Here is a 72,089-nt window from a genome sequence, read left to right as displayed (position 1 = left end):
AACTTCTTCGTTAATTGTCTCATTAGAGCTGATAAAAAGTTAGTTCCCTGGTCCGTTAATATGGCACGAGGGGCTCCGTATATGCAAATAAATTCCTTGGTAAAAGCGTCAGCTATTGTTAAAGATGTGGCTTCTTGTAGAGGTGATGCCACGGAATATTTCGTTAGTAAATCTTGCATGGTTAATATGTATTGATGATTGTTATCCGTGATGGGCAGAGGTCCCATAATATCTAATGAAACCTTGTCGAAAGCCATTCCAGGCGTATCAGTAATAACCATTGGTTGCTTTGTTTTAACTCTAGTTAATTTCTTTAGCTGACATTCACGGCAAGTCCTTATAAAATCTTGAATATCTTTCTTCATTGTCTTCCAACAATATCGAGAACGGAGGCGGTTATATGTTTTTGTCACTCCTTTATGTCCGCCATGCGCAGAGGCATGGTTTTCTAAAATGAGAGAGAGTCGTTGTTCCATTTCGGGGGTTTGTATAAGATTTAGGCATATAGTAATTTTGATAGGTAGTTCTTGGAGATGTTTTTTAAACTGGTTAATTATATAGGACCATGGCAAATCGTCGAAACGGTCGGTTTTGCTAAGACTGAAAGATGATAGATCGAGTTCAGTAATGACGTCTACTAAAGATTTCAAACAGTTTTTAAGATTTTGAGCTTCTATTAAAATACGATTATTTAATTTTATAGGAAGAGCGATAAGCGTGTTGGATTCTACTGTACGAATTCTGGCTCTTTCGAATGTTAATTCTTCGTAATTAGGAAGCAAGTTGGCTTCTTGATATTGTTTGGCTCCATTATCGTAAGGAGTACCATCTTGGTAAAGAAATATTACATGATTATCTTTTTGCTTTAATAGGCTTTCTCGTACTTCTCGGACTTGAGCTTGGCTCCATGGCGGTGGCTCTGGAGGTTTCCGTTGGTGAGGTATAATATTCGAATCTATTATTTCAGTATAATCGGACTCAGTACTTTCGTCGGAATCTGTTACTTCTTCGATGATAACTTGACTGTCGTCGTGATCTTCAGAGTTGATGTTGGAGTTTTCCACTTCTTGCTGCTGTATGGGGGTAGAGGTTCTTGTAGCTTGAATGATTCTTTTATTCGTTTGATTTAATTTCTGTTTTCTAGAGATGCCTGGAGGTTGAGGCGAGAAAATAGATTCATCGGAAGAATATTCGTCAACAATGAATAAAGGTACGGCTATGTTGACAGCAGGATTTCTAGATAAAGCGTCGGCGTTATTATTTAAAGTTCCTTTTTTATATTTTATTTCGTATTGGTATTCGGATAATTTCATCCGCCATTTCCATAATCGCGAAGAAGGGTCCTTAATGGAATGTAGCCACACTAAAGGCTTGTGATCCGTGATAATTGTAAAAGTTCTGCCATATAAATATGGTCGAAAGTGGTTTACACAGTAAATAATTGCAAGGCATTCTTTTTCAATCGTAGAATAATTTTGTTCTGTTGTATTCAAAACGCGTGAAGTATAAGCTATGGGCAAATCTTTTCCAATTTCTCCTTGACTAAGTACGCCCCCGACGGCATATCCAGAAGCGTCGGTGGTTAATATAAAAGGTTGATTAAAATCCGGATATTGCAATATAGGTTTGGAACATAATGAATGCTGTAATTTATTAAATGCTTCTGCTTGATTTTCTTTCCATTCAAATTTCTTATTCTTTTTCAAAAGATCTGTTAATGGCTTGGCGGTTTTGGAGAAATTCGGTATGAATCTTCGATAATATCCAGCTAATCCTAAGAACTGCTTAATGTTTTTGGGATTTCTTGGCGTAGGAAATTTCATAATGGCGTTTACTTTTGCAGGATCGGGTCTGACTCCGTCAGCTCCGATTATATGTCCTAAATACATGACTTCTTGTCGTAGGAATTCGCATTTATCAGGTTGCAGCTTTAAGTTTGCTGTTCTCAATCTTTCCATTAATCTTTCGAATTTGACTTCGTGTTCCTTTAGAGATCTTGCATATATAACGATGTCATCCATGTAAACGAATAATTCGTTTCCTTGTAAGCCAGAGAGCACGTTATCCATCAGTCTTTGAAATGTTGCGGGTGCGTTTTTTAATCCAAACGGCATTCTTTTAAACTGGTAGTGTCCATAAGGTGTGGAAAAAGCAGTCTTATGAGCATCTTTTGATGACATAGGAATCTGATGAAATCCTGACGCTAAGTCTAATACAGAGAAATATTTAGCGGACCCGAGTTGATCGAGTATATCTGTTATGTTCGGCAAAGGATAAGCGTCTCCTATGGTTTTTTCATTAAGATTACGGTAGTCGATGACCATTCGCCATCGCTTGTTTCCTAGGGAGTCTGGTTTTTTAGGAACAATCCAGAGTGGAGAGTTATAAGGTGAGGTTGATGCTTCGATTAAGTCTGAGGATAATAATTCCGTTACTTGTTTATCGATCTCTTCTTTATGTACAGGGGGAAACCTGTATTGTTTTGTGTGGACTGGTACTTCATTAATAGTAGGAACATAGTGTTGCGCGGCATTGGTAGCTTGAAGATGTTCACCAGTAATATGAAATCTATTGGCGTGCTTGTATACTAGAGACTGTATATTTGCTGACTCCTCGGAGTTCAGATGTTCTAGTCGAAGAAGGTTTATAACGTCAGTAGCTCTTTCAGTAGATTGGGGCAATGCTTGATTAAAATAAATAGGATTGTCGATGGCATTAGAGAATTTCCCTCGGGTTTCTTCTAATCCAACGGAGTTAGTAGCTGATACGTCTGGCTCACAGACGTCAAAATCTTGTAGTTGAATAACGGGGATATTGAAAATGAATTCTTCCTCGGAAGTGTTAAAGATAGGCATGTATGCCTTCCCGTTATTATTAGTAACGATTGCTTGCCCATAATAGATGCCTTCGGCTAGAGTATGACGTGGCACATAACCGACTGGTTGATGACTTGAGATTGGAAAAGAGCAAGGGGTAACGCTCCTTCCTTTAAGAAGTATAGAATTTGAGTTTAGAAAAGGAATTCTTTCATCCTCGTGTTGAATAAAATTATTTTTGTAATCTATAGTAACGGCTCGTTCCCTCAGGAACTTGTTGCCTAAGATCCCATCCTGTGGGAATGCGATTGAGTCAGAGATTACATAGAATTCGGACGTTCTGCCGAGTATCGTCATAAAAATGACGCCTAAAGTAACGACGGTTTCAGAGGCAATCCCTTGCAAGCAGAGGGGATTGGTTGTATCAAGATTAACGTATGGTTTCAGGCATCCTTCCTTAATAAGGTTTAAACCGGATCCTGAATCAATCATAAATCTGCATTCCTTTGCCAAATCTGGAGAGGCTAATGTAATCGTAGGTAAATCCGTAGGATGCTGATTGCTGTTCAATTGGCAGATCCGGAGGCTTGCACTGTTGCTTCCGGGGGGACTGTGGCGCTTGGTTTTCCTTGTACGATATAAGTCGGGCGCCCTTGTTGCTGATCGTTCCGACGGACGCCGGGATTTATCGGAACGCCTTGAGCGTTTCCCGAATTTACTGGTTGCTGTATTCTTTCTTGAGCTCGTCTCCAGGCTAGTTTTCGGCATTCTTGTATCAGGTGGCCTGGAGTTTTACAATAACGGCAAATCTTTGTTTGATAATTCTGCGGAGATTGTCCAGTGGGTATTGCTTGTCTTGAGAATGTCGGAAGAGCTGGTGGTAATATAGTTGTATTCCCATTACCCGGTTTAGATTGATTATTAGTGTTGTTAGCTACAGGAAATTGGCGAGAAGTGTTATTGTAATTATTAGGTCGATCTGCACGTGGTTGGAAATTCGGACGGAACACGGTTCGTTTCCGTATGTTCTCTGCTTCTATAGTTTTTGATAATTGGATGGCAGTGCTTATTCCATCTTTGAGAGTATGCGGATGTTCCAACTTGACTCTTACTAGCAGATCAGATGGAAGTCCGTTAATGAAACTGTGTAATGTAGTCATCTCGATTGCATCTTTTAATCTTTCATCTATATGTCCAGTATAGTCTGTTTCTCCATCGACGATTGCAGCACGTAATTCTTGTACTCTTCCAATATAATCGAAAATATCTTCGTTGTGCTTCATGTATACATTTGCCAATTCTCCTCTATATTGGTCTACCGATTTATTCGGTCCAAATATAAGCTTCAATCTTTGTGTTAATTCAAAAACAGTATGGTATTCAGATCCTTCTACTGCGGAGTAAGCGTGTCCTTGTAATTTATTCATTATTAATTGGACTAAGAAATATTCATGATACTGCGGTATTAATTCAAGAGCGCGTTCGCATATTTTACTGAAATGGAAAACGGACATTTTATGTCCATCGAATTTAGGAATCGTGTCGATAGCATCTTTAAGTCGTATGGGGGATGGTTGATCCATCACATCAAATTTATGTGGAGAGAGTTGCGGAGTCGTTTGTGTTTCAGGCCTATCATGCCTTGTGTCTTGAGTGGAATTTTCCAAGTTCGTAATCCTTGAATTAATTCTTTCAATTTGATCAGCTATCTTATGCATCGATGATATTAATTGTTCCATGCCTGTGGAGTCTTCGGTAAATTCTCTTTGTTCTAATTCTTCTTGAGCTCTTCTAAGACGCTCTTGTTTAACTTGTAGATCCTCTGACTGTTCTTTTAATAATTGTTCCTTCTCGTGCATCTTCTTCATTATGATTTCAATTTCTTCTGGGCTATATTGTTTTTTCGTAGCTCCTGTGGTTACGGAGCTTGCAGAGCTTGAGCGAGTTTGCATGATTAAGTTGAAAATTGTTTATTCTTATCCACTGAATCTCTCAAAAGCACAGATCCTTCGGCAGATCCCACCGCTGCCACCAAAAATAATGTTTTCTGTTACGTCCCCAGTTCCTCAGGACTGGTCTGGAAGTCTTACTTTCCCAGTTGGACGCAATTAATCTCTCAATTTGTTTTAGGGCAACCTGCTAGGCCGGCTATACCCTGGGACGCCGAGAGATTGAAGGTCTATTGTGCTTAGAGAGGATTCTAGGTGGAGAGTGAATAAACATTCATACTAAATTTTATAAGTTTATTTTGTTTTGTTCAAAGTATATATATATTTTTATTTTACAAATTTGAATATCCTTTTATTCCTCCCTCGGGTAACCGTACAATTCTGGTAGAAAGTAAGAATATTCGATGTTTATCGTTGAGATGGGTCTTTCTGGGGAAGCTAAGGAAATCTCTAAGGGCTCAAAGGGGTCTGGGTCTTCATATGCCACGGGGGAATAGCTAGGAGGACTATATAGGCTGTTTTCCTCGGGATAGTAGTTGTATAGGGGTACGGTGTCAAGATGTTGGAATGTCCCCGAGATGGAAGCAGTCTCTGGACTCTGACTCCAATCCACTGAAGGTCCAGGGATGGATGCCTGGTCGGAGTTTAACGAGATGGTTGAACAGTTGCTTCTATCTTCGGTAATTCTTTCTACTAGATTGGAGGGAGAATATTGATTATGTGGGACTGGGATAATTTCGTGGCTTTCTTCCTCAATAGTGATTATGGGGATAGGTGACTGAGGTTCTAAGTCGATGATCTCGGGAACTGGTGCAATGATTTCATTCTCAAGAGTGATGATAGGGAAGAAGGTACGTCGCGTTTGCCTATTTCGTCTCACGGCGTAGAATATTTCGACGGGTATTGAAGTTACCTTGTCTCACTCGGACCATCTGTCGTTTAATTAACCAATTATAAACCTGTCTATTTAATATTTAAGACTTTGGTGATTTTGAAGTCACTTACTTTTGCGTAAAGTTGAATTTAAGAATACCCGATACCTGTTAATAAAAAAAAGAAAAAAGGAATTCCATATGAACGTTCAATTTATAATTGTTATCCCGAGTATAGTCAGATAGATGTCCCCAAAATTGATAGAAGTATAGACCGGCAGAAATAGAAAGATTATTATAAAAAATTTTATTGTTGGTAACGTTGACTCCCGAAAATTACCGACCGTCGGTAATGTAGATTTCTGTTTTACCGACCGATGGTAAGTTAGGTTTCTGTTTTACCGACCGATGGTTAGCGGCACTTTCTGTTTTACCGACCGATGGTAAGTTAGATTTCTGTTTTACCGACCGATGGTTAGCGTCACTTTCTGTTTTACCGACCGATGGTAAGTTATTGACTGATGGTAAGTTATCGACCGATGGTAAGTTATCGACTGATGGTAAGTTATCGACCGATGGTAAGTTTTGATTGACGACTATTGGAAAAATTACCAACTGATGGTAAATTAGGATTATCGAGAATTTATTTGTTTGAAATGTTAATGTGTTATCTTGGTTTCAAAAAGATTCTTATTTTATTTTGATTCTCTGAAAATCGAAAGAGGATTCGAGGAAAAATCAGGAGTTTGGATACGCTGACAAGGTATCCACCTATCATACGGCTGGCTTAGTATTAACCTCGTAAGGTTAGGTTATAATTGCAAGTAGTGATAATGATTCAAAACTAAGCCAGTGTATTGTCTCTAAATCCTGGGATGTATCTCGTATTTTGAAGTTAAGGCTAAATTCAATCCAAGATCAAAAGGTCAACTTCTATCATTGGGATAAATCCCTCAAGATAATTGCCTATTAATCGAAAACTGCATTTTCGCTTACTCGGACGTCGATTGACAGGAGGCCGCTTATTTTTTCTATTGCCTCACCAGCTCTAGGTTGAGAAACAACCTCTATCATGGGAATAAATTCCTCAAGATAATTATTTTTCCACCGAGCCAGACTTGGGTTCGACCTGCCGCTGCAGTTTCGCACTCGCTCACTGTCTATCGCGTCGTCTTATCAAAGAGATAAGTCCCAGATAAATTTTCCAATTGGAAATGATATTTACTAAGTTGAATAACTGGATTAAGGAATACGGGTAATCAAAGGTAAGGTTCCCGAATTGTCGCGCACTGTTTCACTGAATTTAGTTGTTAGTAGAAATTAAAGGTTAGATTAATGACAAGTGGCCGGATATTTACCAGTGTCTGAAACGTCCTAGTGTGTGAAGGCTGCTTCCCTTCACTAGGCTGATGAGTGGATGCTGCTTCCTTCCGCTGGATACCGTCTACCTCAGTGACAGTTCGGGATGGAGGTTGCAGTCCAGGAGTTCGATTGAGAAACTCAATGTTCAATAATCACTGAATTTATTAACTGAATACACGTACAAAATCTCGGAGATATAAGTATTAACTTGAAGATCGTTGGGCAAAATGCCGGAGGTAGTTGAATGTTGAAAACGTTGGGCAAAATGCCAAGTTATCACTGTAAATATCGTTGGGCCAAATGCCAGTTATTAACTGTTGAAAACGTTGGGCAAAATGCGAGGAGGACCGCTCTGCACGGGTTTATATAGTCGTCAGTCCCAGTTTTGCACACGGTCCCAATAGTAGGAGATGCGCTTCTCCGTGGAGGGAGTCGAGCAGTGATTGGTTCCCTCCTCTGCTTCTGGCTGCGCGCGCCTCGAAAGATGCGTCCGCCTCGAGGGATGTGCCGCGTTGTCAACGGGTGATTGGTTTTCTCTGACGTGATTGTTGCGCAATGATTTGGGATTGGCTCCCGCTGACGTGACGGATGCGCGCGCCTCGGAAGATGCGCGCGCCTCGGCGTGGGCGGCGCGGTCGCTCATTGGTTCCCTTCTCCGGGCTGGTTGCGCGCGCCGCTGGCACGAGCGTGGGGAAGATGCGCGCGCTGCTGGGCGTTGCCGCAGGAATTGGGCGTAGTGTGGGCGTAGTTTAATTTGTAGATGGTGGGACTCTTCAGAATTGAAGTGGGGGTGACGGAGCGGTTAGTATAGAAACGGCTATACTGGTTGCATTGTATTTTGACACATAAGTTTTATAATAATTATTAGACCATCAGAATTTCTTTGCAGTTTATATGCATATATTTTCTAATGTAGTTTTTTAAGCTCTAGCTGTAGAAATGTCAACGAAGTTTCTAGCATGCTCCGTTCGAAAGTTCATTTTTGTCTCTATGTATTATTATGGAAAATTCCTTTAAATATTGTTAATAAATTCTGACATCATAATTATTATAATTACAATTATTTTAACATAAGTATTTATGCGGTGGAATATAAGTATATAAAGACTATATATTATTTCAGTAAATGGTGCAACAATTTTTATTCTTTGCTTTTATTTTTTAATATTTATATCTATTAGGTTCTTGAATAAAAATTATATTTATATCTATTAGGTTCTTGAATAAAAATTATTGCATGTACTTAATATTAATGTTTAACAATAAGTTAATTATTTCGTTATGTTGCGCAATGTTCTCTTGAACGGATTTTTTGTGGATTAATATATAAATGGAGGTTATTGCATACGCTTAATAACAATAAATTCATTTGTTACTTAATGATAATTAATTATTTCATCATGTTGCGTAATGTTGTGCAATAATATTCGAGCGGAATATTCCATAGTCTTAGTTTGGAATGTGATGATGACTCATAATATCGCATACGGAAAATTATATTTTAAAACTTCGTTTATAAAATTAGTAGTATTGGAGTTTTCATAATTATGTATACATGTGTCTGTCTGACTTTTTATGCTCCTTAAGGGAAATTGTCATAAGATTTTTATTTATAGTATTTTTCGAGTTAATCTGGAATCAATGATTTTTGATATAATTTAGGCCCCGAAATAATTAGATATACGTGTAGTCGGTGCCGAGACGTGTTCAAAAATATATATATATATGTATATAAAGTCTTTTGGTTTTTGATTTGTAAAATTTCTTGTGTATCAGGATTACATATTAATGAAAGAGGTATTCTCTTATATGTCGGTAAAGTTAGTATCATCGCTACACCAGAGATGGCGCTGCCCTCTGTCGGTAATGTGGGTACGGACAGTATTCACTGTCGGTAAGGTAGGAAATGACTTTATCCTCAGTCGGTAACGTCGGTAACTGTGTTATCATGGGTCGGTAATTTTTCTGTCGGTAACTTTTGCTCGGTCGGTAAGGTAGAAAACTTCCTTATCAACCGTCGGTAATTTTTCTGTCGGTAACTTTTGCTCTGTCGGTAAGGTAGAGAACTTCCTTATCGACCGTCGGTAATTTTTCTGTCGGTAACTCTTACTCTGTCGGTAATTTTTCTGTCGGTAACTTTTACTCTGTCGGTAAAGTAGGAATTTATTTTACCTTCCGTCGGTAATTTTTATGTCGGTAACTTTTACTCTGTCGGTAAAGTAGGAATTTATTTTACCTTCCGTCGGTAATTTTTATGTCGGTAACTTTTACTCTGTCGGTAAAGTAGGAATTTATTTTATCGACTGTCGGTAACTTTTGTGTGGGTGATTTTGCCTATTGTCGGTAAAGTAGGTAATTTTTATGCGGATGATACTATATGTGGGCAAATACTTAAAATTATTTCTATCATTCCTAAGTGAGGACTTAAAATTATTTCTATCATTCCTAAGTGAGGACTTAAAATTATTTCTATCATTCCTAAGTGAGGACTTAAAATTATTTCTATCATTCCTAAGTGAGGTTATGTTATGTATAGCTAGCTTCTTAACAGAGAAAGATTATTTTCGGAGATATTGACAATATTAGATCGCGCGGCGGAATGATATTGATGTACTATAAGTATTGGTGATATTATATTGCGCGGTGAGATTTTATAATAAGAAATATTGGTGACAATAGATGGCGTGATGGAATTTTAATTAACAATATTAATTTATATTAACAATAATATGTTACTCGGTGGGATTAAGATTTATATGTTCGTCGGTGGAATTACAGTTTAAATATTATAGAGGCAATTTTTGCGTGTTTAAATAAAAATAAAAATTTTGTTGCGGGACGTAACAATATATATTCTTTTATAATTTATAATTTCGTAATAACTTATTACTCTTGCAATAAGAAAGCGCTCCTTATAATATTCATACATTATATATTCGCGAGTCCCTTTCGCATTAAGACTCGGCACGGACGTCGAAAACATTAGGGGAGATAACAAAGTAATAGGGGAGATAACGCGGTACGCTGGACTTAGCCTTGTGCTCTTATAAGGAGACTTATTATTCGTCTCAATAATAAAATCATGCATAATGAATTTTATAAGACCATACATTCATTATTATTATTAATATGTATATTTATTACCTTGTATTATTATTATTTAAACTTTATATTTCATGTGTGTTATATATGTGTAAATTTTTGTTATAACAAAATTTATTTAGTAGTTATATAGATTTATAATTCTGCACATAGTGAAGAGTTATGAGCTTTATTTTGCATTATTGGTTTTATTAAATCAGAATCTTTATTATTTATAGTTATTAATAATTTAAATAATTTAATATATTTGTCTTATATAGTTATTATATTTTTCAGATATTTTGTAAAACGACATTCTATACAGAAGATATTCGAGGGTGCATATCATTTATAGCTTGGCTGTATTTTAATCGACAATATAGAACGTTTATTAGACTATTGTCGGAGCGGATTAAAATACTCACATATGATCATCTGGCCATGACTTATTAACTCTATGCACCTCTAATTGCGGATAAGTTTTGGATATTTTGAAATATTTTAATATTATTTTGAATGTGCTTGACTTGATAACTTTCGGTCATTTATTAAATATATTTATATTAAATAATGTTGAGCTTTCACATAATGAAAATGGTTTATTATTTGGTTATCATTGCTTACTTATTATATTTTAATTGTATATAAAATTTTGCAATTAAATAATCAAAATATATGTATTATTTGGCAATAATGGGTGGATAGGAAATTAGATTTTATATAATTTATTATTATGTAGTGAAGTTTTATTTGAATAACTATATAGAATATACGTATATGAAAAGAGATTTTTATAATGTATTAATTATTATGTTCTTATGCTTAGAGTTTAAACGTGTTATTATTTGAATTTTTCTTATTTGTCTAGGTTGCATATATAATATATATATATGTTGGAAGGGATATGGACCAATGGATTATTCACGGACAACAGACAGGCTTAAACCATATAAGAATATGCAGCATTGAAAGGATTTTGAGGAATCTGTGCGAATTATTTCGGAAGTTTATTTGGTAAGTTTATTATTTTGATAAGTTAATTAATGAATTAAAGGTTTTATTTAATTATATCATATATTTATAAAATATATATTATATATATATATATATATAATATATGTATTCATGTATAATATTATGTACCTTTAGTATTTTAATGCATTATCTTTTAAATTTTTATTAATAACTATATATGTATTTATACTAATAATGAGGGTGACAAGTCTGTCCGAGTTTGTTTCGCGGTTTAATTCTTATTAATTTTTACATATGGTATTACGTATAGCGCTGTCTCTCTCACTCGCGCGAGTCACCCGATAGTGCGGTCTCTCTCACTTTCACGTACTACTACCTATTGAGGTCTCGTGTATAAATTTCGATAGATGTAGTCGGTTAATTATATATTTGAGGAGGCATATTTGTGATTTGTTATTGAAATATATTTCTAAGGAATTTTATTAATAAATGTATTTTTATTTTTCCGTATAGCGTTTTCGTTAGGTGATGAAAATATTGGGACACCCGGTGGACAACCAAGTGGAGGCTATGTTTATAGGGTGACTTATTATTCTGTATGCAGCAAAGAGTTACGTATAAAATTTTATTCATAATAATTTCTTGACATTTCTTTATTATTTAGTTATTGTTTAGTAATTATTATTTAATTTAATATATTTATTGTTGAAATTTAATATATTAATATTTGATTTATTATACTTCTTTTACTATTTGATTTCTTTTACTCCTATATAATTATACACATTTATAAAATATTAAACCTTTTTAATATAGTAATTTTGATCAATCAAACTTTTATAATGATAATAGATTTTTGTATAGATTGATTTTTTAGTACATTTTTGTTAAGTTAATTTTTTCATACGGCCAAATATTATTTGATTATTATTTTCAGTTGCTGGGTCTTGGAATTCTTGCTACTTATTTATAACAAGCTGTCTTACGTTATTAGGAAGAGGATAAATATTATATATATAGGATCATAAAAAGTGTGTAAGTATGTATTATATTTTGGATGGTTTATTTAATAATTTCTATAGTAGATTTTCTTATACATTTATTATATTTTTCAGGTATCAAGACTCTGAGGAAAATTACTTCCTGATAGTGAACATATATATATATTTACGGGAACTCAACGAGGACCAAAAATTGAAATAATCTAGGATTTTTAAAGGAAATTCGTGCTTGATTAATTATATTTTATTAATTAATTATATTATATATATATTTTATTAATTATATTTTATTAAGAAATGTTTAAATCATTAATTTCTGAAAGAGGCTCGTTACTTTATAAAAGATTATTATTTGGTGATTATTGGCCATTTACATTTTGTAATTAAATAGTCAAGGTTAAATGTTATTCAGTAATAATTAGAATTTTATACAGACATATTTGGCCAATGGTATTAATGTACAGTAAAGATTTATTATAACGTTTAGAAAAATATTTATTCAAGGAAAATTTATTAATTTTGTTTCTCATGAATATAAAAAATATATATATATTGTTAATTATTTTATTACTAATTATTATTACTTATTTTTAGAGCGTATTGTTTTAGTAACAATTATTATTCATGGGCATTAATTTTTTGTTTGACTTGGTACATTTATTTATTGTTTCATATTCTTATATGTACGTAGAATGTTAACTTTATAACTTTCCTTTTGTTATTGATGATTCTTTATAAATTTTCGTATTAATATTTTATGTGGCTCACTTTCGGAGCATTTGTTAGCATTTTTACTGTAGGTTATTTATCCCAAAATATTAATTAATTATATGATTTTCAGGTTTCAAAATTGGTAATCGCTGCATTTCTTTTATGACAACTGACCATACTATTTGTCGAAAAGATACGCATAGGCTCACGAAATCATTTATTAATAGAATTTAGGTGAGTATCGTTTGATAAAATATTTTGATTTATGCCTTTTCCTTTGTAGTAAGCGCGTACACACGCATAGGGATATCTTTTTTTGGTTATATGTGATAACTGAATAATATGAATATTGAGTGAATATCTATATATATTGGTTACATATAATATAAAGTGGATTTATAGTGATTATATATAATTACAAGTAAAGATTATATAAGATACGAAATTCTTTATACTATTCTTCGAAACAAATTATATTTTATTCGTTAAGAATTATTTAAATCATTTTCTTTTTAAAAGAAGCTTGTTATTTTACAAAGGATTATTATTTAGTCATTACTGGTCATCTGTTTTTACATTTTAATTTTATAATTAAATAATCAAAGTAAATATAATTATTATTTGATAATAATTAAACTTTTATATATATATATATATATATATATATATATATATGTGTTTTTCATTGTTTATTGATTTATGTCTTTATTTATCTAAATACTAATTAGTTATATTATTTTCAGGTTTCGGGATTTATGGCTATGGAAGTTTTCCCATGCCAATTTTACCAGAAGAATGTAAAGGAACGCACAAGAGGCTATAAGACCAGTTACCGACGGATTTGTTCGTATACCAATTTATACGAAGTCTTGTTGCAAATGATTTGCTAAGAGATTTTCTTGATAATAAAATTTCGAATAAATTTCTTTTCTTAGTAAGGTTAGTTATTAAGATTAATATCATTATATACGACCAGTTCCAGTACTGCTAATTCATTGTAATATCTTTCTGGCTATATACCACATCAATCAATGTATTGTATTAATATGAGATTATGGCGAGTATATATATAAATATATGTATATATATATATATATTCAGTATTTTGCTATTGATTTATGAAATTTCATAAGCGATTTTAAGGTGATTGTGTGGGGCTTTTGCAGCTTTATTAAAATTGCATAAATAATAATTATATATATATTGAAATTCTTTTACGATTATTATAAATGACTGTTTCAATGAGCCTATTACTTTTTCTTGATTGATAGATGTGTATAAGTCCAGCTTTCGGTTAGTACTGGTGGTTACTAGTATTTTGACTACATGAGAACTGATTATTATTAAATTGATGTATATATATATTGATTATATATAATATTATGGCGCAAATATATAGTGATTATATATAGTATCGCGCAAAGATTATATAGGATGAGAGAATAGGTAGGGATTATATTTTTATAAATAAGATTTTAAATTTTTTCGTTGCGGGACGTAACAAATTATTAAATCGATTTATAAATCGTTATAAATTCACTCACCAAAAGATAAGCGACCCTCCGAGCTTCATCCGGTGCAGCTGCACATGAGCTCACTCAGCGATAAGATAAGGCCTGGCGCGACTGCCTGGCGCGACTGCCTGGCACGGCGAACACCTGCATCCGGTGATAAAACAGCTCGCCACATCCTTTGTTCCAAGAGCTGAATAATGAAAGAATAATTAATACACTTTTATATTATAATGTAACACAATTATTATTAACAACTATCTAGACCATGCACCTATATGCACATACATATATATATATCATATAATTATTATATAGCAAATTGTAATTATAATGGTTTATAACACCAGAATTTGTTTATAACATTGTTAACTAGAACTATATAATTAATATAAAGAAAGTTAAAAATCAATCCTAAACGGAACATGCTAGAACGATCATTCGCACTTCTATTGAAAGAGGTTGAGATTCTATATTAAAAAATATATGCATGCAAATTATTAAAATTCTGGTGACTAAAAACCTATTGTAAAAGCCTTACCTTTTGTAAAATGAATTAACGAGCTCGATGCATGGACAATACTGACAGCTCCGTCGTCCCCACTATCCCCACGCAAGAGCGCGGCCACCACGTCATAGCGCGCTCGAAGAAGAAGGACAGCTATAGCGGCAAGCGGCGGTCGAGCCGCCTACGCCCGGGAGCTCCACATTCTCCTACCACTGCGGATAGCCGGCACGGAGTAGGGACCAGAGGGTACCTCAGGGAGCGCAGCTCAGTCTTCCGCGCATTTGACCAGGAGCTCTCTGAAGAACAAGAACAGTAGCAGTCACGAACCATTTAAAATCGAAATAAAGACTTAGTCTCAAAACATTATTCGACTTAAAAACTTAGTCGCGAGAGCTGTAAGACAGTAGTATACTTGAACAATAAAAGTGTTTTATTTGAACATCATCACGGTCTTCTGCCATTTATTTACTACCGGCTCCTTCGACTCTCCTGCCAAGGCATCACTGAGGTCGACAGTCCACAGCGGAGGTTCGACACTTCCAACCGCAGTACTTTTGGGTAAGTACTCGTTTTAATTATTCAATATTTTCCTTTCCATCTCTCGTGATCTGCAACCATCAACCGAATATTATTATTATTTTTGCATGACATATTGAAGAATTTTATTATACATAATAGTCAACAACTTACCTTCATACAATTCCAATGTCTTCTCCTTCCGATAACACGAGTACGTTGATTGCCTTTGAACGTTAAACGCTCAGTCTGTCTTTGGTTTTATCCGCAAGAGTGAATCGTCGCCTTCGACTTGTCAATCGATGTGCATTGGGTAGTCTACTCTACCCCTCTGCCGTTTCCGCGAAGAATTTTCTCCAGGGAAATTTCTTTACGGACTCTGTGCCGCTGTGACGTGACGTCTTGCACATCGAAACTCGTCGTAGAGCATGGGACGCGCTCTTTAAGGACCGACTGACACATAGTATGATAACTCTGGTTTAGTATAATATATTAGAGGAATTATTTTATAATAATAAAACTAAACCAGCAGGCACGGTATCCATCTTATATTTAAATATCCCTACACACCCTTCCTTACCACGTCACTGCATGTGAGGTAACTATCTAATAATTTTCTCTTATAATAAATGAGGAGTCGCGATTTCAGAATCTGTCCTGTCTCTTTCTTTAAACCGGTCACGAAACTTTAGATTTACGCGGTACATCCTTTGTTGACAGGTGACCCCTCGAAATTTCCATCGTAAGTATTAGATGCCGCGAAATAATTTCAAATTATCCTTTCAATAGAACAAATTTAAAATTTAAATTATTTCAATAATAGATGGTTAGCGCCCGACGACCAGATCCAATAACTCGCCGCGAATTTCCCTTACAAAATCCAGGTGTAACCCGGCGGGAAATATTTAGACAGCGGTTATTACGAGATCGCCCCTCCGTCGCTCGTCAATTATTTATAGATAGGGACGAGATTCCTACCGGAATAGCAAGGGCCGCAACCGACCGCGAAGACACACTCTTCGACCTCTCCTTCGCACCCTTGCCCCCGGAGCTTAACCCAGAAACCACCGACGGCAATCTCCCTGCGATACCAGCTAGCGCAGAGTCCGAGGAAGAGGAAATTGAATCTGCGGAATCGGACACATCAAGCGACGCGTCCACAATAATTATTGATTTGGAAGACCGAACGGACGGAATTCCCTTGGGACTGCTCCGCGCTTGGGAGCGAAACGGGGAAATAAGGAGGAGCCCAGCGACGTTGGATCGACGGGTCCAAACTTCACCGCCGCCTAGCCTCCCACGAACCCCAGACTCTTTTCCGGGGTATTCGCCGCCAAATTATTCGCCTGTCTTGCTTGGAGAAATAGATTTAGATTCCCCAAATATCACTCCAAGTGAAGAGGACTCTATAGATTATGAAATTAACCAACTTCTTGATTATTTAGATAGTGAGGAGTTCCTCGATTCTATTGTCGAACCATAAAATTAATTTCACTAAAATTACCTTACAAACTAATGTAGAAGAACGAGGAAGGATAAAATAAATAAAAGGAAAAAATAGAATTTATAATATAATAAATCTGCATATTTATTTGTCAACCTTAAAATACCTCCGAAAAGAAGCGTCCTATAGATCCTAATCTCTCGGCGTCCCAGGGTATAGCCGGCTTAGCAGGTTGCCCTGAAAAAGAAATAGAGAGATATAACATTGTTCGTCCCTGCACGGTGCGCCCTGCAGAATCGTTGAATAAACGATCGAATAGGACGTAACAAACATTAAATTTTGGTGGCAGCGGTGGGATTTGCCAAAAAGGATCTAAGCTTCTGAGAGGAAATTAAGTATTTGACGAATAAATTTTTATAAAGTATCTAAATCCATTATGCAGACTCGATCAAGCTCGACGAGCTCTGTAGCCACAGGGGCTACAAGGAAACAATATACAGCAGAGGAAACCGAAATCCTCATGCAAAAGGTAAACGAAAAGGAGAAACAGTTAAAAGAACAGGCTGAAGCCTTGCAAGTCAAAAACGAACATCTGATAAAAATGCAAGAAGAAATGAATCGAAAGGAAATGGCCGCAAACCAAGAACAACCAGCTGTAGAGCAATTAATGGCTTCTATGCAAACGATTACCAATTATATTGAGAGGATTAATTCAAGGCTCATGAATCTAGAGACCTCGCAAAGAGAAGAAAGATATGTTCCACATGAAGAACGAACATTTTCTCAACCGACATCCCAACATTTTGATATCGCGGACCAACCATCTCCGATACGCCTTAAAGATGCTATCGACACAATACCTAAATTTGATGGCCATAAAATGTCCGTTTTCCACTTCAGTAAAATTTGCGAACGCGCTCTCGATTTAATACCCGCATATCATGAATATCATTTAGTGCAGCTTATTATTAATAAGCTGCAGGGACATGCATATTCTGCCATAGAAGGGGTAGAATGTCACACCGTTTTCGAGCTAACGAAACGACTAAAATTAATTTTTGGACCAAATAAATCCGTCGACCAATACCGAGGAGAACTAGCTAACATATACATGAAACAAAATGAAAATATTTTTGATTATATAAGCAGAGTGCAAGAACTACGTACCGCAATAATAGATGGAGAATCTGATTTATCCGGAAACATAGGAGAACGAAGAAAGGACGCCATCGAAGCAACCACTATGAACAGCTTTATCAACGGACTTCCATCTGACCTATTAGTACGCGTAAAACTCGAACATCCGAGGACCTTCGAGGAAAGCATTAGCACAGCCATACAATTATCCAAAACTATTGAAGCTGAAAACATTCGGAAGCGCACTCTCTTCCGCCCAAATTTTCAACCCCGTGCTGACCTCCCCAATAACGTCAGCAATGCAGCTCGCCAAAATCCTATGAGCAACAACACTAACAACCGTTACCATCCCAACAATGGACATACACCTTTCCCCGCATCACCAGTTAAGTTAATTGCTGGACAGCCTCAACAAAGTTATCAGACCAAAATCTGTCGCTATTGTAAAACTCCTGGACATCTTATAGAAGAATGTCGGAAGTTAGCATACAGAAGAGCTCAAGAAGGGAACCAACAACCCGGTACTTCGGGAAACGCGCAAGGCGTTCCGATGAGAACCGACGTCCGCCGGAACGACCCGCAACCAGGACGTCCGACTTACCACATTCAAAAGAAAGTCAACATAATAACACCACAGGAAACTCCCGCACAAATTTCCGAATCTGCCAAATAAACGACAGACAACAATCTACAGAATTGCCCACAGTAACGTTATCCTCTCCAGATCTAATAGCAGATTGCAAATTTATGATTGATTCTGGATCTGGACTAAACCTTATTAAACAAAAATGTTTAAATCCAAACGTTACTCTCGACAAAACTAATCCTTTATGTCTGCAAGGAATAGCTTCTGAAACTATCGTTACACTAGGAGCTGTTTCCCTATCCGTACTTGGAAAACTATCTGAATTTTATGTCATATCCGATTCGATAGGATTCTTACAAGATGGAATATTAGGCAACAAGTTCCTGAAAGAACGAGCTGTTATAGTCAACTATAGAGACAACTTTATACAGTATGAAGATATGAGAATTCCATTCTCAAACTCAAGTACAATATGTCTTAAGGAAAGAACTGTCACTCCCTGTTCTTTTCATATTACCAATCCAGAAAAACAAATCGGATATGTACCTCGTCATACCCTTGCCGAGGGCATATACTTCGGGGAAGCTATCGTCACCAATAATAATGGAAAAGTCCATATGCCTATATTCAATACTTCCGAGGAAGAATTGACCCTTAATATTCCATTCATAGAATTGCAAGATTATGATACTCATGAAATAACAGAGAATCCCACGGGAACCCAAGGGCTTCCCAGAGGATTAATCAGAACTTTTAACTCCAACAATCTCGCTGGACTAGACGAACCCCGAGTGGAATTCGTCAAAGCCATAGATAATCCCATTTACTTTAACCAGGCATTATCAACACCAACAGATAGAACTGTTGATGTCATAAACCTTCTACGCCTCGAACATCTGAATTCCGAGGAATCAGAAAATGTTCGACTACTAGTTTTCAAACACTCCGACAGATTTCACCTTCCCGGTGAACATCTCCAAGCGACAAACGCCGCTCAGCATTCTATTCCTACTATTAATGAAATGCCTGTCCACACGAAACAATATAGATTTCCTCCTGTACATAAGGAAGAAATTAATAAACAAGTAAATGAATTATTATCTTCTGATTTAATAAGACCTTCTACTTCCCCTTATAACTCTCCTTTATGGATAGTTCCGAAAAAGCCAGACTCCCTAGGGAATAAAAGATGGCGAATGGTTATCGATTATCGAAATCTCAATGAAAATACAATAGGCGACGCCTATCCTCTTCCAAATATAACGGATATATTAGATCAACTTGGATCTGCAAAATATTTTTCAGTACTGGATTTAGCTTCCGGTTTCCACCAAATACCTATGGCATCAAAAGATGCCCATAAAACTGCTTTCTCTACACCTTACGGACATTACCAATTCAAACGAATGCCATTTGGATTAAAAAATGCTCCTGCAACGTTTCAAAGATTGATGGATAACGTTCTATCCGGACTTCAGGGAAATGAATTATTTGTCTACTTGGATGATATTGTCGTATATGCACGATCATTGCAAGAACACGAAAGCAAGTACGAAAAATTAATGCAGAGATTAAGAGCTGCAAATTTAAAATTACAACCGGATAAATGCGAATTCTTACGACGTGAAGTTATGTATCTAGGACATATAATTGGGTCTGACGGAGTCAAGCCTGACCCCGCTAAGATAAAGGCTATAATGAATTTTCCTATTCCGAAGAATCCGAAAAACATCAAACAATTTCTAGGACTAGCCGGATATTATAGAAGATTTATTCCAAATTTTTCCAAAGTCGCAAAACCATTAACTGATCTTTTAAAAAAGGATAAGAAATTCGATTGGCAGGACAAACAAGCAGAAGCATTTGATATTCTAAGGAATTCACTTTGCTCTGAGCCTATTTTACAATATCCCGACTTTACTAATCCATTCATTCTAACCACAGATGCATCTGGATATGCGGTCGGAGGAGTGCTCAGTCAAGGAATAATAGGGAAAGATCTACCCGTTGCCTACACGTCTCGAATTCTAAATTCCGCCGAACAAAATTATTCTACAATAGAGAAAGAATGTTTAGCTATCATTTATTGTGTAAATCATTTTAGACCTTACTTATACGGAAAAATATTCACTATAGTAACTGACCATAAACCATTAGTGTGGCTACACTCCATTAAGGACCCGTCCTCCAGATTGTGGAAATGGAGAATGAAACTCTCTGAATATCAGTATGAAATACAATATAAAAAAGGAACTCTAAATTATAACGCTGATGCCTTATCCAGAAATCCACCCGTCGACGTGGCTATTCCGTTATTCCTCATTGATGAAGAAGAATATTCATCCGACGAATCCATATTTTCATATAGGCCTCAAAGGCCAAAGGGAAAATCTAGTACACCTGAAGGTCAAAATGCAAGACCTAATCAGGAAGACATGGGAAATTATCAAAAACCCGCCGAGACTTCAGCCCCCGTAGAGCGTCAACCAGCAGAAGATTATCAAAATTATTTTGTCGAACATGAAAATAACAATTATGGAGTCACAATCGAAGAAGTTACTGACTCTGAAGAAAGCGACGACACGGATTATACTGAAATAATAGAATCCGACATTGTGCCGTATCAATCAAACCCACAACAATTGAACCCACCAGCTCTTCCACCATGGAGTCGAGCCTTAGTGCGAGAAGTTAGAGAGGATTTACTCCAACAGAAAGATAATCACACAATATTTATTTACCAGAACGGGACAGCTTATGACAATGGCGCAAAATCATATCAAGAAGCCAATTTACTCCCCAAATATGAAGGGCTGGCATTCGAAAGGGCAAGGGTATGTACTGTAAAAGGAAACACGTTAATTGCCCTCCCCATCAAATACGACTATCATACCCTTATAGAAGCCCAGAATCTTAAGAACTGTGTTACGTCCTATTCGATCGTTTATTCAACGATTCTGCAGGGCTCACCGTGCAGAGACGAACAATGTTATATCTCTATATTTCTTTTTCAGGGCAACCTGCTAAGCCGGCTATACCCTGGGACGCCGAGAGATTCAGGATCTGTAGGACGCTTCTTTTCAGAGGTGTTTTAGGGTTGACAAATAAATATGCAGATTTATTATGTTATAAATTTCTGTTTTTCCCTTTATTTATTTCATCCTCCCTCGTTCCCTTACATTAAAGGTATATATGTATATTGGATATATATGTATATATGTATATTTAAAGGTTATTTAGGATTTAACGGTTCGACAATAGAATCGAGGAACTCTTCGCTATCTAAATAATCAAGAAGTTGGTTAATTTCGTAGTCTATAAAGTCCTCGTCACTCGGAGTGATATTTGGGGAATCTAAACCTATTTCTCCAGGCAAGACAGGAGAATAATTTGGCGGCGAGTACCCCGGAAAAGAGTCTGGGGTTCGTGGGAGGCTAGGCGGCGGTGAAGTTTGGACCCGTCGATCCAACGTCACTGGGCTCCTCCTTATTTCCCCGTTTCGCTCCCAAGCGCGGAGCAGTCCCGAGGGAATCCCGTCCGTTCGGTCGTCCAAATCAATGATTATCGTGGACGCGTCGCTTAATGTGTCCGAACCCGCAGATTCAATTTCCTCTTCCTCGGACTCTGCGCCAGCTGGTATCGCAGGGAGATTGCCGTTGTTGGTCTCTGGATTTAGCTCCGGGGGCAAGGGTGCGAAAGAGAGGTCGAAGAGTGTGTCTTCGCGGTCGGTTGCGGCCCTTGCTATTCCGGTAGGAATCTCGTCCCTATCTATAAATAATTGACGCGCGACGGAGGGACGGTCTCGCAGCAATCTCTGTCTAAATATTTCCCGCCGGGTTACACCTGGGTTTTGCAAGGGAAATTCGCGGCGAGTTATTGGGTCTGGTCGTCGGGCGCTAACCATTTATTATTAAAATAATTTAAGTTTTAAAATTTGTTTTATCGAAAGGATAATTTGAAATTATTTCGCGGCATCTAATACTTACGATGGAAATTTCGAGGGGTCACCTGTCAAAAAAAAAGGAATGTACCGCGTAAATCTAAAGTTTCGTAACCAGTTTAGAGAAAGAGACAGGACAGATTCTGAAATCGCGACTCTTCATTTATTATAAGAGAAAATTATTAGTTAGTTACCTCTCATGCAGTGACGTGGTAAGGAGGGGATGTAGGAATGTTTGAATATAAGATGGATACCGTGCCTGCTGGTTTAGTTTTATTATTATAAAATAATTCTTCTAATATATTATACTAAACCAGAGTTATCATACTATGTGTCAGTCGGTCCTTAAAGAGCGCGTCCCGTGCTCTACGACAAGTTTCGATGTGCAAGACGTCACGTCACAGCGGCACAGAGTCCGTAAAGAAATTTCCCTGGAGAAAATTCTTCGCGGAAACGGCAGAGGGGTAGAGTAGACTACCCAATGCACATCGATTGACAAGTCGAAGGCGACGATTCACTCTTGTGGATAAAACCAAAGACAGACTGAGCGTTTAACGTTCAAAGGCAATCAACGTACTCGTGTTATCGGAAGGAGAAGACGTTGGAATTGTATGAAGGTAAGTTGTTGACTATTATGTGTAATAAAATTCTTCAATATGTCATGCAAAAATAATAATAATATTCGGTTGATGGTTGCAGATCACGAGAGATGAAAAAGGAAAATATTGAATAATTAAAACGAGTACTTACCCAAAAGTACTGCGGTTGGAAGTGCTCGTCGAACCTCCGCTGTGGACTGTCGACCTCAGTGATGCCTTGGCAGGAGAGTCGAAGGAGCCGGTAGTAAATAAATGGCAGAAGACCTCGATGATGTTCAAATAAAACACTTTTATTGACCAAGTATACTACTATCTTACAGCTCTCGCGACTAAGTTTTTAAGTCGAATAATGTTTTGAGACTAAGTCTTTATTTCGATTTTAAATGGTTCGTGACTGCTACTGTTCTTGTTCTTCAGAGAGCTCCTGGTCAAATGCGCGGAAGAATGAGCTGCGCTCCCTGAGGTACCCTCTGGTCCCTACTCCGTGCCGGCTATTCGCAGTGGTAGGAGAATGCGGCGCTCCCGGGCGTAGGCGGCTCGACCGCCGCTCGCCGCTATAGCTGTCCTTCTTCTTCGAGCGCGCTATGACGTGGTGGCCACGCTCTTGCGTGGGGATAGTGGGGAGGACGGAGCTGTCAGTATTGTCCATGCATCGAGCTCGTTAATTCATTTTACAAAAGGTAAGGCTTTTACAGTAGGTTTTTAGTCGCCAGAATTTTAATAATTTGCATGCATATATTTTTTAATGTAGAATCTCAACCTCTTTCAATAGAAGTGTGAATGATCGTTCTAGCATGTTCCGTTTAGAATTGGTTTTTAACTTTCTTTATATTATTCATTTTACAAAAGGTAAGGCTTTTGCAATAGGTTTTTAGTCGCCAGAATTTTAATAATTTGCATGCATATATTTTTTAATGTAGAATCTCAACCTCTTTCAATAGAAATGTGAATGATCGTTCTAGCATGTTCCGTTTAGAATTGATTTTTAACTTTCTTTATTAACGTTAATTATATGGTTTTAGTTAACAATGTTATAAACAAATTCTGGTGTTATAAACCATTATAATTACAATTTGCTATATAATAATTATACGATATATGTATATATGTATGTGCATATGGGTGCATGATCTAGATAGTTGTTAATAATAATTGTGTTACATTATAATATAAAAGTGTATTAATTATTCTTTTTATTATTCAGCTCTTGGAACAAAGGATGTGGCGAGCTGTTTTATCACCGGATGCAGGTGTTCGCCGTGCCAGGCAGTCGCGCCAGGCAGTCGCGCCAGGCCTTATCTTATCGCTGAGTGAGCTCATGTGCAGCTGCACCGGATGAAGCTCGGAGGGTCGCTTATCTTTTGGTGAGTGAATTTATAACGCTTTATAAATCGATTTAATAATTTCATTCGTTATAATTTATTCATATATTCCTTACTTGTTAATTGTATAGAATATATATATATATATATATATACTTATATATATTGTTTGTAAAAGTTAATAAATGTAGTTGTTAAAAATTTTATCTTCATTAATGAATTTATTTTGTGATTATTTATTAATTAAATATGTATTATACATATTGTTATTTCTCTTTTGAAGACTTGAAAGTTTGCAAAAAAAAAGTTGCATTACTGTTGGATCTTCTTAATGATATGGATTAATTTAACATATAATATATATATATTCTTTTATAATTTGTAATTTCGTAATAACTTATTACTCTTGCAATAAGAAGGCGCTCCTTATAATATTCATACATTATATATTCGCGAGTCCCTTTCGCATTAAGACTCGGCACGGACGTCGAAAACATTAGGGGAGATAACAAAGTAATAGGGGAGATAACGCGGTACGCTGGACTTAGCCTTGTGCTCTTATAAGGAGACTTATTATTCGTCTCAATAATAAAATCATGCATAATGAATTTTATAAGACCATACATTCATTATTATTATTAATATGTATATTTATTACCTTGTATTATTATTATTTAAACTTTATATTTCATGTGTGTTATATATGTGTAAATTTTTGTTATAACGAAATTTATTTAGTAGTTATATAGATTTATAATTCTGCACATAGTAAAGAGTTATGAGCTTTATTTTGCATTATTGGTTTTATTAAATCAGAATCTTTATTATTTATAATTATTAATAATTTAAATAATTTAATATATTTGTCTTATATAGTTATTATATTTTTCAGATATTTTGTAAAACGACATTCTATACAGAAGATATTCGAGGGTGCATATCATTTATAGCTTGGCTGTATTTTAATCGACAATATAGAATGTTTATTAGACTATTGTCGGAGCGGATTAAAATACTCACATATGATCGTCTGGCCATGACTTATTAACTCTATGCACCTCTAATTGCGGATAAGTTTTGGATATTTTGAAATATTTTAATATTATTTTGAATGTGCTTGACTTGACAACTTTCGGTCATTTATTAAATATATACATACATTAATTAATGTTGAGCTTTTCACATAATGAAAATGGTTTATTATTTAGTTATCATTGCTTACTCATTATATTTTAATTGTATATAAAATTTTGCAATTAATAATCAAAATGAAAAATATATGTATTATTTGGCAATAATGGGTGGATTAGATTTTATATAATTTATTATTATGTAGTGAAGTTTTATTTGAATAACTATATAGAATATACGTATATGAAAAGAGATTTTTATAACGTGTTAATTATTATGTTCTTATGCTTAGAGTTTAAACGTGTTATTATTTGAATTTTTCTTATTTGTCTAGGTTGCATTTACATATATAATATATATATATGTTGGAAGGGATATGGACCAATGGATTATTCACGGACAACAGACAGGCTTAAACCATATAAGAATATGCAGTATTGAAAGGATTTTGAGGAATCTGTGTGAATTATTTCGGAAGTTTATTTGGTGAGTTTATTAATTAAAAAATTTTATTTAATTGAATCATATATATATATATATATATATATATATATATATATATGTATGTATATGTATATGTAATATACATATTTATGTATTTTTATTATTTCAATGTATTGTCTTTTAAGTTTTTATTAATAACTATGTATGTATTTATACTAATAACAAGAGTGACAAATCTATTCGAGCTTGTTTCGCGATTTAATTCTTATTAATTTTTATATATGGTATTACGTATAGCGCTGTCTCTCTTACTCGCGCGAGTCACCCGATAGTGCGGTCTCTCTCACTTTCACGTACTACTACCTATTGAGGTCTCGTGTATAAATTTCGATAGATGTAGTCTGTTGATTATATATTTGAGGAGGCATATTTGTGGTTTGTTATTGAAATATATTTCTAAGGAATTTTATTAATAAATATATTTTTATTTTTCCGTATAGCGTTTTCGTTAGGTGATGAAAATATTGGGACACCCGGTGGACAACCAAGTGGAGGCTATGTTTATAGGGTGACTTATTATTCTGCATGCAGCAAAGAGTTACGTATAAAATTTTATTCATAATAATTTCTTGACATTTCTTTATTATTTAGTTATTGTTTAGTAATTATTATTTAATTTAATATATTTATTGTTGAAATTTAATATATTAATATTTGATTTATTATACTTCTTTTACTATTTGATTTCTTTTACTCCTATATAATTATATACATTTATAAAATATTAAACCTTTTTAATATAGTAATTTTGATCAATCAAACTTTTATAATGATAATAGATTTTTGTATAGATTGATTTTTTAGTATATTTTTGTTAAGTTAATTTTTCATACGGCCAAATATTATTTGATTATTATTTTCAGTTGCTGGGACTTGGAATTCTTGCTACTTATTTATAACAAGCTGTCTTACGTTATTAGGAAGAGGCTAAATATTATATATATAGGATCATAAAAAGTGTGCAAGTATGTATTATATTTTGAATGGTTTATTTAATAATTTTTATAGTAGATTTTCTTATACATTTATTATATTTTTCAGGTATCAAGACTCTGAGGAAAATTGCTTCCTGATAGTGAACATATATATATATTTACGGGAACTCAACGAGGACCAAAAATTAAAATAATCTAGGATTTTTAAAGGAAATTCTTGCTTGATTAATTATATTTTGTTTATTAATTATATTTTATTCATTAATTATATTATATATATATTTTATTAATTATATTTTATTAAGAAATGTTTAAATCATTAATTTCTGAAAGAGGCTCGTTACTTTATAAAAGATTATTATTTAGTTATTATTGGCCATTTACATTTTGTAATTAAATAGTCAAAGTTAAATGTTATTCAGTAATAATTAGAATTTTATACAGACATATTTGGCCAATGGTATTAAAGATTTATTATCACGCTTGGAAAAATAGTTAGTCAAGGAAAATTAATTTTGTTTCTTTTGAATATATATAAAATATATATTGTTAATTATTTTATTACTGATTATTATTACTGATTTTTAGAGCGTATTGTTTTAGTAACAATTATTATTCATGGGTATTAGTTTTTGATTGACTTGGTACATTTATTCATTGTTTCATATTCTTATATGTACATAGAATATTAACTTTATAACTTTCCTTTGTTATTGATGATTCTTTGTAAATTTTCGTATTAATATTTTGTGTGGCTCACTTTCGGAGCATTTGTTAGCATTTTTACTGTAGGTTATTTATCCCAAAATATTAATTAATTATATGATTTTCAGGTTTCAAAATTGGTAATCGCTGCATTTCTTTTATGACAACTGACCATACTATTTATCGAAAAGATACGCATGGGCTCACAAAATCATTTATTAATAGAATTTAGGTGAGTATCGTTTGATAAAATATTTTGATTTATGCCTTTTCCTTTGTAGTAAGCGCGTATACACGCATAGGGATATCCATTTTTGGTTATATGTGATAACTGAATAATATGAATATCGAGTGAATATTTATATATATTGGTTACATATAATATAAAGTGGATTTATAGTGATTATATATAATTACAAGTAAAGATTATATAAGATACGAAATTCTTTATACTATTCTTCGAAACAAATTATATTTTATTCGTTAAGAATTATTTAAATCATTTTCTTTTTAAAAGAAGCTTGTTATTTTACAAAGGATTATTATTTAGTCATTACTGGTCATCTGTTTTTACATTTTAATTTTATAATTAAATAATCAAAGTAAATATATTTATTATTTGATAATAATTAAACTTTTATATATATATATATATATATATGTGTGTTTTTCATTGTTTATTGATTTATGTCTTTATTTATCTAAATACTAATTAGTTATATTATTTTCAGGTTTCGGGATTTATGGCTATGGAAATTTTTCCATGCCAAATTTGCCAGAAGAATGTAAAGGAACGCACAAGAGGCTATAAGACCAGTTACCGACGGATTTGTTCGTATACCAATTTATACGAAGTCTTGTTGCAAATGTTTTGGACGGTTACATTATTTAGAGTGATTTGCTGAGAGTTTTTCTTGATAATAAAATTTCGAATAAATTTCTTTTCTTAGTAAAGTTAATTATTAAGATAAATATCATTATATACGACCAGTACTGCTAATTCATTGTAATATTTTTCTGGCTATATACCATATCAATCAATGTATTGTTTTAATATGAAATTATGGCGATATGAATATATATATATATATATATATATATATATATATATATACATATATAGATTCAGTATTTTTGCTATTGATTTATGAAGTTTCATAAGCGATTTTAATGTAGTTGTGTGGCTTTTGCAGCCTTATTAAAATTGTATAAATAATAATTATATATATATTGTGTTACGTCCCACAACAAAATTTTTATTTTTATTTAAAGACGCAAAATTTGCCTCTACAATCTTTAAACTATAGTTCCACCGACGAACATATAAATCTTGATCCCACCGCGTAACATATTATTGTTAATATAATTAATGTTGTTAATTAAAATTCCATCACGCCATCTATCATCACCAATATTTCTTATTATAAAATCTCACCGCGCAATGTAATATCACCAATACTTATAGTACATCAATATCATTCCGCCGCGCGATATACTATTGTCAATATCTCCGAAAATAATCTTTCTTTAAGAAGCTAGCTATACATAACATAACCTCACTTAGGAATGATAGAAATAATTTTAAGTATTTGCCCACATATAGTATCATCCGCATAAAAATTACCTACTTTACCGACAATAGGCAAAATCACCCACACAAAAGTTACCGACAGTCGATAAAATAAATTCCTACTTTACCGACAGAGTAAAAGTTACCGACAGAAAAGTTACCGACGGAAGGTAAAGTAAATTCCTACTTTACCGACAGAGTAAAAGTTACCGACAGAAAAATTACCGATGGTCGATAAGGAAGTTTTCTACCTTACCGACAGAGTAAAAGTTACCGACAGAAAAATTACCGATGGTCGATAAGGAAGTTTTCTACCTTACCGACAGAGTAAAAGTTACCGACAGAAAAATTACCGACGGTCGATAAGGAAGTTTTCTACCTTACCGACCGAGTAAAAGTTACCGACAGAAAATTTACCGACGGTCGATAAGGAAGTTTTCTACCTTACCGACCGAGCAAAAGTTACCGACAGAAAAATTACCGACCCACGATAACACAGTTACCGACGTTACCAACTGAGGATAAAGTCATTTCCTACCTTACCGACAGTGAAGACTGTCCGTACCCACATTACCGACAGAGGGCAGCGCCATCTCTGGGGTAGCGATGATACTAACTTTACCGACATATAAGAGAATACTTCCTTTATTAATATGTAATCCTGATACACAAGAAATTTTACAAATCAAAAACCAAAAGACTTTATATACATATATATATATATTTTTGAACACGTCTCGGCACCGACTACACGTATATCTAATTATTTCGGGGCCTAAATTATATCAAAAATCATTGATTCCAGATTAACTCGAAAAATACTATAAATAAAAATCTTATGACAATTTTCCCTTAAGGAGCATAAAAAGTCAGACCGACACATGTATACATAATTATAAAAACTCCAATACTACTAATTTTATAAACGAAGTTTTAAATATAATTTTCCGTATGCGATATTATGAGTCATCATCACATTCCAAACTAAGACTATGGAATATTCCGCTCGAATACTATTGCACAACATTACGCAACATGACGAAATAATTAATTATCATTAAGTAACAAATGAATTTATTATTATTAAGCGTATGCAATAACTTCCATTTATATATTAATCCACAAAAAAATCCGTTCAAGTGAACATTGCGCAACATAACGAAATAATTAACTTATTGTTAAACATTAATATTAAGTACATGCAATAATTTTTATTCAAGAACCTAATAGATATAAATATTAAAAATAAAAGCAAAGAATAAAAATTGTTGCACCATTTACTGTAATAATTTATAGTCTTTATATACTTATATCCTACTGCATAATCATAAATACTTATGTGTTAAAATAATTGTAATTATAATAATTATGATGTCAGAATTTATTAACAATATTTAAAAGCATTTTTCCATAATAATACATAGAAACAAAAATGAACTTTCGAACGGAGCATGCTAGAAACTCCGTTGACATTTCTACAGCTATAGCTTAAAAACTACATTAGAAAATATATGCATATAAACAGCAAAGAAATTCTGATGGTCTAATAATTATTATAAAACTTATGTGTCAAAATACAATGCAACCAGTATAGCCGATTCTATACTGACCGCTCCGTCACCCCCACTCCAATTCTGAAGAGTCCCACCATCTACAAATTAAACTACGCCCAAACTACGCCCAATTCCTGCGGCAACGCCCAGCAGCGCGCGCATCTTCCCCACGCTCGTGCCAGCGGCGCGCGCAACCAGCCCGGAGAAGGGAACCAATGAGCGACAGCGCCGCCCACGCCGAGGCGCGCGCATCCGTCACGTCAGCGGGAGCCAATCCCAAATCATTGCGCAACAATCACGTCAGAGAAAACCAATCACCCGTTGACAACGCGGCACATCCCTCGAGGCGCACGCATCTTTCGAGGCGCGCGCAGCCAGAAGCAGAGGAGGGAACCAATCACTGCTCGACTCCCTCCACGGAGAAGCGCATCTCCTACTATTGGGACCGTGTGCAAAACTGGGACTGACGACTATATAAACCCGTGCAGAGCGGTCCTCCTCGCATTTGGCCCAACGTTTTCAACAGTTAATAACTGGCATTTTGCCCAACGATATTCACAGTGTTAATACTTATATCTCCGAGATTTTGCACGTGCATTCAGTTAATAAATTCAGTGACTATTGAACATTGAGTTTCTCAATCGAACTCCTGGACTGCAACCTCCATCCCGAATTGTCACTGAGGTAGACTGTTATGTCCCGCAACGAAAAATTTAAAATCTTACTTATAAAAGTATAATCCCTACTTATTCTCTCATCCTATATAATCTTTGCGCGATACTATATATAATCACTATATATTTGCGTCATAATACTATATATAATCAATATATATATACATCAATTCAATAATAATCAGTTCTCATGTAGTCAAAATACTAGTAACCACCAGTACTAACCGAAAGCTGGACTTATACACATCGATCAATCAAGAAAAAGTAATAGGCTCTTTGAAACAGTCATTTATAATAATCGTAAAAGAATTTCAATATATATATAATTATTATTTATGCAATTTTAATAAAGCTGCAAAAGCCCCACACAATCACCTTAAAATCGCTTATGAAATTTCATAAATCAATAGCAAAATACTATATATATATGTATATATATTTATATATATATTCGCCATAATCTCATATTAATACAATACATTGATTGATGTGGTATATAGCCAGAAAGATATTACAATGAATTAGCAGTACTGGAACTGGTCGTATATAATGATATTAATCTTAATAACTAACCTTACTAAGAAAAGAAATTTATTCGAAATTTTATTATCAAGAAAAACTCTTAGCAAATCATTTGCAACAAGACTTCGTATAAATTGGTATACGAACAAATCCGTCGGTAACTGGTCTTATAGCCTCTTGTGCGTTCCTTTACATTCTTCTGGTAAAATTGGCATGGGAAAACTTCCATAGCCATAAATCCCGAAACCTGAAAATAATATAATTAATTAGTATTTAGACAAATAAAGACATAAATCAATAAACAATGAAAAACACATATATATATATATATAAAAGTTTAATTATTATCAAATAATAAATATATTTACTTTGATTATTTAATTATAAAATTAAAATGTAAAAACCGATGACCAGTAACGAATAAATAATAATCCTTTGTAAAATAACAAGCTTCTTTTAAAAAGGAAATGATTTAAATAATTCTTAACGAATAAAATATAATTTGTTTCGAAGAATAGTATAAAGAATTTCGTATCTTATATAATCTTTACTTGTAATTATATATAATCACTATAAATCCACTTTATATTATATGTAACCAATATATATAGATATTCACTCAATATTCATATTATTCAGTTATCACATATAACCAAAAAAGGATATCCCTATGCGTGTATACGCGCTTACTACAAAGGAAAAGGCATAAATCAAAATATTTTATCAAACGATACTCACCTAAATTCTATTAATAAATGATTTCGTGAGCCCATGCGTATCTTTTCGATAAATAGTATGGTCAGTTGTCATAAAAGAGATGCAGCGATTACCAATTTTGGAACCTGAAAATCATATAATTAATTAATATTTTGGGATAAATAACCTACAGTCAAAATGCTAACAAATGCTCCGAAAGTGAGCCACATAAAATATTAATATGAAAATTTATAAAGAATCATCAATAACAAAAGGAAAGTTATAAAGTTAACATTCTACGTACATATAAGAATATGAAACAATAAATAAATGTACCAAGTCAAACAAAAAATTAATGCCCATGAATAATAATTGTTACTAAAACAATACGCTCTAAAAATCAGTAATAATAATTAGTAATAAAATAATTAACAATATATATATATTTTTTATATTCATGAGAAACAAAATTAATAAATTTTCCTTGAATAAATATTTTTCTAAACGTTATAATAAATCTTTACTGTACATTAATACCATTGGCCAAATATGTCTGTATAAAATTCTAATTATTACTGAATAACATTTAACTTTGACTATTTAATTACAAAATGTAAATGGCCAATAACTAAATAATAATCTTTTATAAAGTAACGAGCTTCTTTTAGAAATTAATGATCTAAACATTTCTTAATAAAATATAATTAATAAAATATATATATAAAATATAATTAATGAATAAAATATAATTAATCAAGCAAGAATTTCCTTTAAAAATCCTAGATTATTTTAATTTTTGGTCCTCGTTGAGTTCCCGTAAATATATATATATGTTCACTATCAGGAAGTGATTTTCCTCAGAGTCTTGATACCTGAAAAATATAATAAATGTATAAGAAAATCTACTATAGAAATTATTAAATAAACCATTCAAAATATAATACACTTACACACTTTTTATGATCCTATATATATATTATTTAGCCTCTTCCTAATAACGTAAGACAGCTTGTTATAAATAAGTAGCAAGAATTCCAAGTCCCAGCAACTGAAAATAATAATCAAATAATATTTGGCCGTATGAAAAATTAACTTAACAAAAATATACTAAAAAAAAATCAATCTATACAAAAATCTATTATCATTATAAAAGTTTGATTGATCAAAATTACTATATTAAAAAGGTTTAATATTTTATAAATGTATATAATTATATAGGAGTAAAAGAAATCAAATAGTAAAAGAAGTATAATAAATCAAATATTAATATATTAAATTTCAACAATAAATATATTAAATTAAATAATAATTACTAAACAATAACTAAATAATAAAGAAATGTCAAGAAATTATTATGAATAAAATTTTATACGTAACTCTTTGCTGCATGCAGAATAATAAGTCACCCTATAAACATAGCCTCCACTTGGTTGTCCACCGGGTGTCCCAATATTTTCATCACCTAACGAAAACGCTATACGGAAAAATAAAAATACATTTATTAATAAAATTCCTTAGAAATATATTTCAATAACAAATCACAAATATGCCTCCTCAAATATATAATTAACCGACTACATCTATCGAAATTTATACACGAGACCTCAATAGGTAGTAGTACGTGAAAGTGAGAGAGACCGCACTATCGGGTGACTCGCGCGAGTGAGAGAGACAGCGCTATACGTAATACCATATGTAAAAATTAATAAGAATTAAACCGCGAAACAAACTCGGACAGACTTGTCACCCTCATTATTGGTATAAATACATATGTAGTTATTAATAAAAATTTAAAAGATAATGCATTAAAATACTAAAGGTACATAATATTATACATGAATACATATATTATATATATATATATATATATATATATATATATATATATATATAATATATATTTTATAAATATATGATATAATTAAAATAAAACCTTTAATTCATTAATTAACTTATCAAAATAATAAACTTACCAAATAAACTTCCGAAATAATTCGCACAGATTCCTCAAAATCCTTTCAATGCTGCATATTCTTATATGGTTTAAGCCTGTCTGTTGTCCGTGAATAATCCATTGGTCCATATCCCTTCCAACATATATATATATATTATATATGCAACCTAGACAAATAAGAAAAATTCAAATAATAACACGTTTAAACTCTAAGCATAAGAACATAATAATTAATACATTATAAAAATCTCTTTTCATATATGTATATTCTATATAGTTATTCAAATAAAACTTCACTACATAATAATAAATTATATAAAATCTAATTTCTTATCCACCCATTATTGCCAAATAATACATATATTTTTCATTTTGATTATTAATTGCAAAATTTTATATACAATTAAAATATAATGAGTAAGCAATGATAACTAAATAATAAACCATTTTCATTATGTGAAAAGCTCAACATTAATTAATGTATGTATATATTTAATAAATGACCGAAAGTTGTCAAGTCAAGCACATTCAAAATAATATTAAAATATTTCAAAATATTCAAAACTTATCCGCAATTAGAGGTGCATAGAGTTAATAAGTCATGGCCAGATGATCATATGTGAGTATTTTAATCCGCTCCGACAATAGTCTAATAAACGTTCTATATTGTCGATTAAAATACAGCCAAGCTATAAATGATATGCACCCTCGAATATCTTCTGTATAGAATGTCGTTTTACAAAATATCTGAAAAATATAATAACTATATAAGACAAATATATTAAATTATTTAAATTATTAATAATTATAAATAATAAAGATTCTGATTTAATAAAACCAATAATGCAAAATAAAGCTCATAACTCTTCACTGTGTGCAGAATTATAAATCTATATAACTACTAAATAAATTTTGTTATAACAAAACTTTACACATATATAACACACATGAAATATAAAGTTTAAATAATAATAATACAAGGTAATAAATATACATATTAATAATAATAATGAATGTATGGTCTTATAAAATTCATTATGCATGATTTTATTATTGAGAGGAATAATAAGTCTCCTTATAAGAGCACAAGGCTAAGTCCAGCGTACCGCGTTATCTCCCCTATTACTTTGTTATCTCCCCTAATGTTTTCGACGTCCGTGCCGAGTCTTAATGCGAAAGGGACTCGCGAATATATAATGTATGAATATTATAAGGAGCGCTTTCTTATTGCAAGAGTAATAAGTTATTACGAAATTATAAATTATAAAAGAATATATATATATATTATATGTTAAATTAATCCATATCATTAACTAACAAAGATCCAACAGTAATGCAATTTTTTAGCAAACTTTCAAGCCTTCAAAAGAGAAATAACAATATGTATAATACATATTTAATTAATAAAATAATGAAGATAAAATTTTTAACAATTACATTTATTAACTTTTACAAACAATATATATAAGTATATATATATATATTCTATACAATTAACAAGTAAAGAATATATGAATAAATTATAACGAACGAAATTATTAAATCGATTTATAAAGCGTTATAAATTCACTCACCAAAAGATAAGCGACCCTCCGAGCTTCATCCGGTGCAGCTGCACATGAGCTCACTCAGCGATAAGATAAGGCCTGGCGCGACTGCCTGGCGCGACTGCCTGGCGCGACTGCCTGGCACGGCGAACACCTGCATCCGGTGATAAAACAGCCCGCCACATCCTTTGTTCCAAGAGCTGAATAATAAAAAGAATAATTAATACACTTTTATATTATAATGTAACACAATTATTATTAACAACTATCTAGACCATGCACCTATATGCACATACATACATACATATATCGTATAATTATTATATAGCAAATTGTAATTATAATGGTTTATAACACCAGAATTTGTTTATAACATTGTTAACTAAAACTATATAATTAATATAAAGAAAGTTAAAAATCAATTCTAAACGGAACATGCTAGAACGATCATTCACACTTCTATTGAAAGAGGTTGAGATTCTATATTAAAAAATATATGCATGCAAATTATTAAAATTCTGGTGACTAAAAACCTATTATAAAAGCCTTACCTTTTGTAAAATGAATTAACGAGCTCGATGCATGGACAATACTGACAGCTCCGTCGTCCCCACTATCCCCACGCAAGAACGCGGCCACTACGTCATAGCGCGCTCGAAGAAGAAGGACAGCTATAGCGGCAAGCGGCGGTCGAGCCGCCTACGCCCGGGAGCGCCGCATTCTCCTACCACTGCGGATAGCCGGCACGGAGTAGGGACCAGAGGGTACCTCAGGGAGCGCAGCTCAGTCTTCCGCGCATTTGACCTGGAGCTCTCGAGAAGAAAACAGCTAAAGCGATCACGAGCGTATCACAAACATTTTCGAGTCGAAAAAGAACTTAGTCGCAGGATATTTTTCCGGACTAAGAACTTAGTCTAGAGAGCAGTCGAATATTATAGTATACTTTAAGAAAATAAAGTGTCTTTAAACCATCACTTGGGTCTTCTGCCAATCATTTGTCACCGGTTCCTCCGACTCTCCTACAGGGACATCGCCGAGGCAGACCGTCCTCCACGGAGATTCATCGCATATCCTGACAGCAGTACTTTTGGGTAAGTACTCGTTTTAATTATTCAATAATTTCCTCTTCATCTCTCGTGATCTGCAACCATCAACCGAATATTATTATTATTATTGCATGACAATTTGAAGAATTTTATTACACATAATAGTCAACAACTTATCTTCATACATATCCAACGTCTCTTCCTCCTGATAACACGAGTACGTTGATTGCCTTCGAACGTTAAACGCTCAGTCTGTCTTTGGTTTTATCCACAAGAGTGAATCGTCGCCTTCGACTTGTCAATCGATGTGCATTGGGTAGCCTATCCTACCCCTCTGCCGTTTCCGCGAAGAATTTTCTTTAGAGGAATTTTCTTTACGGACTCTGTGCCGCTGTGACGTGACGTCTTGCACATCGAAACTTGTCGTAGAGCACGGGACGCGCTCTTTAAGGACCGACTGACACATAGTATGATAACTCTGGTTTAGTATAATATATTAGAGGAATTATTTTATAATAATAAAACTAAACCAGCAGGCACGGTATCCATCTTATATTCAAATATCCCTACACACCCTTCCTTACCACGTCACTGCATGTGAGGTAATTAACTAATAATTTTCTCTCATAATAAATGAGGAGTCGCGATTTCAGAATCTGTCCTGTCTCTTTCTCTAAACCGGTTACGAAACTTTAGATTTACGCGGTACATTCTTTTTTGACAGGTGACCCCTCGAAATTTCCATCGTAAGTATTAGATGCCGCGAAATAATTTCAAATTATCCTTTCAATAAAACAAATTTTAAAACTTAAATTATTTCAATAATAGATGGTTAGCGCCCGACGACCAGACCCAATAACTCGCCGCGAATTCCCTCTGCAAAATGCAGGCGTAACTCGTAGAGAACTATTCAGACAGCGGTTATTACGGGATCGCCCCTCTATTGCGCGGCAATTATTTGTAGATAGGGATAACATCCCTCCTCGTATTTTACGCGCCGCCAACGATCGCGAAGATACTTTCTTTGATTTGTCCTTCGCTCCTTTGCCTCCTGAATTAAACCCCGAAACCAACAACGGCAACCCCCCAGCAATACCAGCAGGCGAAGAATCGAGCGAAGAAGAGGACCTTCCGCTGACAGACGAGGACTCTGATCACCTTAGCGATTGCCCAACAATCGTGTACGATTTGGATAACCCAACGGTCAGAATTCCCCCAGCACTTCTCCTAGCTTTCGAGAGAAACGGAGAAATAAGAAGAACTCGAGACCAACAAGTCCAGACTGTGCCATCGCCAAGCCCTCCACAAACCCCTGATTCATTTTCAGGTTATTCTACCCCGAATTACTCTCCGGTCGCTCTTGGGGAGATAGACCCAGAACCGATAGACATCTCTCCAGTCGAAGAGAGCTTCGCGGATTTTGAAACTAACCAAATTTTAGATTACTTAGATAGTGAGGAGTTCTTGGGAACGGTAGACGACATATATCATTCATAGTTTAATTTCGCCAAAATTACCTTATAAACTAATGTAAAAGAACGAGGAAGGATAAAATAAAGAAAAGGAAAAAAAATAGAAATTTATAATATAATAAATCTGCATATTTATTTGTCAATCCTAAAATACCTCCGAAAAGAAGCGTCCTATAGATCCTAATCTCTCGGCGTCCCAGGGTATAGCCGGCGTGGCAGGTTGCCCTGAAAAACAAAATAGAGAGATATAATATTGTTCGTCCCTGCACGGTGCGCCCTGCAGAATCGTTGAATAAACGATCGAATAGGACGTAACAAACATTAAATTTTTGGTGGCAGCGGTGGGATTTGCCAAAAAGGATCTAAGCTTCTGAGAGGAAATTAAGTGTTTGACGAATAAATTTTTATAAAGTACCTAAACCCATTATGCAGACTCGATCAAGCTCGACGAGCTCTGTAGCCACAGGGGCTACAAGGAAACAATATACAGCAGAGGAAACCGAAATCCTCATGCAAAAGGTAAACGAAAAGGAGAAACAGTTAAAAGAACAGGCTGAGGCCTTGCAAGTCAAAAACGAACATCTGATAAAAATGCAAGAAGAAATGAATCGAAAGGAAATGGCCGCAAGCCAAGAACAACCAGCTGTAGAGCAATTAATGGCTTCTATGCAAACGATTACCAATTATATTGAGAGGATTAATTCAAGGCTCATGAATCTAGAGACCTCGCAAAGAGAAGAAAGATATGTTCCACATGAAGAACGAACATTTTCTCAACCGACATCCCAACATTTTGATATCGCGGAACAACCATCTCCGATACGCCTTAAAGATGCTATCGACACAATACCTAAATTTGATGGCCATAAAATGTCCGTTTTCCACTTCAGTAAAATTTGCGAACGCGCTCTCGATTTAATACCCGCATATCATGAATATCATTTAGTGCAGCTTATTATTAATAAGCTGCAGGGACATGCATATTCTGCCATAGAAGGGGTAGAATGTCACACCGTTTTCGAGCTAACGAAACGACTAAAATTAATTTTTGGACCAAATAAATCCGTCGACCAATACCGAGGAGAACTAGCTAATATATACATGAAACAAAATGAAAATATTTTTGATTATATAAGCAGAGTGCAAGAACTACGTACTGCAATAATAGATGGAGAATCTGATTTATCCGGAAACATAGGAGAACGAAGAAAGGACGCCATCGAAGCAACCACTATGAACAGCTTTATCAACGGACTTCCATCTGACCTATTAGTACGCGTAAAACTCGAACATCCGAGGACCTTCGAGGAAAGCATTAGCACAGCCATACAACTATCCAAAACTATTGAAGCTGAAAACATTCGGAAGCGCACTCTCTTCCGCCCAAATTTTCAACCCCGTGCTGACCTCCCCAATAACGTCAGCAATGCAGCTCGCCAAAATCCTATGAGCAACAACACTAACAACCGTTACCATCCCAACAATGGACATACAACCTCGCAACCACCTTTCCCCGCATCACCAGTTAAATTAATTGCTGGACAGCCTCAACAAAGTTATCAGACCAAAATCTGTCGCTATTGTAAAACTCCTGGACATCTTATAGAAGAATGTCGGAAGTTAGCTTACAGAAGAGCTCAAGAAGGGAACCAACAACCCGGTACTTCGGGAAACGCGCAAGGCGTTCCGATGAGAATCGACGTCCGCCGGAACGACCCGCAACCAGGACGTCCGACTTACAACATTCAAAAGAAAGTCAACATAATAACACCACAGGAAACTCCCGCACAAATTTCCGAATCTGCCAAATAAACGACAGACAACAATCTACAGAATTGCCCACAGTAACGTTATCCTCTCCAGATCTAATAGCAGATTGCAAATTTATGATTGATTCTGGATCTGGACTAAACCTTATTAAACAAAAATGTTTAAATCCAAACGTTACTCTCGACAAAACTAATCCTTTATGTCTGCAAGGAATAGCTTCTGAAACTATCGTTACACTAGGAGCTGTTTCCCTATCCGTACTTGGAAAACTATCTGAATTTTATGTCATATCTGATTCAATAGGATTCTTACAAGATGGAATATTAGGCAACAAGTTCCTGAAGGAACGAGCTGTTATAGTCAACTATAGAGACAACTTTATACAGTATGAAGATATGAGAATTCCATTCTCAAACTCAAGTACAATATGTCTTAAAGAAAGAACTGTCACTCCCTGTTCTTTTCATATTACCAATCCAGAAAAACAAATCGGATATGTACCTCGTCATACCCTTGCCGAGGGCATATACTTCGGGGAAGCTATCGTCACCAATAATAATGGAAAAGTCCATATGCCTATATTCAATACTTCCGAGGAAGAATTGACCCTTAATATTCCATTCATAGAATTGCAAGATTATGATACTCATGAAATAACAGAGAATTCCACTGGAACCCAAGGGCTTCCCAGAGGATTAATCAGAACTTTTAACTCCAACAATCTCGCTGGACTAGACGAACCCCGAGTGGAATTCGTCAAAACCATAGATAATCCCATTTACTTTAACCAGGCATTATCAACACCAACAGATAGAACTGTTGATGTCATAAACCTTCTACGTCTCGAACATCTGAATTCCGAGGAATCAGAAAATGTTCGACTACTAGTTTTCAAACACTCCGACAGATTTCACCTTCCCGGTGAACATCTCCAAGCGACAAACGCCGCTCAGCATTCTATTCCTACTATTAATGAAATGCCTATCCACACGAAACAATATAGATTTCCTCCTGTACATAAGGAAGAAATTAATAAACAAGTAAATGAATTATTATCTTCTGATTTAATAAGACCTTCTACTTCCCCTTATAACTCTCCTTTATGGATAGTTCCGAAAAAGCCAGACTCCCTAGGGAATAAAAGATGGCGAATGGTTATCGATTATCGAAACCTCAATGAAAAAACAATAGGCGATGCCTATCCTCTTCCAAATATAACGGATATATTAGATCAACTTGGATCTGCAAAATATTTTTCAGTACTGGACTTAGCCTCCGGTTTCCACCAAATACCCATGGCATCAAAAGATGCTCATAAAACTGCTTTCTCTACACCTTACGGACATTACCAATTCAAACGAATGCCATTTGGATTAAAAAATGCTCCTGCAACGTTTCAAAGATTGATGGATAACGTTCTATCCGGACTTCAGGGAAATGAATTATTTGTCTACATGGATGATATTGTCGTATATGCACGATCATTGCAAGAACACGAAAGCAAGTTCGAAAAATTAATGCAGAGATTAAGAGCTGCAAATTTAAAATTACAACCAGATAAATGCGAATTTTTACGACGTGAAGTTATGTATCTAGGACATATAATTGGGTCTGACGGAGTCAAACCTGACCCCGCTAAGATAAAGGCTATAATGAATTTTCCTACTCCAAAGAATCCGAAAAACATCAAACAATTCCTAGGACTAGCCGGATATTATAGAAGATTTATTCCAAATTTTTCCAAAGTCGCAAAACCATTAACTGATCTCTTAAAAAAGGATAAGAAATTCGATTGGCAGGACAAGCAAACGGAAGCATTCGATATTCTAAGGAATTCACTATGCTCTGAGCCTATTTTACAATATCCCGACTTTACTAATCCATTCATTCTAACCACTGATGCATCTGGATATGCGGTCGGAGGAGTGCTCAGTCAAGGAATAATAGGGAAAGATCTACCCGTTGCCTACACATCTCGAATTCTAAATTCCGCCGAACAAAATTATTCTACAATAGAGAAAGAATGTTTAGCTATCATTTATTGTGTAAATCATTTTAGACCTTATTTATACGGAAGAATATTCACGATAGTGTTACGTCCTGCAACAAAAAAATTTAAAATCTTACTTATAAAAGTATAATCCCTACTTATTCTCTCATCCTATATAATCTTTGCGCGATACTATATATAATTACTATATATTTGCGTCATAATATTATATATAATCAATATATATATACATCAATTTAATAATAATCAGTTCTCATGTAGTCAAAATACTAGTAACCACCAGTACTAATCGAAAGCTGGACTTATACACATCTATCAATCAAGAAAAAGTAATAGGCTCTTTGAAACAGTCATTTATAATAATCGTAAAAGAATTTCAATATATATATAATTATTATTTATGCAATTTTAATAAAGCTGCAAAAGCCCCACACAATCACCTTAAAATCGCTTATGAAATTTCATAAATCAATAGCAAAATACTATATACATATATATATATATTTATATATATATTCGCCATAATCTCATATTAATACAATACATTGATTGATGTGGTATATAGCCAGAAATATATTACAATGAATTAGCAGTACTGGTACTGGTCGTATATAATGATATTAATCTTAATAACTAACCTTACTAAGAAAAGAAATTTATTCGAAATTTTATTATCAAGGAAAACTCTTAGCAAATCATTTGCAACAAGACTTCGTATAAATTGGTATACGAACAAATCCGTCGGTAACTGGTCTTATAGCCTCTTGTGCGTTCCTTTACATTCTTCTGGTAAAATTGGCATGGGAAAATTTCTATAGCCATAAATCCCGAAACCTGAAAATAATATAACTAATTAGTATTTAGATAAATAAAGACATAAATCAATAAACAATGAAAAACACATATATATATAAAAGTTTAATTATTATCAAATAATAAATATATTTACTTTGATTATTTAATTATAAAATTAAAATGTAAAAACCGATGACCAGTAACGACTAAATAATAATCCTTTGTAAAATAACAAGCTTCTTTTAAAAAGAAAATGATTTAAATAATTCTTAACGAATAAAATATAATTTGTTTCGAAGAATAGTATAAAGAATTTCGTATCTTATATAATCTTTACTTGTAATTATATATAATCACTATAAATCCACTTTATATTATATGTAACCAATATATATAGATATTCACTCAATATTCATATTATTCCGTTATCACATATAACCAAAAAAGGATATCCCTATGCGTGTATATGCGCTTACTACAAAGGAAAAGGCATAAATCAAAATATTTTATCAAACGATACGCACCTAAATAAATGATTTTGTGAGCCCATGCGTATCTTTTCGATAAATAGTATGGTCAATTGTCATAAAAGAAATGCAGCGATTACCAATTTTGAAACCTGAAAAATCATATAATTAATTAATATTTTGGGATAAATAACCTACAGTAAAAATGCTAACAAATGCTCCGAAAGTGAGCCACATAAAATATTAATACGAAAATTTATAAAGAATCATCAATAACAAAAGGAAAGTTATAAAGTTAACATTCTACGTACATATAAGAATATGAAACAATAAATAAATGTACCAAGTCAAACAAAAAAATTAATGCCCATGAATAATAATTGTTACTAAAACAATACGCTCTAAAAATCAGTAATAATAATTAGTAATAAAATAATTAACAATATATATATATTTTTATATTCATGAGAAACAAAATTAATAAATTTTCCTTGAATAAATATTTTTCTAAATGTTATAATAAATCTTTACTGTACATTAATACCATTGGCCAAATATGTCTGTATAAAATTCTAATTATTACTGAATAACATTTAACTTTGACTATTTAATTACAAAATGTAAATGGCCAATAACTAAATAATAATCTTTTATAAAGTAACGAGCTTCTTTTAGAAATTAATGATCTAAACATTTCTTAATAAAATATAATTAATAAAATATATATAAAATATAATTAATGAATAAAATATAATTAATCAAGCAAGAATTTCCTTTAAAAATCCTAGATTATTTTAATTTTTGGTACTCGTTGAGTTCCCGTAAGTATATATATATGTTCACTATCAGGAAGTAATTTTCCTCAGAGTCTTGATACCTGAAAAATATAATAAATGTATAAGAAAATCTACTATAGAAATTATTAAATAAACCATCCAAAATATAATACATACTTACACACTTTTTATGATCCTATATATATAATATTTATCCTCTTCCTAATAATGTAAGACAACTTCTTATAAATAAGTAGCAAGAATTCCAAGTCCCAGCAACTGAAAATAATAATCAAATAATATTTGGCCGTATGAAAAATTAACTTAACAAAAATATACTAAAAAAAAATCAATCTATACAAAAATCTATTATCATTATAAAAGTTTGATTGATCAAAATTACTATATTAAAAAGGTTTAATATTTTATAAATGTATATAATTATATAGGAATAAAAGAAATCAAATAGTAAAAGAAGTATAATAAATCAAATATTAATATATTAAATTTCAACAATAAATATATTAAATTAAATAATAATTACTAAACAATAACTAAATAATAAAGAAATGTCAAGAAATTATTATGAATAAAATTTTATACGTAACTCTTTGCTGCATGCAGAATAATAAGTCACCCTATAAACATAGCCTCCACTTGGTTGTCCACCGGGTGTCCCAATATTTTCATCACCTAACGAAAACGCTATACGGAAAAATAAAAATATATTTATTAATAAAATTCCTTAGAAATATATTTCAATAACAAACCACAAATATGCCTCCTCAAATATATAATTAACCGACTGCATCTACCGAAATTTATACACGAGACCTCAATAGGTAGTAGTACGTGAAAGTGAGAGAGACCGCACTATCGGGTGACTCGCGCGAGTGAGAGAGACAGCGCTATACGTAATACCATATGTAAAAATTAATAAGAATTAAACCGCGAAACAAGCTCGGACAGACTTGTCACCCTCATTATTAGTATAAATACATATGTAGTTATTAATAAAAATTTAAAAGATAATGCATTAAAATACTAAAGGTACATAATATTATACATGAATACATATATTATATATATATATATATATATATATATATATAATATATATTTTATAAATATATGATATAAATAAATAAAACCTTTAATTCATTAATTAACTTATCAAAATAATAAACTTACCAAATAAACTTCCGAAATAATTCGCACAGATTCCTCAAAATCCTTTCAATGCTGCATATTCTTATATGGTTTAAGCCTGTCTGTTGTCCGTGAATAATCCATTGGTCCATATCCCTTCCAACATATATATATATATATTATATATGCAACCTAGACAAATAAGAAAAATTCAAATAATAACACGTTTAAACTCTAAGCATAAGAACATAATAATTAATACATTATAAAAATCTCTTTTCATATATGTATATTCTATATAGTTATTCAAATAAAACTTCACTACATAATAATAAATTATATAAAATCTAATTTCTTATCCACCCATTATTGCCAAATAATACATATATTTTTCATTTTGATTATTAATTGCAAAATTTTATATACAATTAAAATATAATGAGTAAGCAATGATAACTAAATAATAAACCATTTTCATTATGTGAAAAGCTCAACATTAATTAATGTATGTATATATTTAATAAATGACCGAAAGTTGTCAAGTCAAGCACATTCAAAATAATATTAAAATATTTCAAAATATTCAAAACTTATCCGCAATTAGAGGTGCATAGAGTTAATAAGTCATGGCCAGATGATCATATGTGAGTATTTTAATCCGCTCCGACAATAGTCTAATAAACGTTCTATATTGTCGATTAAAATACAGCCAAGCTATAAATGATATGCACCCTCGAATATCTTCTGTATAGAATGTCGTTTTACAAAATATCTGAAAAATATAATAACTATATAAGACAAATATATTAAATTATTTAAATTATTAATAATTATAAATAATAAAGATTCTGATTTAATAAAACCAATAATGCAAAATAAAGCTCATAACTCTTCACTGTGTGCAGAATTATAAATCTATATAACTACTAAATAAATTTTGTTATAACAAAACTTTACACATATATAACACACATGAAATATAAAGTTTAAATAATAATAATACAAGGTAATAAATATACATATTAATAATAATAATGAATGTATGGTCTTATAAAATTCATTATGCATGATTTTATTATTGAGACGAATAATAAGTCTCCTTATAAGAGCACAAGGCTAAGTCCAGCGTACCGCGTTATCTCCCCTATTACTTTGTTATCTCCCCTAATGTTTTCGACGTCCGTGCCGAGTCTTAATGCGAAAGGGACTCGCGAATATATAATGTATGAATATTATAAGGAGCGCTTTCTTATTGCAAGAGTAATAAGTTATTACGAAATTATAAATTATAAAAGAATATATATATATATTATATGTTAAATTAATCCATATCATTAACTAACAAAGATCCAACAGTAATGCAATTTTTTAGCAAACTTTCAAGCCTTCAAAAGAGAAATAACAATATGTATAATACATATTTAATTAATAAAATAATGAAGATAAAATTTTTAACAATTACATTTATTAACTTTTACAAACAATATATATAAGTATATATATATATATTCTATACAATTAACAAGTAAGGAATATATGAATAAATTATAACGAATGAAATTATTAAATCGATTTATAAAGCGTTATAAATTCACTCAACAAAAGATAAGCGACCCTCCGAGCTTCATCCGGTGCAGCTGCACATGAGCTCACTCAGCGATAAGATAAGGCCTGGCGCGACTGCCTGGCGCGACTGCCTGGCACGGCGAACACCTGCATCCGGTGATAAAAAAGCTCGCCACATCCTTTGTTCCAAGAGCTGAATAATAAAAAGAATAATTAATACACTTTTATATTATAATGTAACACAATTATTATTAACAATTATCTAGACCATGCACCTATATGCACATACATATATATATATATCATATAATTATTATATAGCAAATTGTAATTATAATGGTTTATAACACCAGAATTTGTTTATAACATTGTTAACTAGAACTATATAATTAATATAAAGAAAGTTAAAAATCAATCCTAAACGGAACATGCTAGAACGATCATTCACACTTCTATTGAAAGAGGTTGAGATTCTATATTAAAAAATATATGCATGCAAATTATTAAAATTCTGGTGACTAAAAACCTATTATAAAAGCCTTACCTTTTGTAAAATGAATTAACGAGCTCGATGCATGGACAATACTGACAGCTCCGTCGTCCCCACTATCCCCCACGCAAGAGCGCGGCCACTACGTCATAGCGCGCTCGAAGAAGAAGGACAGCTATAGCGGCAAGCGGCGGTCGAGCCGCCTACGCCCGGGAGCGCCGCATTCTCCTACCACTGCGGATAGCCGGCACGGAGTAGGGACCAGAGGGTACCTCAGGGAGCGCAGCTCAGTCTTCCGCGCATTTGACCTGGAGCTCTCGAGAAGAAAACAGCTAAAGCGATCACGAGCGTATCACAAACATTTTCGAGTCGAAAAAGAACTTAGTCGCAGGATATTTTTCCGGACTAAGAACTTAGTCTAGAGAGCAGTCGAATATTATAGTATACTTTAAGAAAATAAAGTGTCTTTAAACCATCACTTGGGTCTTCTGCCAATCATTTGTCACCGGTTCCTCCGACTCTCCTACAGGGACATCGCCGAGGCAGACCGTCCTCCACGGAGATTCATCGCATATCCTGACAGCAGTACTTTTGGGTAAGTACTCGTTTTAATTATTCAATAATTTCCTCTTCATCTCTCGTGATCTGCAACCATCAACCGAATATTATTATTATTATTGCATGACAATTTGAAGAATTTTATTACACATAATAGTCAACAACTTATCTTCATACATATCCAACGTCTCTTCCTCCTGATAACACGAGTACGTTGATTGCCTTCGAACGTTAAACGCTCAGTCTGTCTTTGGTTTTATCCACAAGAGTGAATCGTCGCCTTCGACTTGTCAATCGATGTGCATTGGGTAGCCTATCCTACCCCTCTGCCGTTTCCGCGAAGAATTTTCTTTAGAGGAATTTTCTTTACGGACTCTGTGCCGCTGTGACGTGACGTCTTGCACATCGAAACTTGTCGTAGAGCACGGGACGCGCTCTTTAAGGACCGACTGACACATAGTATGATAACTCTGGTTTAGTATAATATATTAGAGGAATTATTTTATAATAATAAAACTAAACCAGCAGGCACGGTATCCATCTTATATTCAAATATCCCTACACACCCTTCCTTACCACGTCACTGCATGTGAGGTAATTAACTAATAATTTTCTCTCATAATAAATGAGGAGTCGCGATTTCAGAATCTGTCCTGTCTCTTTCTCTAAACCGGTTACGAAACTTTAGATTTACGCGGTACATTCTTTTTTGACAGGTGACCCCTCGAAATTTCCATCGTAAGTATTAGATGCCGCGAAATAATTTCAAATTATCCTTTCAATAAAACAAATTTTAAAACTTAAATTATTTCAATAATAGATGGTTAGCGCCCGACGACCAGACCCAATAACTCGCCGCGAATTCCCTCTGCAAAATGCAGGCGTAACTCGTAGAGAACTATTCAGACAGCGGTTATTACGGGATCGCCCCTCTATTGCGCGGCAATTATTTGTAGATAGGGATAACATCCCTTCTCGTATTTTACGCGCCGCCAACGATCGCGAAGATACTTTCTTTGATTTGTCCTTCGCTCTTTTGCCTCCTGAATTAAACCCCGAAACCAACAACGGCAACCCCCCAGCAATACCAGCAGGCGAAGAATCGAGCGAAGAAGAGGACCTTCCGCTGACAGACGAGGACTCTGATCACCTTAGCGATTGCCCAACAGTCGTGTACGATTTGGATAACCCAACGGTCAGAATTCCCCCAGCACTTCTCCTAGCTTTCGAGAGAAACGGAGAAATAAGAAGAACTCGAGACCAACAAGTCCAGACTGTGCCATCGCCAAGCCCTCCACAAACCCCTGATTCATTTTCAGGTTATTCTACCCCGAATTACTCTCCGGTCGCTCTTGGGGAGATAGACCCAGAACCGATAGACATCTCTCCAGTCGAAGAGAGCTTCGCGGATTTTGAAACTAACCAAATTTTAGATTACTTAGATAGTGAGGAGTTCTTGGGAACGGTAGACGACATATATCATTCATAGTTTAATTTCGCCAAAATTACCTTATAAACTAATGTAAAAGAACGAGGAAGGATAAAATAAAGAAAAGGAAAAAAAATAGAAATTTATAATATAATAAATCTGCATATTTATTTGTCAATCCTAAAATACCTCCGAAAAGAAGCGTCCTATAGATCCTAATCTCTCGGCGTCCCAGGGTATAGCCGGCGTGGCAGGTTGCCCTGAAAAACAAAATAGAGAGATATAATATTGTTCGTCCCTGCACGGTGCGCCCTGCAGAATCGTTGAATAAACGATCGAATAGGACGTAACAAACATTAAATTTTTGGTGGCAGCGGTGGGATTTGCCAAAAAGGATCTAAGCTTCTGAGAGGAAATTAAGTGTTTGACGAATAAATTTTTATAAAGTACCTAAACCCATTATGCAGACTCGATCAAGCTCGACGAGCTCTGTAGCCACAGGGGCTACAAGGAAACAATATACAGCAGAGGAAACCGAAATCCTCATGCAAAAGGTAAACGAAAAGGAGAAACAGTTAAAAGAACAGGCTGAGGCCTTGCAAGTCAAAAACGAACATCTGATAAAAATGCAAGAAGAAATGAATCGAAAGGAAATGGCCGCAAGCCAAGAACAACCAGCTGTAGAGCAATTAATGGCTTCTATGCAAACGATTACCAATTATATTGAGAGGATTAATTCAAGGCTCATGAATCTAGAGACCTCGCAAAGAGAAGAAAGATATGTTCCACATGAAGAACGAACATTTTCTCAACCGACATCCCAACATTTTGATATCGCGGAACAACCATCTCCGATACGCCTTAAAGATGCTATCGACACAATACCTAAATTTGATGGCCATAAAATGTCCGTTTTCCACTTCAGTAAAATTTGCGAACGCGCTCTCGATTTAATACCCGCATATCATGAATATCATTTAGTGCAGCTTATTATTAATAAGCTGCAGGGACATGCATATTCTGCCATAGAAGGGGTAGAATGTCACACCGTTTTCGAGCTAACGAAACGACTAAAATTAATTTTTGGACCAAATAAATCCGTCGACCAATACCGAGGAGAACTAGCTAATATATACATGAAACAAAATGAAAATATTTTTGATTATATAAGCAGAGTGCAAGAACTACGTACTGCAATAATAGATGGAGAATCTGATTTATCCGGAAACATAGGAGAACGAAGAAAGGACGCCATCGAAGCAACCACTATGAACAGCTTTATCAACGGACTTCCATCTGACCTATTAGTACGCGTAAAACTCGAACATCCGAGGACCTTCGAGGAAAGCATTAGCACAGCCATACAATTGTCCAAAACTATTGAAGCTGAAAACATTCGGAAGCGCACTCTCTTCCGCCCAAATTTTCAACCCCGTGCTGACCTCCCCAATAACGTCAGCAATGCAGCTCGCCAAAATCCTATGAGCAACAACACTAACAACCATTACCATCCCAACAATGGACATACAACCTCGCAACCACCTTTCCCCGCATCACCAGTTAAATTAATTGCTGGACAGCCTCAACAAAGTTATCAGATCAAAATCTGTCGCTATTGTAAAACTCCTGGACATCTTATAGAAGAATGTCGGAAGTTAGCTTACAGAAGAGCTCAAGAAGGGAACCAACAACCCGGTACTTCGGGAAACGCGCAAGGCGTTCCGATGAGAACCGACGTCCGCCGGAACGACCCGCAACCAGGACGTCCGACTTACTACATTCAAAAGAAAGTCAACATAATAACACCACAGGAAACTCCCGCACAAATTTCCGAATCTGCCAAATAAACGACAGACAACAATCTACAGAATTGCCCACAGTAACGTTATCCTCTCCAGATCTAATAGCAGATTGCAAATTTATGATTGATTCTGGATCTGGACTAAACCTTATTAAACAAAAATGTTTAAATCCAAACGTTACTCTCGACAAAACTAATCCTTTATGTCTGCAAGGAATAGCTTCTGAAACTATCGTTACGCTAGGAGCTGTTTCCCTATCCGTACTTGGAAAACTATCTGAATTCTATGTCATATCTGATTCAATAGGATTCTTACAAGATGGAATATTAGGCAACAAGTTCCTGAAGGAACGAGCTGTTATAGTCAACTATAGACAACTTTATACAGTATGAAGATATGAGAATTCCATTCTCAAACTCAAGTACAATATGTCTTAAAGAAAGAACTGTCACTCCCTGTTCTTTTCATATTACCAATCCAGAAAAACAAATCGGATATGTACCTCGTCATACCCTTGCCGAGGGCATATACTTCGGGGAAGCTATCGTCACCAATAATAATGGAAAGGTCCATATGCCTATATTCAATACTTCCGAGGAAGAATTGACCCTTAATATTCCATTCATAGAATTGCAAGATTATGATACTCATGAAATAACAGAGAATCCCACGGGAACCCAAGGGCTTCCCAGAGGATTAATCAGAACTTTTAACTCCAACAATCTCGCTGGACTAGACGAACCCCGAGTGGAATTCGTCAAAGCCATAGATAATCCCATTTACTTTAACCAGGCATTATCAACACCAACAGATAGAACTGTTGATGTCATAAACCTTCTACGCCTCGAACATCTGAATTCCGAGGAATCAGAAAATGTTCGACTACTAGTTTTCAAACACTCCGACAGATTTCACCTTCCCGGTGAACATCTCCAAGCGACAAACGCCGCTCAGCATTCTATTCCTACTATTAATGAAATGCCTGTCCACACGAAACAATATAGATTTCCTCCTGTACATAAGGAAGAAATTAATAAACAAGTAAATGAATTATTATCTTCTGATTTAATAAGACCTTCTACTTCCCCTTATAACTCTCCTTTATGGATAGTTCCGAAAAAGCCAGACTCCCTAGGGAATAAAAGATGGCGAATGGTTATCGATTATCGAAACCTCAATGAAAAAACAATAGGCGATGCCTATCCTCTTCCAAATATAACGGATATATTAGATCAACTTGGATCTGCAAAATATTTTTCAGTACTGGACTTAGCCTCCGGTTTCCACCAAATACCCATGGCATCAAAAGATGCTCATAAAACTGCTTTCTCTACACCTTACGGACATTACCAATTCAAACGAATGCCATTTGGATTAAAAAATGCTCCTGCAACGTTTCAAAGATTGATGGATAACGTTCTATCCGGACTTCAGGGAAATGAATTATTTGTCTACATGGATGATATTGTCGTATATGCACGATCATTGCAAGAACACGAAAGCAAGTTCGAAAAATTAATGCAGAGATTAAGAGCTGCAAATTTAAAATTACAACCAGATAAATGCGAATTTTTACGACGTGAAGTTATGTATCTAGGACATATAATTGGGTCTGACGGAGTCAAACCTGACCCCGCTAAGATAAAGGCTATAATGAATTTTCCTACTCCAAAGAATCCGAAAAACATCAAACAATTCCTAGGACTAGCCGGATATTATAGAAGATTTATTCCAAATTTTTCCAAAGTCGCAAAACCATTAACTGATCTCTTAAAAAAGGATAAGAAATTCGATTGGCAGGACAAGCAAACGGAAGCATTCGATATTCTAAGGAATTCACTATGCTCTGAGCCTATTTTACAATATCCCGACTTTACTAATCCATTCATTCTAACCACTGATGCATCTGGATATGCGGTCGGAGGAGTGCTCAGTCAAGGAATAATAGGGAAAGATCTACCCGTTGCCTACACATCTCGAATTCTAAATTCCGCCGAACAAAATTATTCTACAATAGAGAAAGAATGTTTAGCTATCATTTATTGTGTAAATCATTTTAGACCTTATTTATACGGAAGAATATTCACTATAGTAACTGACCATAAACCATTAGTGTGGCTACACTCCATCAAGGACCCTTCCTCAAGATTATGGAAGTGGAGAATGAAACTCTCTGAATATCAGTATGAAATACAATATAAAAAGGGAACTCTAAATTATAACGCTGATGCCTTATCTAGAAATCCACCCGTCGACGTGGCTATTCCGTTATTCCTCATTGATGAAGGAGAATATTCATCCGACGAATCCATATTTTCGTATAGACCTCAAAGGCCAAAGGGAAAATCTAGTACACCTGAAGGTCAGAATGCAGGACCTAATCAGGAAGACATGGGAAACTATCAAAAAACCGCCGAGACTTCGGCCCCCGTAGAGCGTCAACCAGCAGAAGATTATCAAAATTATTCTGTCGAACAAGAAAATAACAATTATGGAGTCACAATCGAAGAAATTACTGACTCTGAAGACAGCGATGATACGGATTATACTGAAATAATAGAATCCGACATTGTACCGTATCAGTCAAACCCACAACAACTGAATCCACCAGCTCTTCCACCATGGAGTCGAGCCTTAGTGCGAGAAGTTAGAGAGGATTTACTCCAACAGAAAGATAATCACACAATATTTATTTACCAGAACGGGACAGCTTACGACAATGGCGCAAAATCATATCAAGAAGCCAATTTACTCCCCAAATATGAAGGATTGGCATTCGAAAGGGCCAGGGTATGTACTGTAAAAGGAAACACGTTAATTGCCCTCCCCATCAAATACGACTATCATACCCTTATAGAAGCCCAGAATCTTAAAAACTGTCTACACTCTTTAGTGGATGTCATTACTGAACTTGGACTCTCTTCCATGAGTCTTAGTAAGACCGAACGCTTCGACGACCTTCCATGGTCATACATCCTTAATCAACTCAAAAGATATCTACAGGAATTACCCATTAATATAACGATATGCTTAAATTTAATTCAAACGCCTGAAATCGAAAAACGTCAATCTCTAATTTTGGAAAATCATGCCTCAGCTCATGGAGGACATAAAGGTGTAACGAAGACCTATAACCGCCTTAGATCTCGTTACTGCTGGAAAACAATGAAAAAGGATATTCAGGAATTCATTAGAACCTGTCGGGAGTGTCAAATAAAGAAACTAACTAGAATAAAAACCAAGCAACCCATGGTTATAACGGATACCCCAGGGGCTGCTTTTGATAAAGTATCCCTGGATATTATGGGACCTCTTCCCCTAACAGTGAGTAACAATCAGTACATACTGACCATGCAGGACTTACTAACAAAATATTCTACCGCCGTGCCATTAAAGGAGGCCACATCGTTAACAATCGCAGACGCCTTCACTAAAGAATTTATCTGTATATACGGTACCCCTCGCGCAATATTAACCGATCAAGGGACAAATTTTTTATCCGCCTTAATGCGACAGTTAACAAGGAAATTTCGCATTCAACATTTTAGGACCACTGCCTATCATCCACAGTCTAATGGATCACTTGAACGATCACATCATGTCCTAACAGAATATCTAAAAACTCAGGTTGATAAGGAGACAAATTGGGATGAATACATTAAACTTGCGATGTTCTCGTACAACACCAGTGTACATGAGGGCACGAGATACTCACCCTATGAGCTAGTATTTGGCCGAATAGCACGACTACCCTCTGCACACCCCATCATCGAAGAAAATATTGTTACATCCCGCGCCTGATTTTTCCACGAACTTTCATGTAAATCTTCTAAGTTTCTTTCAGCGCATTTGAAAAGCGCGCCAAGGCGCGCTATGACACCGAACTCCGACTAGCGGCCGAGCGCGGCACTGCGTTAGATTTAAGCCTCCGCCAAGCGCCCAGAGATGGCGCTCAGCTAGGGCCCCTCTCTCTCCAAGCTCCCCACTTTCGACCGCCGCAGCAGTCGAGCCGCCGAAATCGAGGGACCTCGGAGCGGGCCCAGACTCAAGCAGTCTAACTCGCGACACCGAACCGACAAGTCCTAAGCTGGACTCTAACTCTAATTCCATATCATAATCTTAACTCAAATTCCAAATTCATTATAAATTCATTCTCGAATCTAAGTGCTAGTTTAAATATATTACATTTTGTGTATTATTTTAGAAATATATATTAGTGTGTGCTAAACTTCGTGATCATTCAAAAGAATCCTAATTCAATAAATCCACATCCCACGCAACGCGACGTTAATATACGGATATTCTTAACCAGGCACGTGCTACTAAATTATAACAATTAAATCGAGTTTTCGTATTTGAAGTGACGACAGAGAGGACAAACCGCTCGTCGCCTACAGAAAATACGAAGCATAATTGATTACTTCTGATTCAAAGTGACGACTCAGAGAGGACAAGCCGCTCGACGTCTACAGAAAATCCGAAGCATAATCAATCATTTCTGATTTGAAGTGACGGCTCAGAGAGGACAAGCCGCTCGACGCCTACAGAAAATCGGAATATGACTTTAATTTTCTACAATGCCTAAAACACGCCGTGCCGGTAGGAAAAATCAACTCCGTCGGATGATAGCGAGACATTACTACGCCGCGTCCACCAATTATATCGATATCGTAGAAACAAACCACTACGATAAAGAATACGAACAATTATTCGCGAGTGCAAATAAAACCACGTGCTTAATAAAGTGGCCAGAACGACTCATCCCCATCGACGTTGATAACCAGCCGCATCAACCCGCTTCCGTTCATCCCGGAGACCCGCGTGGAGCGCCGCGATCCCCGCCTACCAGTGCAGCCTGATTAATCAACGCGGCCAGGCCACGTGGAAATTAATCCTTGGAAGGAAATGAAGCGAAGCCATCTTGGAGGTAAGTGACGGTTGAAAATTCCTGTTTGTGCAAGTCACGACTTTTTGCCAGGCCCATCGTGTTTTTGTATAAGGTTTCACTTTTACGATCTTAGCCCGACCCTTCGGCGCCGCGGTACATTCCAGTGATCAATCGAGTCCCTCTGTATTAAATCCCCGGTCTTATCTCCGCGAATTACCGCGAATACCGGCTCTATTCCGCGAATAATAGCCAAATATTAATAATAATAATAACAACAATTCGAATTCATAGTGATAAATGACCGCGGTCCTCTCCTTAAGCTGTAATTAACGAAATTATGAATTGGGATTTAATCCGACGCTTGGGATTTAACGCAACGACCTACTAACCTATTTTCAACTTCGGGATTTAACGCGATGACCCACTGACCCAGTGACCTAATTTTTATTTTGGGATTTAACGCGATGACCCACTGACCCAGTGACCTACATAAATTGACCCAATTACCCCGTGACCTACTTTCCCGAATCCCTTTAAACCGACGCTGCGTTAAAGGGACTTAGTCCCAACCGAGACCTACTTTCAAGAAAATCCCTGGAAAATCGGATTTCACCCGATAAAATCGCTCCTCCCCGATGCGATCCCGCGTGTTTCGTGATCGGATCACTCAGACCCCCCTTAATACCCCCGATCTCTCCCTGAGCTTTTGCCAGAAAGCTTGCGGTTTCGCGAATAATCAAACTAGAGCCGCTCTGTGCGCATTCTGTTATTATTCCCTGCCCGCTGAAGAACGTCTACGGTATAATTACGTGACGAAACATAGACTTATAATTGGCGAACCCATCGGATTCGGGTGTTACTCCTGTGGAAGTAGATTAAGCAGCATCAGGATTAGCGACGAATGCCCCGAGTGCCCTGAACGACTTCTAGACTATTGGCTACACCCTGCCAATCATCCAGTAACTCAAGACGGTAATATAGTGTTACGTCCTATTCGATCGTTTATTCAACGATTCTGCAGGGCGCACCGTGCAGGGACGAACAATATTATATCTCTCTATTTCTTTTTCAGGGCAACCTGCTAAGCCGGCTATACCCTGGGACGCCGAGAGATTAGGATCTATAGGACGCTTCTTTTCGGAGGTATTTTAGGATTGACAAATAAATATGCAGATTTATTATATTATAAATTTCTATTTTTTCCTTTTATTTATTTTATCCTTCCTCGTTCTTTTACATTAGTTTATAAGGTAATTTTGGCGAAATTAAACTATGAATGATATATGTCGTCTACCGTTCCCAAGAACTCCTCACTATCTAAGTAATCTAAAATTTGGTTAGTTTCAAAATCCGCGAAGCTCTCTTCGGCTGGAGAGATGTCTATCGGTTCTGGGTCTATCTCCCCAAGAGCGACCGGAGAGTAATTCGGGGTAGAATAACCTGAAAATGAATCAGGGGTTTGTGGAGGGCTTGGCGATGGCACAGTCTGGACTTGTTGGTCTCGAGTTCTTCTTATTTCTCCGTTTCTCTCGAAAGCTAGGAGAAGTGCTGGGGGAATTCTGACCGTTGGGTTATCCAAATCGTACACGACTGTTGGGCAATCGCTAAGGTGATCAGAGTCCTCGTCTGTCAGCGGAAGGTCCTCTTCTTCACTCGATTCTTCGCCTGCTGGTATCGCTGAGGGGTTACCGTTGTTGGTTTCGGGATTTAATTCAGGAGGCAAAGGAGCGAAGGACAAATCAAAGAAAGTATCTTCGCGATCGTTGGCGGCGCGTAAAATACTAGAAGGGATATTATCCCTATCTACAAATAATTGCCGTGCGATAGAGGGGCGATCTCGTAATAACCGCTGTCTGATTAGTTCTCTGCGAGTTACGCCTGCGTTTTGCAGAGGGAATTCGCGGCGAGTTATTGGATCTGGTCGTCGGGCGCTAACCATCTATTATCGAAATAATTTAAGTTTTAAAATTTGTTTTATTGAAAGGATAATTTGAAATTATTTCGCGGCATCTAATACTTACGATGGAAATTTCGAGGGGTCACCTGTCAAAAAAGAATGTACCGCGTAAATCTAAAGTTTCGTAACCGGTTTAGAGAAAGAGACAGGACAGATTCTGAAATCGCGACTCCTCATTTATTATGAGAGAAAATTATTAGTTAATTACCTCACATGCAGTGACGTGGTAAGGAAGGGGGTGTAGGAATGTTTGAATATCAGATGGATACCGTACCTACTGGTTTAGTTTTATTATTATTAAATAATTCTTCTAATATATGATACTAAACCAGAGTTATCATACTATGTGTCAGTCGGTCCTTAAAGAGCGCGTCCTATGCTCTACGACGAGTTTCGATGTGCAAGACGTCACGTCACAGCGGCACAGAGTCCGTAAAGAAATTTCCCTGGAGAAAATTCTTCGCGGAAACGGCAGAGGGGTAGAGTAGACTACCCAATGCACATCGATTGACAAGTCGAAGGCGACGATTCACTCTTGTGGATAAAACCAAAGACAGACTGAGCGTTGAACGTTCAAAGGCAATCAACGTACTCGTGTTATCAGAAGGAGAAGACGTTGGAATTGTATGAAGGTAAGTTGTTGACTATTATGTGTAATAAAATTCTTCAATATGTCATGCAAAAATAATAATAATATTCGGTTGATGGTTGCAGATCACGAGAGATGAAAAAGGAAAATATTGAATAATTAAAACGAGTACTTACCCAAAAGTACTGCGGTTGGAAGTGCTCGTCGAACCTCCGCTGTGGACTGTCGACCTCAGTGATGCCTTGGCAGGAGAGTCGAAGGAGCCGGTAGTAAATAAATGGCAGAAGACCGTGATGATGTTCAAATAAAACACTTTTATTGTTCAAGTATACTACTGTCTTACAGCTCTCGCGACTAAGTTTTTAAGTCGAATAATGTTTTGAGACTAAGTCTTTATTTCGATTTTAAATGGTTCGTGACTGCTACTGTTCTTGTTCTTCAGAGAGCTCCTGGTCAAATGCGCGGAAGACTGAGCTGCGCTCCCTGAGGTACCCTCTGGTCCCTACTCCGTGCCGGCTATCCGCAGTGGTAGGAGAATGCGGCGCTCCCGGGCGTAGGCGGCTCGACCGCCGCTTGCCGCTATAGCTGTCCTTCTTCTTCGAGCGCGCTATGACGTAGTGGCCGCGCTCTTGCGTGGGGATAGTGGGGACGACGGAGCTATCAGTATTGTCCATGCATCGAGCTCGTTAATTCATTTTACAAAAGGTAAGGCTTTTACAATAGGTTTTTAGTCACCAGAATTTTAATAATTTGCATGCATATATTTTTAATATAGAATCTCAACCTCTTTCAATAGAAGTGTGAATGATCGTTCTAGCATGTTCCGTTTAGAATTGATTTTTAACTTTCTTTATATTAATTATATAGTTCTAGTTAACAATGTTATAAACAAATTCTGGTGTTATAAACCATTATAATTACAATTTGCTATATAATAATTATATGATATATATATATATGTATGTGCATATAGGTGCATGGTCTAGATAGTTGTTAATAATAATTGTGTTACATTATAATATAAAAGTGTATTAATTATTCTTTCATTATTCAGCTCTTAGAACAAAGGATGTGGCGAGCTGTTTTATCACCGGATGCAGGTGTTCGCCGTGCCAGGCAGTCGCGCCAGGCAGTCGCGCCAGGCCTTATCTTATCGCTGAGTGAGCTCATGTGCAGCTGCACCGGATGAAGCTCGGAGGGTCGCTTATCTTTTGGTGAGTGAATTTATAACGCTTTATTGGTGAGTGAATTTATAACGCTTTATAAATCGATTTAATAGTTTCATTCGTTATAATTTATTCATATATTCCTTACTTGTTAATTGTATAGAATATATATATATATATATATACTTATATATATTGTTTGTAAAAGTTAATAAATGTAATTGTTAAAAATTTTATCTTCATTATTTTATTAATTAAATATGTATTATACATATTGTTATTTCTCTTTTGAAGGCTTGAAAGTTTGCTAAAAAATTGCATTACTGTTGGATCTTTGTTAGTTAATGATATGGATTAATTTAACATATAATATATATATATATTCTTTTATAATTTATAATTTCGTAATAACTTATTACTCTTGCAATAAGAAAGCGCTCCTTATAATATTCATACATTATATATTCGCGAGTCCCTTTCGCATTAAGACTCGGCACGGACGTCGAAAACATTAGGGGAGATAACAAAGTAATAGGGGAGATAACGCGGTACGCTGGACTTAGCCTTGTGCTCTTATAAGGAGACTTATTAGTCGTCTCAATAATAAAATCATGCATAATGAATTTTATAAGACCATACATTCATTATTATTATTAATATGTATATTTATTACCTTGTATTATTATTATTTAAACTTTATATTTCATGTGTGTTATATATGTGTAAATTTTTGTTATAACGAAATTTATTTAGTAGTTATATAGATTTATAATTCTGCACACAGTAAAGAGTTATGAGCTTTATTTTGCATTATTGGTTTTATTAAATCAGAATCTTTATTATTTATAATTATTAATAATTTAAATAATTTAATATATTTGTCTTATATAGTTATTATATTTTTCAGATATTTTGTAAAACGACATTCTATACAGAAGATATTCGAGGGTGCATATCATTTATAGCTTGGCTGTATTTTGATCGACAATATAGAACGTTTATTAGACTATTGTCGGAGCGGATCAAAATACTCACATAGGATCATCTGGCCATGACTTATTAACTCTATGCACCTCTAATTGCGGATAAGTTTTGGATATTTTGAAATATTTTAATATTATTTTGAATGCGCTTGACTTGACAACTTTCGGTCATTTATTAAATATATATATATAATGTTGAGCTTTTCACATAATGAAAATGGTTTATTATTTAGTTATCATTGCTTACTCATTATATTTTAATTGTATATAAAATTTTGCAATTAATAATCAAAATGAAAAATATATGTATTATTTGGCAATAATGGGTGGATAAGAAATTAGATTTTATATAATTTATTATTATGTAGTGAAGTTTTATTTGAATAACTATATAGAATATACATATATGAAAAGAGATTTTTATAATGTATTAATTATTATGTTCTTATGCTTAGAGTTTAAACGTGTTATTATTTGAATTTTTCTTATTTGTCTAGGTTGCATATATAATATATATATATATGTTGGAAGGGATATGGACCAATGGATTATTCACGGACAACAGACAGGCTTAAACCATATAAGAATATGCAGCATTGAAAGGATTTTGAGGAATCTGTGCGAATTATTTCGGAAGTTTATTTGGTAAGTTTATTATTTTGATAAGTTAATTAATGAATTAAAGGTTTTATTTATTTATATCATATATTTATAAAATATATATTATATATATATATATATATATATATATATATAATATATGTATTCATGTATAATATTATGTACCTTTAGTATTTTAATGCATTATCTTTTAAATTTTTATTAATAACTACATATGTATTTATGCTAATAATGAGGGTGACAAGTCTGTCCGAGCTTGTTTCGCGGTTTAATTCTTATTAATTTTTACATATGGTATTACGTATAGCGCTGTCTCTCTCACTCGCGCGAGTCACCCGATAGTGCGGTCTCTCTCACTTTCACGTACTACTACCTATTGAGGTCTCGTGTATAAATTTCGATAGATGTAGTCTGTTGATTATATATTTGAGGAGGCATATTTGTGATTTGTTATTGAAATATATTTCTAAGGAATTTTATTAATAAATATATTTTTATTTTTCCGTATAGCGTTTTCGTTAGGTGATGAAAATATTGGGACACCCGGTGGACAACCAAGTGGAGGCTATGTTTATAGGGTGACTTATTATTCTGTATGCAGCAAAGAGTTACGTATAAAATTTTATTCATAATAATTTCTTGACATTTCCTTATTATTTAGTTATTGTTTAGTAGTTATTATTTAATTTAATATATTTATTGTTGAAATTTAATATATTAATATTTGATTTATTATTTCTTTTACTATTTGATTTCTTTTATTCCTATATAATTATATACATTTATAAAATATTAAACCTTTTTAATATAGTAATTTTGATCAATCAAACTTTTATAATGATAATAGATTTTTGTATAGATTGATTTTTTTTAGTATATTTTTGTTAAGTTAATTTTTCATACGGCCAAATATTATTTGATTATTATTTTCAGTTGCTGGGACTTGGAATTCTTGCTACTTATTTATAACAAGCTGTCTTACGTTATTAGGAAGAGGCTAAATAATATATATATAGGATCATAAAAAGTGTGTAAGTATGTATTATATTTTGGATGGTTTATTTAATAATTTCTATAGTAGATTTTCTTATACATTTATTATATTTTTCAGGTATCAAGACTCTGAGGAAAATCACTTCCTGATAGTGAACATATACATATATTTACGGGAACTCAACTAGGACCAAAAATTAAAATAATCTAGGATTTTTAAAGGAAATTCTTGCTTGATTAATTATATTTTATTCATTAATTATATTTTATATATATATTTTATTAATTATATTTTATTAAGAAATGTTTAGATCATTAATTTCTAAAAGAAGCTCGTTACTTTATAAAAGATTATTATTTAGTTATTGGCCATTTACATTTTGTAATTAAATAGAAATGTTATTCAGTAATAATTAGAATTTTATACAGACATATTTGGCCAATGGTATTAATGTACAGTAAAGGTTTATTATAACGTTTAGAAAAATATTTATTCAAGGAAAATTTATTAATTTTGTTTCTCATGAATATAAAAAATATATATATATATTGTTAATTATTTTATTACTAATTATTATTACTGATTTTTAGAGCGTATTGTTTTAGTAACAATTATTATTCATGGGCATTAATTTTTTGTTTGACTTGGTACATTTATTTATTGTTTCATATTCTTATATGTACGTAGAATGTTCACTTTATAACTTTCCTTTTGTTATTGATGATTCTTTATAAATTTTCGTATTAATATTTTATGTGGCTCACTTTCGGAGCATTTGTTAGCATTTTTACTGTAGATATTTATTACAAAATATTAATTAATTATTTGATTTTCAGGTTTCAAAATTTATAATCGCTGCATCTCTTTTATGACAACCGAACATACTGTTTATTAAAAAGATACGCATGGGCTCAAAATCATTTATTAATAGAATTTAGGTGAGTATCGTTTGATAAAATACTTTGATTTATGCCTTTTCCTTTGTAGTAAGCGCATATACACGCATAGGGATATCCTTTTTTGGTTATATGTGATAACGGAATAATATGAATATTGAGTGAATATCTATATATATATTGGTTACATATAATATAAAGTGGATTTATAGTGATTATATATAATTACAAGTAAAGATTATATAAGATACGAAATTCTTTATACTATTCTTCGAAACAAATTATATTTTATTCGTTAAGAATTATTTAAATCATTTTCTTTTTAAAAGAAGCTTGTTATTTTACAAAGGATTATTATTTAGTCATTACTGGTCATCTGTTTTTACATTTTAATTTTATAATTAAATAATCAAAGTAAATATATTTATTATTTGATAATAATTAAACTTTTATATATATATGTGTTTTTCATTGTTTATTGATTTATGTCTTTATTTATCTAAATACTAATTAGTTATATTATTTACAGGTTTCGGGATTTATGGCTATAGAAATTTTCCCATGCCAATTTTACCAGAAGAATGTAAAGGAACGCACAAGAGGCTATAAGACCAGTTACCGACGGATTTGTTCGTATACCAATTTATACGAAGTCTTGTTGCAAATGATTTGCTAAGAGTTTTTCTTGATAATAAAGTTTCGAATAAATTTCTTTTCTTAGTAAGGTTAGTTATTAAGATTAATATCATTATATACGACCAGTACCAGTACTGCTAATTCATTGTAATATTTTTCTGGCTATATACCACATCAATCAATGTATTGTATTAATATGAGATTATGGCGAATATATATATAAATATATATATATATATATATATATATATATATATAGTATTTTGCTATTGATTTATGAAATTTCATAAGCGATTTTAAGGTGATTGTATGAGGCTTTTGCAGCTTTATTAAAATTGCATAAATAATAATTATATATATATTGAAATTCTTTTACGATTATTATAAATGACTGTTTCAAAGAGCCTATTACTTTTTCTTGATTGATAGATGTGTATAAGTCCAGCTTTCGGTTAATACTGGTGGTTACTAGTATTTTGACTACATGAGAACTGATTATTATTAAATTGATGTATATATATATTGATTATATATAATATTATGGCGCAAATATATAGTGATTATATATAGTATCGCGCAAAGATTATATAGGATGAGAGAATAGGTAGGGATTATATTTTTATAAATAAGATTTTAAATTTTTCGTTGCGGGACGTAACACCTCCCCCCTAATAAGAACAAAATCCGATTGTTTTCGGAGGATTTTGGTCTAGGGAGATCAAATATTTTCATCTAGGGTGTTTAAGCGGTCTCTTAGGTTTGTATATGATATAGGTATATTTACGTTTTTGGTGATTTCTTCGTGGCAAGGTTTCATTGTCCTTGGAGGTTTGGCTGGTGGAGGTTGTTGAGTAATTACTTCCGCAGGTGCAGTGGGATCGATGTTGGAGGTTTGCGTGGTTGTTCCTCCGCCAGGTGATTGATTGTCTCGGTTATCGTCTCCAGATTTCCTAGAAGATTCTCGTGCCAGATGGAGCAGTAAATTTGCGAGGGAGCTCCATAAAGCTCCGAGTAGATGAAGGCTGCAACCATACACAGTGTGAAGAGCGTATCCATGGATGACTGTGTCAATGACTAATTTCACTAGGCGAATAATCATGAAGATTCCGACGAGTCCTGCGGTTGCTGATCCAAAATTTATGAATCCCTTCCAGATTCGCGAGGCTGTACTTTCGACAATTTTATTTAAAGAATTTTCATCCAGCAAGTTGTACACTGAGATTCCTTCAGTGTTCATGGAATGGCCAGTTAGTCCTCTAGCAACAGCATTGAGTAAAGCTGGCTTTTCGGCTGGGAACATAATGTGATTTCGTAGTTTCTCCAGATCTGTATCAGAATATATTCCGCTTACGGCCAAAGGTCCCGGTGTGAGATATCTCCAGGTTAAGGCAGTCATGGGTTTTAGCTGTTGAGGTGGCAGTTGTCTAACTTGAATGTTAGGTGTAAGTTGCACCCATGTATCTTCGATTCGATACAAAGTAGGAAGTTCTAAACTGCATTCTCGTTCGTTGCCAATTTTGGTGATAATTCTTGACTTTGGTGTAAGGAAGAAGGAATGATTTCGTACAGAAATGGGAAGTTCGGTATAACACTCTCCAGTTTTTCTTACCATCACTTCAACAGGGATACATTTAATTATTTGTACTGCTTCTCCTGTTGTAACGGCCATGTATCCTGGCCCTTTCATGAGCTGATAGGCAAATTCGTCTGGTTGGAGTGTAGCAAAAGATAAGGCATTAGTAATTACCTGCCTTTCTAACTCGCATTTTTGCGAAATTACGTTGTTATAGAGAGACGTCATCTGTTGTTTGACATGTTTTTCTATATACACGAACTTGGAGTTCATGTATGTAAAGATGTCAAGATTATTGACAGGAATAGTTTTCCGATTAGCAAATGTATTGCCAGGTTTAGCTTCAAGAATGAATAATTTCGGGTGTTCCGTGCACAGGAGAGTATAACCACATAGAGGTATTTCCTTGGTTTTCATAAGGGCGAAAGTGATTTCCTGAGTCACAAGACTATAGATGATTGGGGTATCTGTCTTGGAGATGTCTTCAGAAATTTTGTTTGCAGGTCCTTCGTAGAGGACATCATATTGTTGAAAATTACAAGTATCCGTAGGCATAGGTTTCCAGTAGGTGTATCCGTCGTCAGCGTCTAAACAGTAGCTGTCAACGAGTTTACACACTGTTCCAGATTTTAATTTAATTCTTCCCGTATTCAATTGTACGGGAACGTAGGAAGATTTTAGTGATATTTTCACAGCAGCTTGGACGACTACGTCGTCCCATGTTCCGTATGGATCGTTGTACTGGGATCCCTTGCAGTATCCGTCAACTTGTACGCGGCCCACCAAGGTGATACTTCGGTAGGTCGTCTGATTTGCTTTTATGCCCGCGACAAGGGTGTTGTCTCCCAAAGAAATAGTTCCGTCTTGGAACATCCTTAGGCACTGAGTGTATCCAGTCTCATGCACATAATCGGCTCTTCCATTGTGAACAGCAGATATATGTGAATGCATACCACAATGATATATGTTTCGGGATATTTCAACCTTGCACTGTATGACTTCTGTATAACTGTAGTCGGATAGTTGTAGTAGCTGAATATGAACATCTGTGGTGTTGGGTTGTCGTATGTTCAGATCGCATTCGCCAACATCAAGGAGAGAGACGGCTGTTACGTTGAGGTGTTGTCCTCCGCAATCAAATCCGATTAAGGCGGCAGTTTTACTTAAGAAGATTACTAGGATTAGGGGCGTCATGATGGTCTGAAATGATTACAATTTTGATGTACGTGTAGATGTTTATATTACATTTTGTGGTTACATGATTGATGGTACAATGTTCGTGAAAGTTTGATTACGAATAATTGTCGCAGAATTGATTCATAATTATACATTGAATCTTAGGTGTATTTAAATTATAATTACTTATGAAAGTATTTGAATACACAAGAGGTATCTTTGTAGCGTCGCTCAATGTGATTATAATATAACATGGGTATATGTGTATATATGTATATACATATAGAGAGGTATTCTAACTAAATTTGTATGTATATTATTATCATTATACTGTGTTTTTTTTTTATTGTTATTATTATATGTATGTATATATATATATTTATATGGTAAATATGAGTGATTATTATTACTAGTTATTAATAGTAAATCGATTAAAGGATAATTATATATGAATATATAATTATATATATATATATATATATATTTTAGAATATATATATATATAAGAAATTTTATGTTATACGTATACATAAAAATATATATATTTTTTTTTATATATATATATTTTTTTTTATATATATATTTTATTTAAAGTTTTTATTTTTGTTTTTGTTTTTGTTTTGTTTTTTTTCCTTATAAATGCAGTTTGTTAACATATTTATTATGGATATATATATATATATATATATACGTATAGTTCGTAATAGATAAAATATTTAAGTTTATTGGTGAAACAAGGATTGAGATGATCCATTTTCTTTTATTGTTTAATTTAATAATCTTTCCTCTAGAATTTCTGGATCATTAGGATCAACCGTTATTTCAGCCACTCCATAATCTATCTTCAGTGTGATTGAATTTACAGACAGACCTATAGTTTGCCTGTAGGTTCTTTCTTCTCCCTTTTTAACGATCATGTCTACAAATTGACTATAGGCTTTAAAACATTTAGTGCATTTAAGAAGGGGTCGTATTTCATGACAATTACTCCCGCAATTAGCACACTGATTCGTTGGCACATTGCCATATTGGAATGTGTGTGAATATTGCGTCAAAACCCTGTTATAAGTTGCAGGATTGTAGCAATCCGTACATATAAGATGAGGACTGTTAGCGGTTAGGACATCATGTGTCATTATAACCACGCATTTTACGTTAAGGCTGTTGAAGAGGGAGTAGTCTAGTAGTGGGTGAGCAGGTCGCTTAAATTTGGAAAGCGGGCACATTTTATGTGTATATGCCTTGTCTGTGAGTCCTGCAAAAAGCAAAAGCAGTTAGGTTACTTATGTCCCTTCCCTGGTTTTTTTCAAATATTGCTCTTTCAAAATAGGAATATACGCATTCCTGGCATTGAAGGATGGGACGAACAGCTTCCAGGGTGGATTGACAGTAATTACACTTAGCAAGATTTATATCTCCCGAAGTTACCCAGTGGCAAACAATTAAATCAGGCTTGACTCTTAATTGTCGAAGTTTATAACATGCGCAACACATGCGGCTAGGAGTGCGAGTTTTCCCGGTATATCTTTTGTAGAAAATTACTTTTCTGCATTTTGCCTCATGCATGTTGGGGAAGTGGGACAATAATTCATGGATTGGGTGGTTGCAACAGAGATTGCTTGCGTTATTCATGTTGCCTTGCTCTTGCAAATTCTCTTTTTCGTTCTTCTTCCAGATAATTTAGTGTTACGTCCCCAGTTCCTCAGGACTGGTCTGGAAGTCTTACTTTCCCAGTTGGACGCAATTAATCTCTCAATTTGTTTTAGGGCAACCTGCTAGGCCGGCTATACCCTGGGACGCCGAGAGATTGAAGGTCTATTGTGCTTAGAGAGGATTCTAGGTGGAGAGTGAATAAACATTCATACTAAATTTTATAAGTTTATTTTGTTTTGTTCAAAGTATATATATATTTTTATTTTACAAATTTGAATATCCTTTTATTCCTCCCTCGGGTAACCGTACAATTCTGGTAGAAAGTAAGAATATTCGATGTTTATCGTTGAGATGGGTCTTTCTGGGGAAGCTAAGGAAATCTCTAAGGGCTCAAAGGGGTCTGGGTCTTCATATGCCACGGGGGAATAGCTAGGAGGACTATATAGGCTGTTTTCCTCGGGATAGTAGTTGTATAGGGGTACGGTGTCAAGATGTTGGAATGTCCCCGAGATGGAAGCAGTCTCTGGACTCTGACTCCAATCCACTGAAGGTCCAGGGATGGATGCCTGGTCGGAGTTTAACGAGATGGTTGAACAGTTGCTTCTATCTTCGGTAATTCTTTCTACTAGATTGGAGGGAGAATATTGATTATGTGGGACTGGGATAATTTCGTGGCTTTCTTCCTCAATAGTGATTATGGGGATAGGTGACTGAGGTTCTAAGTCGATGATCTCGGGAACTGGTGCAATGATTTCATTCTCAAGAGTGATAGGGAAGAAGGTACGTCGCGTTTGCCTATTTCGTCTCACACGGCGTAGAATATTTCGACGGGTATTGAAGTTACCTTGTCTCACTCGGACCATCTGTCGTTTAATTAACCAATTATAAACCTGTCTATTTAATATTTAAGACTTTGGTGATTTTGAAGTTACTTACTTTTGCGTAAAGTTGAATTTAAGAATACCCGATACCTGTTAATAAAAAAAGAAAAAGGGAATTCCATATGAATGTTCAATTTATAATTGTTATCCCGAGTATAGTCAGATAGATGTCCCCAAAGTTGATAGAAGTATAGGCCGGCAGAAATAGAAAGATTAGTATAAAAAATTTTATTGTTGGTAACGTTGACTCCCGAAAATTACCGACCGTCGGTCATGTAGATTTCTGTTTTACCGACCGATGGTAAGTTAGGTTTCTGTTTTACCGACCGATGGTTAGCGGCACTTTCTGTTTTACCGACCGATGGTAAGTTAGATTTCTGTTTTACCGACCGATGGTTAGCGTAACTTTCTGTTTTACCGACCGATGGTAAGTTATCGACTGATGGTAAGTTATCGACCGATGGTAAGTTATCGACTGATGGTAAGTTATCGACCGATGGTAAGTTTTGATTGACGACTATTGGAAAAATTACCAACTGATGGTAAATTAGGATTATCGAGAATTTATTTGTTTGAAATGTTAATGTGTTATCTTGGTTTCAAAAAGATTCTTATTTTATTTTGATTCTCTGAAAATCGAAAGAGGATTCGAGGAAAAATCAGGAGTTTGGATACGCTGACAAGGTATCCACCTATCATACGGCTGGCTTAGTATTAACCTCGTAAGGTTAGGTTATAATTGCAAGTAGTGGTAATGATTCAAAACTAAGCCAGTGTATTGTCTCTAAATCCTGGGATGTATCTCGTATTTTTGAAGTTAAGGCTAAATTCAATCCAAGATCAAAAGGTCAACTTCTATCATTGGGATAAATCCCTCAAGATAATTGCCTATTAATCGAAAACTGTATTTTCGCCTACTCAAACGTCGATTGACAGGAGGCCGCTTATTTTTTCTATTGCCTCACCAGCTCTAGGTTGAGAAACAACCTCTATCATGGGAATAAATTCCTCAAGATAATTATTTTTCCACCGAGCCAGACTTGGGTTCGACCTGCCGCTGCAGTTTCGCACTCGCTCACTGTCTATCGCGTCGTCTTATCAAAGAGATAAGTCCCAGATAAATTTTCCAATTGGAAATATTTACTAAGTTGAATAACTGGATTAAGGAATACGGGTAATCAAAGGTAAGGTTCCCGTATTGTCGCGCACTGATTCACTGAGTTTAGTTGTTAGTAGAAATTAAAGGTTAGATTAATGACAAGTGGCCGGATATTTACCAGTGTCTGAAATGTCCTAGTGTGTGAAGGCTGCTTCCCTTCACTAGGCTGATGAGTGGATGCTGCTTCCTTCCGCTGGATACCGTCTACCTCAGTGACAGTTCGGGATGGAGGTTGCAGTCCAGGAGTTCGATTGAGAAACTCAATGTTCAATAGTCACTGAATTTATTAACTGAATACGCGTACAAAATCTCGGAGATATAAGTATTAACTTGAAGATCGGTGGGCAGAATGCCAGTTATTAACTGTTGAAAACGTTGGGCAAAATGCCGGAGGTAGTTGAATGTTGAAGATCGTTGGGCCAAATGCCAAGTTATCACTGTAAATATCGTTGGGCCAAATGCCGGAGGTAGTTGAATGTTGAAGATCGTTGGGCCAAATGCCAAGTTATCACTGTAAATATCGTTGGGCCAAATGCCGGAGGTAGTTGAATGTTGAAGATCGTTGGGCCAAATGCCAAGTTATCACTGTAAATATCGTTGGGCCAAATGCGAGGAGGACCGCTCTGCACGGGTTTATATAGTCGTCAGTCCCAGTTTTGCACACGGTCCCAATAGTAGGAGATGCGCTTCTCCGTGGAGGGAGTCGAGCAGTGATTGGTTCCCTCCTCTGCTTCTGGCTGCGCGCGCCTCGAAAGATGCGTCCGCCTCGAGGGATGTGCCGCGTTGTCAACGGGTGATTGGTTTTCTCTGACGTGATTGTTGCGCAATGATTTCGGATTGGCTCCCGCTGACGTGACGGATGCGCGCGCCTCGGAAGATGCGCGCGCCTCGGCGTGGGCGGCGCGGTCGCTCATTGGTTCCCTTCTCCGGGCTGGTTGCGCGCGCCGCTGGCACGAGCGTGGGGAAGATGCGCGCGCTGCTGGGCGTTGCCGCAGGAATTGGGCGTAGTTTGGGCGTAGTTTAATTTGTAGATGGTGGGACTCTTCAGAATTGTAGTGGGGGTGACGGAGCGGTCAGTATAGAATCGGCTATACTGGTTGCATTGTATTTTGACACATAAGTTTTATAATAATTATTAGACCATCAGAATTTCTTTGCAGTTTATATGCATATATTTTCTAATGTAGTTTTTTAAGCTCTAGCTGTAGAAATGTCAACGGAGTTTCTAGCATGCTCCGTTCGAAAGTTCATTTTTGTCTCTATGTATTATTATGGAAAATGCTTTTAAATATTGTTAATAAATTCTGACATCATAATTATTATAATTACAATTATTTTAACATAAGTATTTATGCGGTGGAATATAAGTATATAAAGTCTTATAAATTATTTCAATAAATGGTGCAACAATTTTTATTCTTTGCTTTTATTTTTAATATTTATATCTATTATGTTCTTGAATAAA

This window comes from Camponotus vicinus, unplaced genomic scaffold, assembly GCF_025532165.1.
Source record: "Camponotus vicinus isolate PSW18456_S1 unplaced genomic scaffold, iyCamVici1.0 SCAF_13, whole genome shotgun sequence".
Lineage (NCBI taxonomy): Eukaryota > Metazoa > Arthropoda > Insecta > Hymenoptera > Formicidae > Camponotus > Camponotus vicinus.
This window is presented reverse-complemented; position numbering follows the sequence as displayed.